Below are 51,917 nucleotides of genomic sequence, written 5' to 3' on the forward strand. Positions count from 1 at the left end.
AAGGTCATTGAGATGTAGATAATTTTGGCTGTCGGAGTCACTCCCACACACTGTGATCTAAGAATATTGAGGGACTTGCGCCAGTTTTTTGACTTAAAGATCGTTGGGCTCATTCGATGTTGCCGTACACGCTTCCGACATTAGTATTAGAGCCAATTTTGATAGTCTCTATATCGCATTACTTAAAGATACGAAAGGGTAGAATTATTCTTTTCTTACCTTGTGTTGTACATTGATTTTTTCGATTCGATCAATACAGGTTAGTGTGCAAACATGAAGCATGATTGCATTAATATTTGGACCATGAAGACTTTCATAATTTGGAAAAAAGGCTTTTCTGGTTGCATCCAAACTATGCTAGCCCGGCCGCTAAATAATTGGTGGCAGTTTCTTCTCATAGACAATGCAATGATTTACATTGAAGACTGAAAGATGTGAATATATGGATTAGCCACAACTATATATTGTAGAAAAAACTGATTTTTCATCAATTACTTGTAAGTTTTTCTGTTTCGCGCGGATTAGTCGCTAACAATTAAAAAGGGATCAGATGATTGTGTAAGGGACAAACCTTTTGAGACAAAGTCACAAAAAGGGGTGTTTTTATTGGCGATGACTTTACAATTGGAAAATAAAAACAGAATGCCTTCAAGGGGCGCAAGCACACGAGTTACTAAAAAAGAAATGTTTAAATCTAAACTAAAAAATTTAAAGTTGCATATTCTCTGTTTGAGAGTGTTTGATTCTGGTTTTTCTGCTCTATGTCTTTTCTTTCTTTTATACTCCCTGGATGATCTCTTCGTAATCAACTTTATTATCAAATGTTCATTACAAAACTGCAAAATACAAGATGCTAAATGCTCTATAAACTACGATTAAGAGCAGACTAATCTCCCGATCGATCGCTGAGTAAGAGGGTGTACTGGCCTTGATCAGATGAAGCGCCTTCACATCGACTTCCTAAATGTATTGCTGCAACGACGGGCAAGGAGGCTGAGAAGCACTCTCAGCAAGCAAGGTGGCCTGCAAGCACCCCAAAAAATTGTCTTCCATCATTGAACTCTTGTAGGAACGGAGACGATGGGAAGAACTTTGCTGCTGGCCAAAGAATATTTCCTATATCTCCTATACCAAAGGTGACATCAAGAAAGATGACAGAGTGGGCAGATCAGATGATCCATTTTCATGAAAAACGAAAGTTTTGGATTGATTGTCAAAAATGTCAAGCAATGGCAGCAAATTGGTTTTTTGAAGAAGAGAATGGAAATGAAGATGGAAAAGTATGAAGTATACGTGCATTTATAGGGAGGTGAAGGTGAAAAGACAGAATATGATGCGCATTTATAGAGGGGTGAAGGTGAAAAGACAAAATATGAGCAGTCATATTCATGTCTAGTAAATGGGATTAAGTGGCCTAAAGTCGGGCAGAAATATCAAAAGAAAATGTGCAAAAATTTCAGCATAAAGCAGTTAAATGCCTGAGCGATTGACGATTAAAGACGAACGTCAATAAATACACAAGAAGCTAAAATAGTTATTCATTAACAATGATGGCTGCTGTTATATCAATACAAAGTTACAAAGAGAAAGTCAATACGAAATTACAAAAAGAAAAAGTTAAGGGATTATATGTCTTAATTACAATTCGCCCCATACCAAACGAATTCTTTCCTTAAGTCTCTCCCAATCCTCGCTCTGTCAAGAAGAAGTGATATTAATACCATGCAAATGGAGATTCCTTGATATAAAAGTAACTAGTGTTTCATCTTTCTAGAATACTCTTTGCAACAAAAAGGTGTGCACTTGAAGACATTGAAGAAATTCAATGTTAATGATGTGATCCGGGAAAGTCATCAAGCTAGTAAGTGTTCGAAGTATGTTGACGGGAAGCCAAGGGCACAATCGAGGCCAAATAGAGTTAATAAGCCGACCAATTACTTGTTCGAGCTATGGAGTACAAAATGTTGGCCAAGCCAAAGTCTAAGTTTGATGTTGAGGTTGAATGCCAAAATAATTAGGAGCAAGTTGGTTCAAGAGGCTGAAGTTGGAACCGCCAACTATACGGTCACATAGTGTCCCAAACCATGCTACCGCATGGTGGAGTGCAAAGAATTCACTGGGGGCCAATGTAACTTTTATGAGACCGTATAGAGTTACATTGTGCGATCATATAGAGTAAGTTCGAGGCAAGAGTTTCCTTTTTTCGCAAGTTACCTATTTACTTTAGGATTCCAATTTTATGCAATCTTTGTAATCTTTATTTTCCGTTTTAAATTTATTCTAGGGTATAGTATAAATAGGATATTTTATTTTTCATTGTCATGGACTTTGATATTTTGAGAGAATTTTAAACAAGGGACTGTTTGATTTCACTTTTCTTGTTCTTAATTGAACAATTCGAACTTATCAAAATTAACAATCTTGTGGCATTTACAAATTCAGGTGAGGTTCAATCATTGTGTGATTAAGAGGCTGATAAATACTATTTTTATTGGTTGCTTGGTTCATAGTTTTTGGATTAAATCCAAAACCATGAATCTTTGGCGGTTTGGGAATCGATTTCAATCTAGTTGTGGGTTTCATAGCCACTGTTGCTACACGGGTTCACGTTAGTTGATATTAGAGCTTGGGCTCCAAAATCAAGGTCATGTCCCTTTTTAGTTCTGTTAAGTCTTTGTTTTTTTTTTTATTGTTCTTTGTGTTCTTCGTGTTTCTCATTGTCTTTTGAGTCTTTGATTCGTAAAAATACCAAAAAAAAAAAAAAAATCAAATGTTGTTTTTGGGCTAATTTAGCAACCAAATCAACTTCAATTTGTATTACTGGTGCCATAGTCAATTTTTTTTTATCAAAAGAGTAAAGAAAAGGACAAAAAAATGAAATTTAAAAAAAAAAATTATTATTGGTTGAATTACTTTGGAGATTGTCAGCATTCTACAATTTTTTGCTGAATCAAATTTGCTTCCGTCTTGTCCTATTCAAAATTTGCGATCAAATTCTTTGTGTTTATCAGTTCATAAAGTCTTACTCACATCCAATTGGACTCCACAAGAATTATTCGGGATTGAGTTAGAATTTGTTCTTGAAGCATTTGATTGGAAGCATTGACTGGGAAAATGCTGAGTGGTGAGATCAGTAGAGGGTAAAAGCCAAACAAATTGAGTGACACACGAATGAAATACAGGTGAGGCAGAAATATTTCAGATTTAAAATGTCTAACAGGGAAGGATCAAACTCAAGTAAGAACGACAATCAAATCAACATGTCTGACGATGTCATGTAGCAGTTTGAGAAACTGTTAGTGGTTATGGGAGATAGGATGGATAGATAAGAGGCTTGGATGGAAAGGCTAGACACGACGGTTACTAATCTTTATAGGGGGCAGCGTATAGAAGTACCTAATGTAAGGAAACAGGGTAGACAAGAACCTAGAATGGAAATGCATAATGAGTATAGATGCGGTAGTGATCTGGATGAGGATGCATTAATGAAGGTTGAAATGAGAAGAATGAGGGATAGAGGCGATAGGGTTGAAAGACAGGGTAGAAATAATGTTGGAGATGAAGTGAATGGAGGCATGAACAACATAAAAATGTGCATTCCACCATTTAAGGGAATGAGTGATCTGGAGGCTTACCTAGAGTGGGAGAAAAGGGTAGAATTGATTTTTGAATACCAAAATTACTCAGAAGAGAAGAAAGTAATGATCGCAGTCCTTGAGCTCACCGAATATGTGATTACTTGGTGGGATAAAGTAGTAACATCACGATGGAGGCATTGGCGGAGTGTCTTTGTGATCCTTCTGTGACTAATCATGGCAAGGTAAATGTTGTTGAAGAAGATGATAGATTTATAAATCGACATTTCTATATCTGCATAGCATTTGATTTCATTACTTGATCCTGTGTGGTTGTTGGTACTCTATTCCTCAAACGTTGATGGAGGCATTCCTATTATAAATTTTGGAATAATATTAGAGATTGGACGTACGTGGCAACAACAATTTACGTGACAAGATTCAAGAGGAAATTTATGTCCTAAAGGTAAGTATGTAAATATACTTCGTCAATTTAGTTGTTTGTGCTTAATGTCTTGATCTTGACTTTGCTTATGATTGAAATCAGTTTTCCCTTTTTGGAAAAGTGAATGGCTGGAGTGGTGCACTGGTTGTGACTAATGCCGTTTTTTAATCTAATTGAAAACACTGTCATATTTTCTTAATATTTGCAGAAATAAAATCAGTTTGTGAGTTACCAGCCACTTTGTTGTAAAATATTTATTTAAATTGTAGAAGTAAAATTAAGTTCTAATTGTGATCAAGTAATTCAATTGATTAATTTGCAACTTTAACAAATGTTATTTACATTACTCACTTTTTTAATTTGTAAACGATTTATTACTCATATATAACCTCTTTTAGAAGTGGTTTCCTTTTTTTAACTTGGTACAAATATTTAAATTGGATATTAGATACTTTGCTAGATATATTACCTATAATGATAAGAGTTAAGAACGGTTGCACTTTGACCATAAATTTCTCAATTCTAGCAGCATTTGTTAGCTAACAAGATTGTGGCGTGAGATATAGGAATATTAAAGGGTAGCTCTATTTATATCCACTTTTAAAAATAAAATTTTACTATATTTTAAGTCATATATAAATTTACTTAAATAGACATAAGTAATAATGAAATCCACACCCATTTGTTGAATCAATTACTTCAATTCTACCCAAATCATCAAAATTATATTATGTCGGACGACAAATTATAATTGGCAGCCGGCTACTGTTCAATTCTGAGTTTTACTAACAAACCCCAGCAGTTCTTTTGTTGTTCTTCTTCATTTTCTCATTTTTCTTTTCCATTTTTTTCAAAATCAAATGATGGCTGGTGGCTGATGATTTTAAGTTGTGTTTGGATGTGGCTGTAGGGTGGTGGGTTTTGGTTTTTTGTGGGTGTGGGGTGGGTGTTTGAGGAGGAAGAACATGTGTTGATTTTGTCCAGTGACACGACGGGTAGCACCTTGTTGCTGGAGAAGAACGGAGAAGGGGGACCAAATGGGGGGAACATTGGGATTTGGGAAACTGGAATTTGTCTTTTGACTTTTGTTTTTTGTTTTATGGCATTTTTTATTTTTAAGTTTTAATACTATTCTAAGCTTACTCATATAGAAATTTGACATCCACCTATGGATGATCCAGCAAAGTTATCATTTGTATGATTGCTTTAATGATAAAATTGGCTTCTTTGGGCCCCAAAAAAAAAAAAAGTACTCTCGGATATAATGATGAGTTTGCCAATCATAAATGCCAGAAACGATTATTGTTTGTAATTCAATTATAATTATTTTTTTTATGGGCTGATTGATACGGTTGATACTTTCTTAGCAACCGTAGGGACTAACTTAGCGTGGGATGTACTTATAAAAAGCATGGATCGAAATAGCAATACCCATATTAAATAAATCTTATTATTTAAGATTTGGATTACATGATATAACTAAGATCAGACTGGATTCATCTACGAGGGAGTTGGAATAGGATTTAATATTTTATTTGGATAGCTTAAAAAAATTACTAAAAAGTCGAGGTCAAAGTAAACAATTAATTTTAACTATACATTTCATGAGATCTACACATTTCATCAACTTCTATCAAAATCGTTTCGTCAAACAAAACCTTAGTAAGTCTCTCTGCCAACTTATAAATAAGACTCCAATACTCAGCACAAGATGATTTCGTAGGATCTATTTATCACTCATCTATATTCCCAGATTATTGTTATTGAGTTGTAGATACATTTGGTTGTTCGAGACATAGCTACACATTTTAAGTCATGCATATTGTAAGACTACCGTGAGATTTTGGATTTATAGATCATTAATCTAATTTGACACCGTTGAACATGTTTAAGATATTAGTATTAGAGCCAAGTTTGATAGACTCTATTTTTCCATTATTTAAAAAGACTGGACTTGGAGAAAACATACATTTCATGAAAGTTCCATATTAGTTAAATAATGTTATGTTGTGAGGTTCAAGAAGTGTGTGATAAAAGAATAAATAAAAATCGTAGATCTTAAAGTGTATGGTTACATATAATGTTTAACCAATTTAGCACCATCAAATGAATTAAGCTAATATACACTCATTTTCAAAGTCATGTTCGGAGATAGAAGTGAATATCTACTTTCCAACGACTCATCATTAGAGCTAGACAATGGCAAATTTACGTGACCTCCACAGAAATTTATGAACTTTCATGCATTATTACGTTTTCAATTAATTCTCTATTTAGATGTTAATTCATTAAATTGCATTTCTATTGAAGACATTCGTGTCATGTCAAGTTTAGACATTCATTTCACTTTTAAGGTAAGCAATAAGTCCTAACACATGGGTTTTGGATTTTATGAAATTGGAATTTTGTTAGTTTTTGTTTTTAGGAAATTGGTTGTTTACTAATGTGATTTAATGGAATGTGCTGGGACCTTAGCATTTGTCTGCTGAAATTAATTATATTTTCATGGTGGGAGTTATTATTTGATATATATTAGCATTCATTAATTTGTTGAATTTCCATGTCAAACAATTATGGAAGGTTATCAACAAAAAACTTCATTTCCGAGTGAAGAGCAAGATTTTGGTTAAACGAGCGTTCAAGAGAAAAAAGATATTTTGGAAAAAAAATTGTAACCTACTTTTTGAGCCCATTCTAAAAATAACTAGCTCCATCACTAGAGCTAGATCATACACAGTGGATTGCATCGTGTGTTATTGGGCAACGAAGATCCTCAAATTCCTAGCGAGGAAGTTACTACTTGCAGAAAAAAATTCATTCTGGATAATTATACTCTTACTTGGTGTTGTTCAAACATCTGTGCTTCAATTTTATGAAATTGAGTAATTATACGTTAGTTTTATTTCAATCTCACGAATAAACTCCGATTTGGTTTCAATCATGTAACAATTTTGATTTGATTTTAATCAAGGTAATTTTGTCCAGTCCCACCTAGAGAAATTGATAACATGACAGTCAATAAATGATGGTCATCGCACATAAATATTATTTCTTAATGTGGAATAAGAACACCTTTAGGAAAATAAATGAATATCATCATTTTTTTACTGTTGCTTATCATTTTCAATCAGTCTTAGAGACATGAATTTAATTTATTCGATTGGAATCAAATTAAAGCCTAGTTACTCAATAGAACAAAATTGATGTACATTTATCTAATTGAAAGTAAAAGGAGAAAAGAAAAGGTATAATTACCATGAAAGAAAATTATGTGAAAAAGAAGTTGACAATAATTCACTGCACGAAAAAAAGGTTTTTGAAATAGCCAAAAAACGTTGCAAAAGACCTTTGGCAACAACGTTTTAGCGTATGTTGCGAAGGTTGATGCTGCCGTTGAGGGAATAGTTTTTGAAAACGTTGCAGTAACCTCTCTTTTGCAACGTTTAACAAAAGTTGCCGTCGGTTTTTTTTTTTTTTTTTGTAGAGTGATTCACATATATCGATCACGAAACATAATAGAAAATAATTACATCAAATAACTCCAATAATCATTATTAATTGAACTCTAAAATGTAACAATATTCGTACAAAATTCAGATCCAAAATTCTAAAACACCTAAAAATCCAATACATTTTCCCAAAAAAAAAAAAATAAGTAAAATAAGTAAGAACCATTGGCAATACATGAACCTGAAAAAGAAAACTCATAAACCACATCGCTTCTAGAAACGCCTAATTAGATGTTACAACGGTCCCAGAACCTTTCTTCTAAGCATAGTTAATTTACCAATGAGACTAATGAATGCTAATTCTCAAAATTTTACTATCCAACTAACCAACTGAAGCCAAATGCATGCCAAAACTCCATATGGACATGAATTTAACTAAGCAGGCTAGAACAAATACAGGTTATGGGTAAAAGAGATGTCTTACTGGGAAAAATGACTGAAGATCAACTAAATAATTCAATGAACAAACTTAAATCAATAGTCAATACATTTATCATCTCAGAATCGACGGAGAAAACATGGTGATGGTTTTAAAATTCAAGTGAATATGATATGATAGTTTATCCCAAAAATACAAATTAAATAAAAAGAAAATTGGGTTATGCTCACCTTAAAGCTAATGTCCACAAGATGATCATCAAGGTGTTTAAATTTGCACCAACAGGAGGCATACAGGATGGAGATATCCAAAAGCCAGCCTATAAAATATCTAGAAGTCAGACTATTTCTCAAAATTGTATAAGTAATATGTCTGGTTCATTTAAATGTAATTAACTCTTTTTCTGGGTTTAATAGTGTTTTTATGTCCATTTTCTTTCTACAATTTTATTGCTCTTGAAGGTAGAATCAGAGTTTCTAACTCTCAACATTTTGCTGCCAAGTTAAAAAGATCACAAAAATTATTACCCAGCATAAAGAAGTGGCAATACTTGCCTGCGCGTAAATATTTCTTGGGTCAGCACCTGAATTCTCAAAAACACATTTTTTTCAACTTCGCCAGCACTAGATAGTAGATAGTCCTAGTAGCATAGTGCTTTGATCCAATATAATTGCGAGCTGAATTGACAGACAATTTCGGCCAAGACTGAGATAATACAGAAAAACTGCAAACTTAAGGCTATATGCTAAACATTCAGTTTTCAATTACAAAAGAACTAAAACATGCACCAGTAAGACAATGGTTAAATCTAACCTTATGAAACTGTAAAATATATTACGATATTATGTCAGCTTAAAAGTTGGTAGAAAATTCAATGTTGAATATGCAAGCATTTGCTAATGTCGATATTAAAGTTGTGGGACATAATGAGCTTTTGGTGTCTCAAAAAACTTACAATCAGCATGGAGAGACAAAACTGATTCATTTTTTTATGTTACTACTGCATATTTAGCAAAGTAAATTTTGATTGTGTATTTATTACTATCATCAAGTGAATATGATATACACGAGGTAAACACTAACTAACTGCCGTTTTCTCTCCAAGGTTTTCACGACTTCAGCATTCGTATAAATATTCAAAAGTACAACATAATTAGATAGCTTTTCTGGTCCCATCCCATAAAGTTTCTCAGCAGCAAATTTCCCAAGCAAAAAATTCTTGTGAATCCTACAAGCTGTAAGTAAAGCAGCCCACATGTTTATAGTAGGCCTGAATGGAGCATCTGTTATCAATGCAAAAGCTTCATCCAGAAGCCCTTCTCGGCCTAATAATTCAATCGTACAAGTATAGTGCATTGCTCTAGGTTTCACCTTGTAATCCCTACTAAATGCCTCTGCATAATCTCCAACATCCACAAGCCCCCCAAATTATGATATTCCAAGAAACCAAGTTTCTTTCAGGCATAGTGTCAAACAACCTATGTGCATCGATCATCATCCCGCATTTCACGTGCATCAACAGCACCCTGTTTCTTATATACAAATCTGGCTCAAACCCAGAATTTAGCATACAATTAAACACCCTTTTGACACCTCTAATTGATTTCAAACCAATGCAAGCACTAACCAAAGAATCATAAGTACTCCAGTTAACATCATTATCATCCTCGCATGCCAAAATCTCAAACAATTGAAGAGCCTTACGGTACCTTTTGTACAAAACCAACAATTAATTAGAAATACCGGTGGTGGCGACCTTTGGGCTTTCACCATGCACTACTGGAGAGGCGGCGCCGGCAAGTGCGTGACAGATTGAGAGTGAGAGAGATGCACTAAATATTTCTAATTATTTGTTGAGAGCAAGGCTGTGAGAGAAGACTGAGAGATTGAGAGCACCGTGGACCATCGGAGAGGTGGCGTCGGCTATGGCGACGGTGAGTGACAAGTGAGACTGAGAGATTGAGAGCGAGGCTGTAAGCGAAGATTAGGAATTTAGGTTAACTTGTCTGGGGTTGAGTTTAGAGGCTGTTTGGGAGTTATTTTAAGAATTGATTTTTTAATCGTTAGGAGAAAAGTGGGATCCACCTGTGAGAGAAGAAGTCAAATATAACAGTCAAAAGTCAATTTTTTAGAGGAAAAAATCACTCCCAAATAAGGTATTATTCGAATCTACTAAAAAAACTGATTTTTAGTTGCACCAAACATGAGCTAAATAAAATATTTGGTTACTTCTGATCATTTCTGTCCAAATATTATGTTGCCGTGATTTGAAATGGGTGTTTTTTGTTAATATAAAATATGAAGTGCAAGTAAGTCATTTTTTATACCATTTCACCATCATTATCAGATATATTATTTCTAAATTAATAAAAGAATGGGATTAAGAATGCAATGTTTATCTTTACAAAATTAAAATCCAGTAATACTGAGATTTGGATGCACAAAATTTGCCTTAGCACGTGACCGGTTATCGTGTCTACTGAAACAGGTACCTTTAGCAGCTAATGACGAGCAAATAATGTACAATTGGGTTCTTTCTAAACCGTTTTGAAATTGCAGATGCAACAATAAAAGTGATTTCATCATCGGACATAGGCTTCCTTGCGTTGAAAAATGGCAAGAAAGCATCGGTAAAGTGTAAGCAGCAGTATCAATTCTAACTAGCATTTAACAGAAACAAAATAATCATAACCAAAGCATTCAATGACTTATGGAAACGAGTTTTCTGCAAATACACGAACTTCTTAAGCTAAGAGGACGAAAAGAAGTAAAGACCATTGAGCAAATCTCACCAAAGCTTTTCATTAGATGGTTTCAAACGAAAATAGCAAAATTAGCACAATCTCAGCAAATTTGTTTTTGACATGCACGATTCTCTATTTTCTTCCCCTGTTAAGCCTCTGAAGGTGATAGTTAATGCTTCCCCAAGCCGTTTTGTTTTTGCCAGTCTACAGAAAGAGCAGAGAGGAAAGCATGTAAATAGCAAAGAAGATCAAATTGGAAATAATACATACGAATTTGTTGTTTGAATAAAAATATACTACAATAACATAAATGACAAAAATCGAACAATGCAATTTCCACTTGCCTGAGCATCCATGCAGGCATTTAATTGTAGCATTATTCTAATGTATTAATACCATGCAAATAGAGATTCCTTGATATAAAAGTAACTAGTGTTTCATCTTTCTAGAATACTCTTTGCAACAAAATGGTGTGCACTTGAAGACATTGAAGAAATTCAATGTTAATGATGTGATCCGGGAAAGTCATCAAGCTAGTAAGTGTTCGAAGTATGTTGACGGGAAGCCAAGGGCACAATCGAGGCCAAATAGAGTTAATAAGCCGACCAATTACTTGTTCGAGCTATGGAGTACAAACTGTTGGCCAAGCCAAAGTCTAAGTTTGATGTTGAGGTTGAATGCCAAAATAATTAGGAGCAAGTTGGTTCAAGAGGCTGAAATTGGAACCGCCAACTATGCGGTCACATAGTGTCCCAAACCATGCTACCGCATGGTGGAGTGCAAAGAATTCACTGGGGGCCAATGTAACTTTTATGCGACCGTATAGAGTTACATTGTGCGATCATATAGAGTAAGTTCGAGGCAAGAGTTTCCTTTTTTCGCAAGTTACCTATTTACGTTAGGATTCCAATTTTGAGCAATCTTTGTAATCTTTATTTTCCGTTTTAAATTTATGCTAGGGTATAGTATAAATAGGATATTTTATTTTTCATTCTAATGGACTTTGATATTTTGAGAGAATTTTAAACAAGGGACTGTTTGCTTTCACTTTTCTTGTTCTTAATTGAACAATTCGAACTTATCAAAATTAACAATCTTGTGGCATTTACAAATCCAGGTGAGGTTCAATCATTGTGTGATTAAGAGGCTGATAAATACTATTTTTATTGGTTGCTTGGTTCATAGTTTTTGGATTAAATCCAAAACCATGAATCTTTGGCAGTTTGGGAATCGATTTCAATCTAGTTGTGGATTTCATAGCCACCGTTGCTACGCGGATTCACGTCAGTTGATATTAGAGCTTGGGCTCCAAAATCAAGGTCATGTCCCTTTTTAGTTCTGTTAAGTCTTTGTTTTTTTTTTTATTGTTCTTCGTGTTTCTCATTGTCTTTTGAGTCTTTGATTCGTAAAAATACCAAAAAAAAATCAAAATGTTGTTTTTGGGCTAATTTAGCAACCAAATCAACTTCAATTTGTTTTACTGGTGTCATAGTCAAATTTTTTTTATCAAAAGAGTAAAGAAAAGGTCAAAAAAATGAAATTTAAAAAAAAGTTATTATTGGTTGAATTACTTTAGAGATTGTCAGCATTCTACAATTTTTTGCTGAATCAAATTTGCTTCCGTCTTGTCCTATTCAAAATTTGCGATCAAATTCTTTGTGTTTATCAATTCATAAAGTCTCACTCACATCCAGTTGGATTCCCCAAGAATTATTCGGGATTGAGTTAGAATTTGTTCTTGAAGCATTTGATTGGAAGCATTGACTGGGAAAATGCTGAGTGGTGAGATCGGTAGAGGGTAAAAGCAAAACAAATTGAGTGACACACGAATGAAATATAGGTGAGGCTGAAATATTTCAGATTTAAGATGTCTAACAGGGAAGGATCAAACTCAAGTAAGAAAGACAATCAAATCAACATGTCTGACGATGTCATGTAGTGGTTTGAGAAACTGTTAGTGGTTATGGGAGATAGGATGGATATATAAGAGGCTTGGATGGAAAGGCTAGACACAACGGTTACTAATCTTTATAGGGGGCAGCATATAGAAGTACCTAATGTAAGGAAACAGGGTAGACAAGAACCTAGAATGGAAATGCATAATGAGTATAGATGCGGTAGTGATCTGGATGAGGATGCATTAATGAAGGTTGAAATGAGAAGAATGAGGGATAGAGGCGATAGGTTTGAGAGACAGGGTAGAAATAATGTTGGAGATGAAATGGATGGAGGCATGAACAACATAAAAATGTACATTCCACCATTTAAGGGAATGAGTGATCTGGAGGCTTACCTAGAGTGGGAGAAAAGGGTAGAATTGATTTTTGAATACCAAAATTACTCGGAGGAGAAGAAAGTGATGATCGCAGTCCTTGAGCTCACCGACTATGTGATTACTTGGTGGGATAAAGTAGTAACATCACGATGGAGGCATTGGCGGAGTGTCTTTGTGATCCTTCTGTGGCTAATCATGGCAAGGTAAATGTTGTTGAAGAAGATGATAGATTTATAAATCGACATTTCTATATCTGCATAGCATTTGATTTCATTACTTGATTCTAGGTAGTTGTTGGTACTCTATTCCTCAAACATTGATGGAGGCATTCCTATTATAAATTTTGGAATAATATTAGAGATTGGACGTACGTGGCAACAACAATTTACGTGACAAGATTCAAGAGGAAATTTATGTCCTAAAGGTAAGTATGTAAATATACTTCATCAATTTAGTTGTTTGTGCTTAATGTCTTGATCTTGACTTTGCTTATGATTGAAATCAGTTTTCCCTTTTTGGAAAAGTGAATGGCTGGAGTGGTGCACGGGTTGTGACTAATGCCGTTCTTTAATCTAATTGAAAACACTGTCATATTTTCTTAATATTTGCAGAAATAAAATCAGTTTGTGAGTTACCAGCCACTTTGTTGTCAAATATTTATTTAAATTGTAGAAGTAAAATTAAGTTCTAATTGTGATCAAGTAATTCAATTGATTAATTTGCAACTTTAACAAATGTTATTTACATTACTCACTTTTTTAATTTGTAAACGATTTATTACTCATAAATAACCTCTTTTAGAGGTGGTTTCCTTTTTTTAACTTGGTCCAAATATTTAAATTGGATATTAGATACTTTGTTAGATATATTACCTATAATGATAAGAGTTAAGAACGGTTGCACTTTGACCATAAATTTCTCAATTCTAGCAGCATTTGTTAGCTAACAAGATTGTGGCATGAGATATAGGAATATTAACGGGTAGCTCTATTTACATCCACGCTTTTTATAAGTATATCCACTTTAAAAAATAAAATTTTACTATATTTTAAGTCATATATAAATTTACTTAAATAGACATAAGTAATAATGAAATCCACACCCATTTATTGAATCAATTACTTCAATTCTACCTAAATCATCAAAATTATATTCTGTCGGACGACAAATTATAATTGCAGCCGGCTACTGTTCAGTTCTGAGTTTTACCAACAAACCCCAACAGTTCTTTTGTTGTTCTTCTTCATTTTCTCATTTTTCTTTTCCATTTTTTTCAAAATCAAATAATGGCTGGTGGCTGATGATTTTAGGTTGTGTTTGGATGTGGCTGTAGGGTGGTGGGTTTTGGTTTTTTGTGGGTGTGGGGTGGGTGTTTGAGGAGGAAGAACATGTGTTGATTTTGTCCAGTGACACGACGGGTAGCACCTTGTTGTCGGAGAAGAACGGAGAAGGGGGACCAAATGGGGGGAACATTGGGATTTGGGAAATTGGAATTTGTCTTTTGACTTTTGTTTTTTGTTTTATGGCATTTTTTTTTTAAGTTTTAATACTATTCTAAGCTTACTCATATAGAAATTTGACATCCACCTATGGATGATCCAGCAAAGTTATCATTTGTATGATTGCTTTAATGAAAAAATTGCCTTCTTTGGCTTTAATGATAAAATTGCCTTCTTAGGGCCCAAAAAAAAAAAAAGTACTATCGGATATAATTATGAGTTTGCCAATCATAAATGCCAGAAACGATTATTGTTTGTAATTCAATTATAATTATTTTATCTCATTTTAAATATCCCTTGTTTTGTTCTTATTTCATTCATTTGTTTTGAAAGAGTTTACGGTTTTAGAAATTGTATGAATCTATAGTGTTAGGAATGTATTTAAAATAGAATGAATATATAGAATTCACGTGGATATATAATATTTAAATGAATGGATTTAATAAGGGCAAAATTAGAAATGACGTGGATGTCAATAGTATTTTTTTAAAATTTTATTAGGGATTAACTTAGCGTGGGATGTACTTATAAAAAGCGTGGATCGAAATAGCAGTACCCATATTAAATAAATCTTATTATTTAAGATTTGGATTACAGGATCTAACTAAGATCAGACTGGATTCATCTACGAGGGAGTTGGAATAGGATTTAATATTTTATTTGGATAGTTTAAAAAAATTACAAAAAAGTCGAGGTCAAAGTAAACAATTAATTTTAACTATACATTTCATGAGATCTACACATTTCATCAACTTCTATCAAAATCGTTTCGTCAAACAAACCCTTAGTAAGTCTCTCTCCCAACTTATAAATAAGACTCCAATACTCAGCACAAGATGATTTCGTAGGATCTATTTATCACTCATCTATATTCCCAGATTATTGTTATTGAGTTGTAGATACCTTTGGTTGTTCGAGACATACCTACACATTTTAAGTCATGCATATTGTAGGACTACCGTGAGATTTTGGACTTAAAGATCATTGATCTAATTCGACACCGTTGAACATGTTTGTGATATTGGTATTAGAGCCAAGTTTGATAGACTCTATTTTTCCATTATTTAAAAAGACTGGACTTGGAGAAAACATACATTTCATGAATGTTCCATATAAGTTAAATAATGTTATGTTGTGAGGTTCAAGAAGTATGTGATAAAAGAATAAATAAAAATTGTAGATCTTAAAATGTATGGTTACATATAATGGTTTAACCAATTTAGCACTATCAAATAAATTCAGCTAAAATACACTCATTTTCAAAGTCATGTTCGGAGATAGAAGTGAATATCTACTTTCCAACTACTCATCATTAGAGCTAGACAATGGCAAATTTATGTGACCTCGCTTGGTGTTAGATGACCTCCACAGAAATTTATGAACTTTCATGCATTATTAGGTTTTCAATTAATTCTCTATTTAGATGTTAATTCATTAAATTGTATTTCTATTGAAGACATTCGTGTCATGTCAAGTTTAGACACCGATTTCACTTTTAAGGTAAGCAATAAGTCCTAACTCATGGGTTTTGGATTTTATGAAATTGGAATTTGTTGTTAATTTTTATTTTTAGGAAATTGGTTGTTTACTAATGTGATTTAATGGAATGTGCTGGGACCTTAGCATTTGTCTGCTGCTGAAATTAATTTTATTTTCATGGTGGGAGTTATTATTTGATATATATTAGCATTCATTAATTTGTTGAATTTCCATGTCAAACAATTATGGAAGGTTATCAACAAAAAACTTCATTTCCGAGTGAAGAGCAAGATTTTGGTTAAACGAGCGTTCAAGAGAAAAAAGATATTTTGGAAAAAAAATTGTAACCTACTTTTTGAGCCCATTCTAAAAATATCTAGCTCCATCACTAGAGCTAGATCATACACAGTGGATTGCATCGTGTGTTATTGGGCAAGGAAGATCCTCAAATTCCTAGTGAGGAAGTTACTACTTGCAGAAAAAAAAATTCATTCTGGATAATTATAGTCTTACTTGGTGTTGTTCAAACATCTGTGCTTCAATTTTATGAAATTGAGTAATTATACGTTAGTTTTATTTCAATCTCACAAATAAACTCCGATTTGGTTTCAATCATGTAATAATATTTTGATTTTATTTTAATCAAGGTAATTTTGTCCAGCTCCACCTAGAGAAATTGATACATGATAGTCAATAAATAATGGTCATCGCACATAAATATTATTTCCTAATGTGGAATAAGTACACCTTTAGGAAAATAAATGAATATCATCATTTTTTTACTGTTGCTTATCATTTTCAATCAGTCTTAGAGACAGGAATTTAATTTATTCGATTGGAATCAAATTAAAGCCTAGTTACTCAATAGAACAAAATTTATGTACATTTATCTAATTGAAAGTAAAAGGAGAAAAGAAAAGGTATAATTACCGTGAAAGAAAATTATGTGAAAAAGAAGTTGACAATAATTCACTGCACGAAAAAAAGGTTTTTGAAATAGCCAAAAAACGTTGCAAAAGACCTTTGGCAACAGCGTTTTAGCGTATGTTGCGAAGGTTGATGCTGCCGTTGAGGGAATAGTTTTTGAAAACGTTGCAATAACCTCTCTTTTGCAACGTTTAACAAAAGTTGCCGTCGGTTTTTTTTTTTTGTTTTTGTAGAGTGATTCACATATATCGATCACGAAACATAATAGAAAATAATTACATCAAATAACTCCAATAATCATTATTAATTGAACTCTAAAATGTAACAATATTCGTACAAAATTCAGATCCAAAATTCTAAAACACCTAAAAATCCAATACATTTTCCCAAAAAAAAAAAAAAAGTAAAATAAGTAAGAACCATTGGCAATACATGAACCTGAAAAAGAAAACTCATAAACCACATCGCTTCTAGAAACGCCTAATTAGATGTTACAACGGTCCCAGAACCTTTCTTCTAAGCATAGTTAATTTACCAATGAGACTAATGAATGCTAATTCTCAAAATTTTACTATCCAACTAACCAACTGAAGCCAAATGCATGCCAAAACTCCATATGGACCTGAATTTAACTAAGCAGGCCAGAACAAATACAGGTTATGGGTAAAAGAGATGTCTTACTGTGAAAAATGACTGAAGATCAACTAAATAATTCAATGAACAAACTTAAATCAATAGTCAATACATTTACCATCTCAGAATCGACGGAGAAAACATGGTGATGGTTTTAAAATTCAAGTGAATATGATATGATAGTTTATCCCAAAAATACAAATTAAATAAAAAGAAAATTGGGTTATGCTCACCTTAAAGCTAATGTCCACAAGATGATCATCAAGGTGTTTAAATTTGCACCAACAGGAGGCATACAGGATGGAGATATCCAAAAGCCAGCCTATAAAATATCTAGAAGTCAGACTATTTCTCAAAATTGTATAAGTAATATGTCTGGTTCATTTAAATGTAATTAACTCTTTTTCTGGGTTTAATAGTGTTTTTATGTCCATTTTCTTTCTACAATTTTATTGCTCTTGAAGGTAGAATCAGAGTTTCTAACTCTCAACATTTTGCTGCCAAGTTAAAAAGATCACAAAAATTATTACCCAGCATAAAGAAGTGGCAATACTTGCCTGCGTGTAAATATTTCTTGGGTCAGCACCTGAATTCTCAAAAACACATTTTTTTCAACTTCGCCAGCACTAGATAGTAGATAGTCCTAGTAGCATAGTGCTTTGATCCAATATAATTGCGAGCTGAATTGACAGACAATTTCGGCCAAGACTGAGATAATACAGAAAAACTGCAAACTTAAGGCTATATGCTAAACATTCAGTTTTCAATTACAAAAGAACTAAAACATGCACCAGTAAGACAATGGTTAAATCTAACCTTATGAAACTGTAAAATATATTACGATATTATGTCAGCTTAAAAGTTGGTAGAAAATTCAATGTTGAATATGCAAGCATTTGCTAATGTCGATATTAAAGTTGTGGGACATAATGAGCTTTTGGTGTCTCAAAAAACTTACAATCAGCATGGAGAGACAAAACTGATTCATTTTTTATGTTACTACTGCATATTTAGCAAAGTAAATTTTGATTGTGTATTTATTACTATCATCAAGTGAATATGATATACACAAGGTAAACACTAACTAATTGCCGTTTTCTCTTCAAGGTTTTCACGACTTCAGCATTCGTATAAATATTCAAAAGTACAACATAATTAGATAGCTTTTCTGGTCCCATCCCATAAAATTTCTTAACAGCAAATTTCCCAAGCACAAAATTCTTGTGAATCCTACAAGCTGTAAGTAAAGCAGCCCACATGTTTATAGTAGGCCTGAATGGAGCATCTCTTATCAATGCAAAAGCTTCATCCAGAAGCCCTTCTCGGCCTAATAATTCAATCATACAAGTATAGTGCATTGCTCTAGGTTTCACCTTGTAATCCCTACTAAATGCCTCTGCATAATCTCCAACATCCACAAGCCCCCCAAATTATGATATTCCAAGAAACCAAGTTTCTTTCAGGCATAGTGTCAAACAACCTATGTGCATCGATCATCATCCCGCATTTCACGTGCATCAACAGCACCCTGTTTCTTATATACAAATCTGGCTCAAACCCAGAATTTAGCATACAATTAAACACCCTTTTGACACCTCTAATTGATTTCAAACCAATGCAAGCACTAACCAAAGAATCATAAGTACTCCAGTTAACATCATTATCATCCTCGCATGCCAAAATCTCAAACAATTGAAGAGCCTTACGGTACCTTTTGTACAAAACCAACAATTAATTAGAAATACCGGTGGTGGCGACCTTTGGGCTTTCACCATGCACTACTGGAGAGGCGGCGCCGGCAAGTGCGTGACAGATTGAGAGTGAGAGAGATGCACTAAATATTTCTAATTATTTGTTGAGAGCAAGGCTGTGAGAGAAGACTGAGAGATTGAGAGCACCGTGGACCATCGGAGAGGTGGCGTCGGCTATGGCGACGGTGAGTGACAAGTGAGACTGAGAGATTGAGAGCGAGGCTGTAAGCGAAGATTAGGAATTTAGGTTTAGGGGTTGAGTTTTGAGCCTGTTTGGGAGTTATTTTAAGAATTGATTTTTTAACCGTTAAGAGAAAAGTAGAGTCCATTTGTGAGAGAAGAAGTCAAATATAACGATTGAAATAGTGAAATAACGGTCAAAAAATCAATTTTTTGGGTGAAAAAATCGCTCCCAAACGGGCCCTTAATTAAAAATTCCCTTTTTCGCAACTTTGCGTTCAGTCAATATTGCGAAAAGTGTTCTTTTGCAATGTTTATGAAGTGTTGCAAAAAGTAAAATCCAACATTAAATAAACGTTGCAAAAAGGAAACTTTTTGCAACGACTATTTAGCGTTGCAAAAGGCGAGTTTCAACGACGTTTATTAAAGGTTGCAATAAATTTAACTTTTAGCAACGTTTAATAAACGCTGCAAAAAGTTAAACATTTCGCAACATTTGATAAACTTTGCGAAATACGAGATTAGCAACATTTATTTACAAAATGTTGCCAAAGCTGAATTTTGTTAACTAATTGCAACGTTTACTTGTTCAAATGTTGCTGTAGACCCCTTTAACAACAATTAACTATTGAATGTTGCATTTTATATGTTGCAAATGATCATTTTTTGTGTAGTGATTGTAAAAAGCCTATACCTTTGTTTGAAAAAGAAAAGTTGTAGAGCATCGCTTTAGTTCAAATCAACATTTCATCTACTTTATACCCAATATAATTACACTTTAAACTACGTGCAAAATGTATGAAACTAATTCAATATCAATCTTCTTGAGGAATGCTCTGCTATGATTCTCACTCAAACAAAACAAGCAACTAAAATAAGCATCAATTATATCCTCATCTTTTAGACGTTAAAGAGTCTCAAGTTGCTTTTTGTTTATAAATCACCACGAACTCCCAACTTCAAAAGCGTAAAAAAATCAATGTTATTATGTACGTGCACACGCATACGCACACCCACACAATTTTATTATTATTATTTTCTTTATATATTTCATTATATTTATATTAAATTATATTATAGTCGATATAATTGCTTAAATCTCTTAATTGATACTTTCGTCGCTTAAAATAGAAAACATCAAAATAAAACAAAACAATCTTACATAACTATTTGTAGTTTACAGTTTTTTCAAATCATATAAGAATTGGACTGAATTGAACAAAAAATCGATCAACTTTAGTCTAGACAATTTCTCTTTGTACATAAATCCGTGTGATTTCATGTAAAGAATTTTTTCTGACCTTAAATGAATTTTATTATAATTTAAAATGAGCCATGCATATCCCTAACTAGAAGGACGCCATAGGATTAGTAAATTGTAAAAAAATTAAATAAAACAAAACTATGAAATTGAACTCCCCAGTAAAAACAAATTAAGAACTTATTTGTAAAAAAATAAAATGTTAGGGACATCGGAGGCAATTTTCCGTTCAAAACAAAGAGGGAGAATGTGTCACGTGGGTATGGCCCCTGAGCTCAAGTGGATATGACCCATATGGGAATGCAGCAGCAGTACTTGATCTGGTACGATCATTGGATGCTTCCTCCTTAAATCATTCCGATGTTAAGTCAAGTGGTCCGTATTATTTCTATGTGCTAACGAAAAGGTGTGTGCACATAAATTTGCTTTCTTAAGTCAAAATATTGGATATTCTAGATTTTTTTTTTCTTAACTCAATCACCAATCCTAGTATTTTTACCTTTCTTTTCAATCACGCAAAAAAATGAAAATAAAAATAGAAATAAAAGAAAAAATGGAGAAAAAAAAAGCTAATTTCACAAAAACAAAATTTAAGCAATGATAGATGCTCTAATTAAAATAGTTCTAAAGGTCGGTACTGGATAATTACGTTTTGCAAAGTCATCGTACATGACATTCATGTTCTAACCAAAAACCAACTTGCACTAATCGCTAGGATTTGGAAATGGTCTATAGGATTTAAACCTAGGTCTCGAAGGAGAGCAATTCACAATAAACATTTTGAAATTGTGATCAGTATAAAAATATTTGACAAGATTCTCCTTTCTCAAATAACATCATATGATTCAAAATTGATTATTCTGTTGAACAATTAAATTTAAAAGCTACGAACAATATATCAACTAGCAGACCTAAATATATTGAAATCCTAAAATATACCTTCTCATCCAAAAAATGGAGGACAATTCGAAGGAGCCACCAAATTTAATTTCACGTGAAGAGCTACAATATATTTGTCGTAGCTAGGAGAAAAATAATTGGCATAAAAGCTCTATGTTTGCTCTCAGTTATAACGATTGAGACATTAGAGATGCCTCACACCTGCACATGCGACCACTAGTTATATGTCTTCGACGAGGAATAATGTTAGCACTAATAGTGTTCAATACTAATTTAAGTGATAAAAAATGTGATATTAAATAATTTATTATAATAAATTTAAAAGATATAAACCCTAAAATAGTGGTTATACATAATTTTCAAAGTCAAAGAAGCTTGTAAGTCAAAGATTAGATTTTTACGTGAATATTGAGTTTAATTTGTTGGGAAAGAATGATTGTTGAAAAGTTTAGATATGGTATCAAAGCATCACAAGATAACCATAAAAATATAGGATTATTTTATTTTATTTATTTATTTATTTGTAAATATAAGTACAGGTTTGTTTCAATAGGACAAGACTTGATGGTGGAGTACAGGTTTGTTACTACTATCACACTCCTACGAACGTGATAGTGAAATATCAAGACATAAGGTTTGGTCAGCAAAGACGATTTATTTAGTGCCAAATATATGTATTTCGAATTCTTTCAATCAAATTGGCTACAATCGATTGGAGTGGATCAAAGGATCAGGTTCAAGCTCTGAAACACTTGCTTTCACTTTCAATGTTGGCAAAGGCAGAGAAGCAAGGGAGGGAGAGGCGACTGCCTAAGTAAAAAATCTAAAATTTTTTGGACAATTTTTCTAATATATATTAAAGGAAGAATTGTAGCGACGATGCCAAAACTTTTAATTTGTAGCACTCACGGTATGTATTGAAACTTTCAAAAACTCGCACCTAGAGTCCAAATTAATGAAAAATTCTCTATTAGTGGATTAAACATCAATGATATAACCAATTTGGATACAAATCAGGGAAGAGGTGGTTGGGATATGCCTTTGAAAAGAAATAAAAAGAAGCTCCCATTCATTCAAGAGTGAGCGATCCCAGTAGAACTCTAATAGACTGAATTAACTAAGGTTGTCTTGGTTACAAAGGATTTTGATTTCATTAATAAATATGACTTAGCCTCTGTTTAGCAAATTTGTAAATGGTTTATGAATAGTAATAGCATTAGGTCTGAAGAAATATATGGCTAATAACGAGTAATTATTATGAATGTGATTAAAAATAAATATTTGATTCTGACTTAACTTATAAACTAATTAATAAATTGTATCCAAACAGAGGCTTAGTTTATGGTTGTGGTGATTTTGGGATAAGGAGGGAGGGGTTGTTTGTGGATTTCCAACATTACCAAGTTGATGGTTTGTCCGAGCCGAGCCAAAAATACTATCTATTGATGGCTAGTTCCATGATAAGGTTTTCATGAACTATATACTGTATTCTTTACAACTTGAAAAAGTCTGAAATGGAGAAGATTAGAAACAAAGGTTTCTTTTCTTCATGTAATTTAAATTTCTGAATATGAGGCCATAGAGTTTCCATTTACACACATAATGTGCTTGTTTGGCAGTGCTTATAGGTTGTGTCCTATGTTATGTGAGGATAATAAGTGTCAAGCATGTTCAATATAAACCGTGTGTGGCAAATGTACAAATAGTTTGCATATTGATATGTGATGTGATATGTACAAATAGTTTAAATATTGATTTGTGACTTGTGATTGTATCACTAAGTCAAGCATTTTAAGTTTTCATTTGAAACCTAATGTAGTGTTTGGTAATTGTAAACTCTAACGTATTGAGAAGAAGTCTAACCAGGTTAAGTTGCTGCTGTTTTGGTAAAGAAACTCTTCTCTTCCATTCTTCAAATAAAAATAGTACCCAAAACATCTGCAAGAAATCTTAATTTTTTGTTATGCAAAATATTTGGGTAATAAAAAATTGAATCAGATTCACTCTGGGGTGGCTGCACAAAATCTTGCAAGCGGATTTCATAGAAATTGGCTTCTATGTGGTCAGTGTTGGGAAATTGAAATTTCTTTACGAACATCCAAGCACGGTCCTTCTTCAGGAAAACTTACTTGTTATAGTATTTCACATGACATTATAGTGTGAACCCTTCCAATTCACTCAATCATTCTAGAGAGAAGTTTATTTACTGATTCTTAATTTAAAAATAAATAAATAGACAGAGGAGAAACTTCTGTAGCTACTCATCTTTTTTAAGGCATACAAATTTGAATTATTTAGTATTCAAGAGAAATTTGCTCAATAATGGTTACCAAAAAAATAAAAAATAAAAAAGAGAGAGAGAGAGAGAGAGAAGAGAAAGAAACCCCAGCCTTGGACCTTTCTTTTCTCCAACTGACATGGTAGCTATCACATGATATTATCTTGGACGAATTTTCTTCTCATTCAGCTTCAATTGCCTTGCTTGACTCAGAATTTATTGTTAATGCTCGAGTATTTGTAGATGGCATAACCATACCCTTCTTTGTACTTTATAGGTTGAAGATATGAAGCTATTGGTTGCAAATATAAGGACCCTACTAGGAATACGTTCAAGGGCACGAGATGAGTAGATGAAGATTTTCGAGATTTTTTTATATATTTGTAGCTTTTCCTCCATTTCACTCGTGCTGTTTTATATCCCGGTTTTTATTTCTTTAAATCATTTTTCAAGGTCAAACTTCCAGAAATAATGAATGGCTTCAGCTTCAGAAAGCAGAGACGATATTTGCAAACTAAAATTTTAGCTAAGATATGATTTGCCTCTTTACTTAGCTTTACAGATTACTAAGTTGCCAATGATGTTCGGCATATAGATTGTGCACATTATTGTGTTGAATATAGTGCAATTAAAACGTAGTGCAAAGAATATTAATGCGTGTATCTTTATCGACGGTTTTTTTTAAACATTTAATGAAATATTATATGCTTGTACATTATCCCAAGCATCTCATTTCTGTGTATTTCTTTGTGAGTTTGTATTTAAAATCGATGGTTGAGTCTCGTGGGTTTCTGGTTGCGGACATAAATGTCATACAAATAAATTAGGGATGCGTTTGCTCATAATTAATAGGTGTAAACCTTCATCTGCAATTTTTCCAAATTTTAAATTGGACCACAAATCAAGAAAAGGGCAATTGTGTAATTGTGTACTAATTTTGAATTGGAAATGTGGGTTAAATAGTGGGCACTGGGCAGATTGTGGGGATAACTGCCATAACCGTAACTACCATGGTAAAACTTCGAATAAATAAAACTGTAAATAAAACAACAAATATTAGTATAACACTGAAATCCTGTGAACAAAATCTAATAAAAACTTCTTTGTAGATTACATGTGTTTAGGCTTGGATTTTCACTTCAAGATTGTAGTAATAAAATGGGTGGTTGGGAGTTGAGAGTAAATTATATATATTGTTAATATTGAAGTCTGATCAAATCTTGTGAATGCTCGTCTCTCCACAATATGATGGATGAGAAGAGGAGAATGTATGACAATATGAGTGAAATCAAGAAAGTGCCATGGAAGGAAGAAGAAGATAAGGTGTTGCTAAGTCATGTGAAAAAGTATGTTCCAAGGGATTGGAGCTCTATTCGATCCAAAGGCCTCTTGCACCGGATTGGAAAGTCATGTCATCTCCTTTTCTAGTATATATGCTTACCTTCAAGATTGTATGATTTTTTTTATGTGGGATCTTGGTTTTAACAATTTTGGCATTTTGATTTAAGCAATTATGCGTACATTTATGCATAAATTACATGTTTGATGAGATGTCTATGATATATCCCTCTCTGTTTTTATTTGTTATTTTCCAATTTCATGCAGCAGGATTAAGTTTTCGGCAGAAGAGGAAAGAACAGTATAAACTCATACACATGTAAACACATTTAATTTTAGAAATTCAATCATGATTGCATAAACTAAAAACGTATCTCGATCTTTTATAATGCCTATGCCACTTATTGCACGAACTAAACAAATATATCTCCTCTCGGTCTCAATAGCATCCTTAAATCAATCAATATGTGATCAAGAAGTTGAAGTACTAAACACACAATAAACAATTAACACGTAATCAAGTTGCATGAAATCTTTGGAACTAAATAAATATTAAAGCTAAGATATATCGTTCATCCTAACAACAAATTATTTAGCCCATCATAATTGAAATATTAAATAACAAAAGAATGAAAAACATCACTGGGTTTAATTACAATCGACAACATAGAATTCACTTCGAGCTATTGTTAATTGTCTCGTACAAATCTCAACAATTATTCTTCATTTCCTTCCTTGCATAGTGTAACCTTCCCAATAAATTGACAACTGAATGTAATTAATTCTCAAAATCCTTTAACAGATTATTGAAAAATTATTACACAAAAATTCCGGAATAATGTTTTGCCTTTTCCGCCGCCGTATCTCCGCTTTCTTTATGTCTTTACGTCTTTAATATAATATTTCTCTCCAGTTGGTTTAAGGTGGAAGTTCGATTATTAATTAACTCAAATCATGCCACCATTATTAATTATAATTGCATCAGTGCTTCATATCTTTCAAACTGTGCAAATCAGTCCCCTGAATATCTAAAGTATGCAATTTGATCCCAAACTACAGATTTTATTTAATTTTATCCTTCTTGATCAATTGACTAAGCAGACCAATCTCGTTATAGCGAGTGTAATCATACTCCCGACCTAGTGTATCCATATCATGGCTAGACATGGAAGCACGTGGGAAGTCTACACACTGCGTAGTGAAAGGGTGGTTGGCTAAGCAAAATATCTATGTACATAGATTGCAATGGCAAAAAGAACAATGTTACATATACAGACAAATTAGACAAATGAATTTACAGGAAGTCACATTGAAACATTTTATTGAATTTTTGAACAAAAAACAAAGTTAAAAAAGTCAATCAAATACTGTTATCTCAACACATGTAAAATTGTATTTACAATTTATCTGTAAATATATTAATTTTTATGGCAAAAAAATGCCAAAAAATCTCCCCACCCCACCCCAAGCCAACCCAACATCCCACCACCCTACTCTATTGCTTCATAACATCCTCATATGCTCCTCATATTTCGATGAGACTCACCATCATTAGTCAATTTTCTTAGGCTTGATCGAACTTATGTTTGAAGGCACTCCTTCGAGAAAAATGAAACTACAGAATATCACGACAAGTAGTATAACAACAAATCAAGTATTGTTTCCATGAGTATTTTATTACCAATTATCTGCATAATTAATCCTGAATCATTACTTGAATCGATGCTAAAAGTAAAATATAAGTGTGAATTTATTAAACTAGATTTAAACTTGGAATTAACTACTCTGGCAATCAAAGATTTGAGAAAACTTGATGACTTCTAAATCATGGTTTTGTTATTATCATTAACTTTGTGGATCGAGTTATGACAATTTATTTCATTCTTGTTGACAATTGGACTTATTTAAAATATTTGATAATCTCTCTCAGATATAATCAAACCTACTTAAATAAGTAAACAATTCACTGTATCTTTATTTAAATTTCAACTTATCCAAATGCAATCAATTACAAGAAATTCAAATAAAGATGATACAAATAATAGAATTATCTCTATCTCCTATATAATTTATGATTATTACTATAATTCTAAATAGGTATTTCAACTTTCGATTTTAACACGAATTCACTAATAATTCATAAACTGGTCATATTCATGAAAGGTAACTAAGTCAACGATACAGATTCAACATATAATCATAATTAGGATCACAATTGAAAGATTGAAACTAAACAATTAAACTAGGTTACATCATTCATCCCAACTCGAAAATGTCTACAATCATTAATTTATGTAAACATATAGAATTGTATGAAAATTTTTAGTACGTCATCCGGGAATTGAAACCGTACAAGTTATGTTTCAAATTTTTATTCGGAGATTGAAAACCATTTTTGACATAGTAAATGTTCTCATTGGAAACATGCTACTTCTATAGTAATTGTATCCCTTGTAGTTAGCTTTCCCACACACTTTTAATCCCTTCAATTGGATATCAAAAGAAAAAGTTATGATAAAAATATTGACGATTGTGCAAAGGCATTATCATGTGCGACCCAAATGCAACTTTTCTTATTTGATTAAAACCCTTTTGAAATCCAATTTGGATGAGATTCATGAACTAATTTTACCCTCTATATATACAAAACATGGGATAATTAAGAGGGATTACAAGATCATCATCAATTAGAGATCAAAACAAGATTTCTGGAGAATCAAGAAGCAAATAAAAAAGATTCAATCTAGAAACAATTGAAAAAAATCAAGATCCATCTTCTTCTTCATCTAAAATCCTGATTATGTTCTTCCAGTTAAACACATTTTCTTGTAATTTTCAATGCTAGGCTAGAATTCTTATTACTTATATAAGGCATTGATGAGCACTTATTATGATGTTTAGTATAAATTTGATTATTTGACTTCCAATAAGTGTTTGTTCTTGGATGATTATTATAGAATTTTATCCTTTTTCAATTATTTGATCACTAATTAGATTGATTGTGAGTCTTATTGATTTCAAGAGAAACAATAGGATATATAGCACTTTGTAAACAACTATTTGTAAAATCCGATAAAGGATAGAGATATACCACTATACTTTGCATGATTCCTATAGATATTCTAGCATTTTATGATTTTTTCCTTTTTTTTTTAATTTTGTTTTAAATCTAAATAGGTAGTTTTCCTTTATAACTACGGCAGTCTTCTTCACTGGTACATCGTCTCCTACATAATGATGATACTTAGGACCACATTGGTAAGGGCAACTTTTTCCTACTCAGTCAACCATGACTCTTAGTTTACATTCAATGCTCAATTTAGACCCTACAAAATTTCTATCATCTTATATTTCGATGTAAAACTACAAAATATCAAAATATCCCAAAACTCTCATTGTCATAATCCAACCACCCTCAAACTTATCCTTGAAAGTTAGATCAAGAGGCTAGAATTTTAAGGTTATTTAATTACAAAGGCAAAATGTTTCTGTAGTTCAAAGAACCTGAGAGTTCTTTAGTTCAAGTGATGAATAAGACACGATTATATTCTAAAAATATGGAATCTAACACGAGATAAGAGCATATAATTTTTTAGTACAAATTATACAAATATTCTTTAATCTCTAGAAACTGACTCGGACACAAATAATTAATTAAGGCAAAGTAAGAATCCGTTTCATTCACACCAACATAGTAAAAGAAATATATTTTTTTTTTTTTTTTGAGATTTTTCAACTTTTCTTAATTTTTTTAGATTTTCCAACTTTTAAGCCTCAATATACAAATTGACTCAAACTCCAATGGAAGGAAGACAATTATAGACTCTAGCCAAAACATGTAATAAAGATTTTCCTGGATGTTGTTTTACGAAACCTAATGAAGCTAATAGAAAGAAATCCTTCAAGGTTGGAAGGTGAAGGTTTCATGAACACATTGAGCCTGACTCATTCTTCCGACACCCTGAAGCTCTGCTAACCCTTCAACATGTCGATCTGTGCTCGTAATATGGGTTATGCCTAGTTTGTTTTGTTCGAGAGTTTCGGAGTGTTTGATAAGTATATTTATGCACTTATCCGGGTCTTATTACTAAACTTTTATATTGTTGAAGTGTTAATTTTGACTTAACTTAGGTTGATTTTCTTTTATTTTAGTGTTGGACCCGTTTCAAAACAATTGGAAAAGAAATAAGGAACAATTGACTATTAAACGGAAGTTTGTGGACTAAATCTCAATCGAATAGAAATTGGAGGATCGAAATCAAGGAGAGAATGAAGAAAATGACTAACTTGCATTACATGGAAGAATTGAGGACTTGAAAGTAAACACTAATTAATTGGGCTAGAAAAGCGAATTTTAATTGGAATAAAATCCTAATTAGATGATTAAATAGGTGGAAGGCACATAAATTTTGGAAGATGAGCGAAACTGAAAAGGAATTGGACTTGCAATTGAATTGAACTTCAATAACCATATGGACCACTCGTAATGGGACAAGAAAGTTGGCTGCTATTTGTGAATTAAAAAAGAGGGAGTTAAAATATATACACATAGACGGCCAGAATTTTGGAGAGGAGGGACTGCCGAAATTGGAAAAAAGATGACAGCTTCGCTTTGGAAAAGAATCACGTTCTGTCAATTTATTGGCGATGTCTTTTCAATTTGATTTGTTTAATTCCGACATCAAGTTGGGCTATAGTAGTTTTGTGCTAAAATTACGATGAAACTTATATCATGGAACTTTAATGTTTGAATCTTATTAATTTTGTGACATTCAAAGCACATTAATTTTGAATGATTGACCTTGATTTTTTTTTTTTTTTGTACAGTTATATGCTCAATAATAGTATGAGTTTTGTGGCTTATTTTACCTTCGAAACATTGAAATAAATTAGATATAGTGTCAATTGTCGTAGAGTCCGATAGAGAATAGAAATATACTGCTATATTTTACCTGATTTTTAAGCATTCATAAATTTAAATGCATTTTTATATGTTCGCATCCGTTTTAGAAATATAATCAGGTCACAGTAAGGATATATTTAATTATACTCGAGAGGGATTGTTAAACGAATTAGAAATATTGATCTTCATGATTGAATATTGTTTTCAAATTCATAAGGTTCGGGATTAAAGGGGATAGATATAAGGGGATTCGAGGATCGTAGAATACTTTTCAACATCATATTTTCATAAAGATTGCGTTCATTACAACTTTGCATCAATTTTAGTTATTTAGGTCTTGTATTCATAAGTAGATTATTAGATCGCAATCAAGTTAAGGTTAAGTTAATTGAATTCAAACTAGTCCAATGTTTGTGGGTACAATACTTGCACTCTAAATCTACTTTACCACTTGTTAACGAATCATGCACTTGCGATATTATTGATCGAACAATATTTTGTCATCACATGTTTCTCCATTTGACACGACCCATCCCGAATCACCCTAGTGGACCTGAAACGTGACGTGCGCTGATGATAGATGCTGACTAGATGTCAAATCTATCACCAAGGCTGATTAAAAAAAATGCAACAAAATCAAATATTTATAAAAACATAATGCGATGGGCCCAAAATTTTTACTTCGCGCTTCATCAATATGAGTTATAATATTCAAAATGTTGTTTGGCTCTTATTCCGAAATCATTAGGCTCTTCCAACTAAGAATGATCAATTTCCACCTGTAGGAAAAATTATGGAAAAATATATGAGTTGATAACTCAATGAGTGGAGTAGTTCGAAAATAATTATACTTTTTCAATTTTACATTTCTATCAAAAATGGAGTTCATATCATTTAATAATTTAGAAGATAACATCATGTAATTTTAACCAAAAAGTGAAATATTCACATAAGGTCATTAAATATCATCTCAAAATCATGATATAGACGTCAGCTGATAACCATGCTATAATCTCATCACATCAAACGTACTGAAAAATCCACCAAAAATGCACCCTCTGACTGAAATATGTAATCCGCCTCTCGGGCAAAGAACTTTCGCCATGGGCCTTTGGCCCCTCCGTGAACGAAAGTCGGTCTCAAAGACCTCTCAAAATCAATTCTAGAACACGGCCAATGCCCCTCAGTGAACTATATGTACACGGTCGAGACCCCTTTATCCCCGGTCCATGACCCCTCAGTGTAGTATAAAATACGGCCAAGGCTCCTCAGTGAACTAGAAGAAATATATAATCACGGGTACTTTTCTGGTCGATCTCAAAATCATATCTAATATTTCAATTCACAATGTAACGTATACAATCTTTGAAATCCCACATGTATCATAATAAAAGATAATTCCATAAAAATCATGTAATTCGAACACATAATTGCATATAATTGCACATACTTTAACAATAAACTTAATTTATAAATACTTTAAAAATATTTATATTTTTCCACTCACAGATTTATGGATAGAAATTTGCTTAAATTGACGAACATTTCCAAGCTTCCACGTTCCCACCTGAAATAACGGTATAATTTCTCGAATTAAAATCTAACAATTAAATTAATATAAATCCACCACTTAACTTCTCAACTTCTATACTTACTCTTACATTTCCAGTTCTCCAACTTTTCTTCTCTTTAATGATTTATCAACTAAACACCATGCATTATTAAATCCATTAAATTACTCTCACTTCCTTAAAATCAATAACTTATACATATACAGCCCCTATGCATAATTTATTCCAATACATAAACCTCAATACTTGTCATAAAACTTCATTCAAGCCTTTAAAATGTGAAAATCAAAGGTTTGACAAAGACAGCACTAAAATTCCAGAATATTGAAATGTGACACCAATTTCTTGATATTGAAATCTGACACCAAAACTATTGACAGAAGTAGCACCATTCTGTGCACACTATCAGAAACAGCACCTATACTACAGTAACCCAAAAATTACCTTTAAAAAAATGGGAAATTCCAGTCTCAAATCCCTAATTTAAATGTTCAGTATTATATAATCACAAGAAATTTTAGTGAACATATATCCAAAATTTTCTATCTTCATTATATAGTGCGTTTTTCCTTTGTAAACTAGGCCGTTTCTTCTAAACTTCCTGTCCCTCATTAATTGTCAAAGTAACCATAAGTTTATCATATGCCATCAGAAAACGATCGGCAATATATAATTTTCTAATTTAGATTAAGCTGACATTATATAAAAATAAATATCCATCTTAAAGACATTTTTCGATTTGTGGTAGTACCTTGCTGCAAAGTTTGGTAATTAAGAATAATATCTCTTCAATATGCATAACTTCCTCATCTATAAAAATGGCCCTTGACTGGAATGCCTAGAATTGAGTTGACTATGACAACGACGTTCGACTATGACAACGACGTTCATGTGTCGTCTCCACAATACCACAACGTATTAAAGACGTTCTTGTATTGATTTTAATTTTGCTCTCTTGTATTAAAGACGTCATATGGCATTCAGGCCCGATCCTGGGTCTAAATTTGGCCCCTATTTATTATTTATTTATTTATTTATTTTTTATTTAAACAAGGTGAGCAGGCCTAAAATAAGGTGAGCCGGCCCAAGACTAATTATCCAACAATAAAACAACATATTTAACACACATTTGAATTTTGTCGTTGGGGGGCCTAATTTTCATTATTCGTCTCAGGGCCCATCAAACACAGGACCGACTCTGATGGCATCACATCTCATCCATGAAATTTATAGACAATTGATTTCCTCAAACTGATCGTCAAAAAAAAAAAAAAAAAAATTCATTTTTAAAAAATATAAGGGTATATCAGTTTTGGTTCGTCAGAATCATTTTAATGGGTTTCAAATTTTCAATTTTGGTACGTCAGCAGATTGAATCTTGAACCAGTCTTGGTTTTCCAATCAGTCCTGTCTTGTTGTAAAGACTTTATAAATTATGGCGTGATTGTGGGAATAATATCTCTAAGTTATTTTTGTTTTCCAAAGGGTACCGTGTCTAATGCGCATAGAAGATTCCATTGTGGAATTAATCTCTAAGCTCAACCAATCCATGTTATTTTGTTTTTCCAAAGGGGTCCTACACTATACCGTGTCTGATGCGTTAGTGCGATTATAAAACATTGATTGTATGAACACAAATAACTCAAAAAATTAAACATTTTTAATCACTGTCAGAAAAAAAAAATAATGGAGCTCAAAATACTGCAATTGCTACTTTTTCTGTGCATGAATCTATTGGTTTCTGGAGTTGGGGCTGCTGCTCAAGTTAGGTGCATAGAGAGGGAGAGACAAGCTCTTCTCAAGTTTAAGGAAAGTCTTACAGGTGATCTTAGTGGGTTAACGTGGGGAAGTGAAGAAGATAAAGAGGAATGCTGCAATTGGTATGGCGTGGAATGTAGCGTCACTGGTCACGTAATCAGGCTCGATCTATCTGATAAGCATTTAAGAGGTACGATAAGTCCTGCACTGCAAGAGTTGCAGCACTTGAAGCATTTGTCCCTTACAAACAATAATATGACGATCGATAATCTTAATTGGCTTTCTGATGTTCCTTTGTTATCTTACCTTGACTTGAGCGGTATTAATCTTAGAAATGTAACCAACTGGATACAGCCAATAACGAAGCTCTCTTTACTCGAGAAATTGTACTTGTCAGGTTGTCAACTTCATGACAATCTGCCTGCCTTTGATTTCTTTGCAAATTCTTCTTCGTCCTGCCTTTCTGATCTTTATTTATCCCACAACAATCTCACTTCCTTTTCCACATTGGAGTCATTGTTTAACTTTGGTAGAATTCTTTCCCACTTAGACCTCTCTTATAATCAGCTAGACGGTCCTGTTCCTGGTACTTTATTGAAATTGCATTTTCTTGAGGAGCTTAATTTGAAAGGTAATCTACTCCATGGAGGGGTTGACAAACCTTTGGGGAATTTAAGTCATTTGCGATCACTAGATATATCATTCAATAAACTAAATGTACCTCTTCCTCATTTATTTGAAAACATATCAGAGATAATATCACTGCGGCGCATAGATTTATCCCAAAATCACCTTGTTGGGTCCTTGCCAGATATCACCAGATTTTCGTCCTTAAAAAAGTTGTACCTTAGTAACAATCACTTGGATGGGCTTCATCCACAGAGCCTTCATCAACCTTCAAGTCTTGAGAGTTTAGATCTCTCAGGAAACCAATTGAAAAGGCTACCCGAAGCTATTGAGCATCTTTTAAATCTCAAATATTTAAATCTCTCTTCAACTTCGCTGGAAGGTACAATCACCGAACACCACCTTTCAAACCTTACCCAATTAACAAAATTGGATTTGTCTTCTAATAATGTTTCTTTCAGCTTCAGCTTCGATTGGATTCCGCCCTTCCAGTTGCAAATACGTCTCAGTCATTGTAATATGGGGCCTTATTTTCCAAATTGGATTCGAACACAGAATTCTCTTCAGGAACTCTATCTCTCTTTTGTTGGTATATCCGACACATTACCTAATTGGTTGTGGAGTATGACTTCTATACAGTTATTAGATCTCTCACATAATAATATTATGGGCAGGATGCCTGATTTGGCCTTAAAGCTTAATCATTATGAGCAACTAGATTTAAGTCATAATAATCTTTCGGGCCCAATTCCAATATCAATTTTTCAATATTCAACAACACTCGGGATCGAGACCCTTGTTCTCTCAGATAACCAATTAGACGGAGAGCTTCCTGATTGCTGGATGAACTTACATGATCTAAGTGTTCTGAATTTGGCTAATAATAAGTTCACGGGTAAACTTCCCCCTACTTTAAGCACCCCGAAGTGGCTTACGATATTGCATTTGGGCAACAATAATTTCACAGGTGAATTGCCTCCCTCTTGGAAGAATTGCACACAGTTGAGAAAGTTAGATGTTGGAGGAAACAAGTTAACAGGTACAATTCCAGCATGGATAGGAACACACTTAACAAATTTGGCTGTTCTTAGCCTTCGATTTAATAGTTTACATGGATCCATTCCTCCAACAATTTGCTACCTTACCGATATTCATGTCTTGGACCTTTCTAGAAACAACATTTCGGGAAAAATTCCACAATGCATAAACAATTTTACTTCTTTGGTTCGGAATGATGGTTCAACTATTCTCGAATTTAATCCCTCTCTGGTTTATGCTGGGAAACCATTCGATGACAATGACAATGCTTTGGTTCAATGGAAAGGACAAGACTCAGAATATAAAAGACTAAAAAATTTGAAAGGCATTGATCTTTCTAGCAATAAGTTAGTTGGAACTATTCCGCAAGCATTTTCTAATTTGAAAGGTTTAGTTTTCATCAACTTATCAAGAAACCATTTAACGGGGAATATCATTTCAAGCATTGGTCAATTGGACACATTGGAATGGATTGACTTATCTAGAAACCAACTTTCTGGGGAGATTCCGAATAGCCTAGCAAATCTACATTTTCTTAGTGTTTTAGATTTATCATACAATAACCTGACAGGGAAGATTCCACTAAGCACTCAACTACAGAGCTTCAACTCATCTGCGTATGTTGGGAACAGTTTACTCTGTGGGGATCCATTGGCAGAGTGTCCTCATGACCCTTCTATGACTGGTCGTGGTGAGCTAAATATTGTTGAAGAAGATGATAGATTTATGAATCGAGATTTCTATATTTGCATGGCATTTGGCTTCATTACTGGGTTTTGGGTAATTGTTGGTACTCTAGTCCTCAAGCATTCATGGCGACGTTCCTATTTCAACTTCTGGAATAATATTGGAGATTGGATACACGTGACAACAGCAATCTATGTGACAAGATTCAAGAGAAAATTTATGCCCTAAAGGTAAGTATGTAAATGCACTTTGTCTATTTAGTTGTTTGCACTATTGACTATGGTATGATATTTATGGACATAAATATAGAAAACTTTTAATCTGGCTTGTTAAGGTATGATATTTATGGACATAAATATAGAAAACTTTTAATCTGGCTTGTTAATAGCCTAATCTTGACTTTGTTTATGACTCAAATCAGGTGCCCCTTTTTGGAAAAAGTTGACAGCTGGAGTGGTGCACGGGGTTTTTTTTAATATAAGGGTTTTGCTATGGTGACAAGGGCCGTGATTGGCTTGTGAAAGGGCACCGATTTGGCGCCCCCATCCAAGGGGGAGCAGGTGGGGGCGCCAAATCGGTGCCTTGTCACAGGAGGATGGAATGAAGATTATTAGTTATGCGTTGCGGCTCATAATCCATAATGGCCCCCTCTTGGGCATGAGGGCAAGGGTACCCCCAACCCCTTTTTATATATAGCATAATTAAATCTTGTCACATCATCTATTTTTATTTTTTAAATCATATGCAGATTATTAATTAATTATATGATATGCATATTATTAATTAATTATAAATAAGTCAAAAGATAAAATTTTCTGTCTCCGAAGTCAAAAGTAAAAACGAGTAAAGAAATTAGACGGATGATAATGCATTTTGGGGAATGGAGACATGACTTGGTACATTTTTTACAGGACAATAATTTGATTACAATGTGACGTTTTTTAATTTAAAGATTTGAAAACGGGGTGGTTGACCTTATCTTTCTACCCCAATTTCATTCCTTTTTCAATTGATCCAAGGCCCGCTTTAGTATCCAATTGGTTTAAGGTCAAAGTTCGATTATTAATTCAATCTTTTCCTGCCACCATGCAACATTAATTATAATTGCATCATATGTTTCAAAATGTACAAATCTGTCCCTTGAATACCTATAGTATGGAATTTGATCCCAAAACTATAGATTTTATTCAATTTCATCCTTCTTGATCAATATTTGATCCAATTCCGAGTTTTTTCCCTAACACAATAAAAAGGCAAATAAATATCATCGTAATAATACTAACAAAAATCACTTTTGATAGTTTAAATAAGTGTAAATTTTACACTTATCAAGCACCTCCAAATTTGAACATTTATTCGTTCTCAAATAACACATAATAGGTACTTAACTAAACTCTAAACAGTTATACTCAATTTGATATAAGAACTCAATCTTTCCCCAAAATGCACATCCCAATCAAAAAATTTAAATAGGTTAATGAACTACAAGAATAAAAAATTATTTTAGAACTCCACAATTCTATTGATGCTACTCAAAATCAAGTCATGTAATTCAACTTCCGAAGTTTCTTTTCTCAAACAAAACCAAATTCCAGCAATGTCAATATGCTCGCTCATCACCCATGTTGCTCTCTTTGTTTTTCAATTGTCCCAAAGGCAAACAACTAATAATGAGATATGACATATTTTCATCAATCACTCATTCGTCTTCCAATTCCTAATTGACGACCAAGACTTAGCTGGACCGAAATAGCACTTATAGTTGTTTTGCTACTACTTTGGTATGTTTTACTTTACTTTTCTTTTTATTTGTCCCCATTTTTTTATTTTATTTTATATATATATATATATATATATATATATATATATTTTTTTTTTTTTTTTTTTTTGAATTTTTCTGGTTTTCAAAAGTAGCTTTCAAACGTTGATCATGAATAGGTCAAATTACTCAAAACTAGCTTCACACAAATTAGGTAACTTTTTCTCCGTGTCACAGCTAGTGCAATGTCTTTCACTTTTTTAGACCAATGATAGGAACTAAAAACAATTAAGTGGTGACGTTCTTAATTTTGGATGGATCTACTCACCCCAAGCTTATTATAAGGTTGTTGACTTACACAACTCAACTCATAGTCAACCATAGGTACAATAAAAAAAAGAGCATGTGCTCAAATTGTTCAAAAATTAAGTTCAAAATAATGGGATTCAAAAATAATTAAAAATTTGAGTGTTCCCATGAATCGATCTCAATTTTGCTCATAGACGTGCACAATATCAACATTGGATATGAATTATTTTGTTCGAGTTAAGCCACACACAAGCATGCAATAATAAAACTATAAATATTTTTTTTCCTATTTTTTTCATAAATTTTTTCTACCTAAAATTAAACCAAGATTAAACACGCAAAAATCATTCATGCTGGTTAAATTACAAGAAAATCTAGATTTTTCGCCCATAATTTATTCTTCCCTTGCCTCCAATGTGTGTGTGTGTGTGTGTGTGTAGGAATTAAATAAAAGAGAGGAATTTTAGATTCGCCGGATAAAGTTGGATGATGGAGTTGTCCTTAAAACTCGGAGAATTTTTCCTTTTCTTTTTCCTCCTTCACAAGGGATCTTTGTTATTTATGTCAATTTTTATTACAAATAAGATCATAAGTTACATTAGCAATAAATAGTAAGCAATTATTATCATGATCTAAACACACACACACATATATATAACGCATTTATCACAATTTATTATTATTATTTTTAAATTAGAAAAGTTCGAAGACAAAAAAAAATCATGATTATAAGTAATAATACAGTTGGGTGAAACTTGAACTTTTCATGATTTCAAAACATTGAATATATTGATGATCCAAAAAGTTGGTGATTATGTGAATTCAGGTGTCAAATATGTATAGGAGATGGAGAATTTTGAAATCTTGAAGTTAAAACTTGTTAAAGTTAAATACGAAAATAAATAACAAAAAATAGTTATATTTTTTAATTTTTTTTTCCTGAAATTTCAAAAAATAAAATAAAAATTATAGGACGTTTGACTGCGGCACACAGGAAAGTACTGACCTCGAGTCACAGTGGTTGACTGTGGACAACCATAATTTTTTCTTTTTCTTTCGATGGAGTTATATAGCGACACTAAAAATAAAAAAAAATAAAAAAAAAATTTAACTAAACAATAATTAAACGTGCTTAAATACTAATGCAAACGTATTATTTATGTGCCATGCAACAACTAGAATAAAAGATTTAAAGGTTCGAAAAACAGGTTACTTCTCATTAAGTTCTTGATTTATAGTCTTGAGCTCGGCTTTTATGAAAGTGTTTCATGGAACTTTACATATTGTTTTGGTAGTCATGCTTAGCTTGCTTATGTTGAATTTGTACCATTTTGCATCTGTCCTCTAAAATTTTTCTTTACCCTTGTCCAAGCAGTATGACTTTGACTTTCCTTCATAACCTAATTCGAACTACCAATGTACACCTTAATCTCATCATAAGGTTTAACCACAAACTCAATTTTTGAGCAAACAATAAAGTCGAGGAATTTCATGTTAATTTTCTCTTCTTTGAATGCTACTAATTTTTTTTTAGCCAGTCACAATTAATTCCTTGATCTCTACGTGCTCTTCTTCTTTTCTTGTCGATTCATTGAGTCGTACGGTCGGCCTACTATTCAAAATATTGGGTACCTGTACAAGGAATTTTTCATTAGTGGCTCACTTTCTTGTTGGTGATTAGTGAGATTATCAATATTTTGACCTTCTGGCCAGCAGAGATTTGAATGTTGCTCCCAACTATGATTGTGAGTTTTCTCATATGAAATGTGATGTACTCTATATATTGGTAATGTCTATAGTAATCCCAATGGCAAATCATCCTCATCAACTTCATTTACACCTGTACTTGAAAACCTAGTAGTCCCCATAGTACTCCCAAATGCTAGTCATCCTCATCAATTTCGACAAGTGCATCATATCCCTTCAAATTAAAGTGTGCTAGGGCACAAGAATTCCCTATAGGTTTGTCGTCTTCATCAATTTCGGGATCTTCCATCTCATGTTATTGTTGAGCTATTACTTCCTTTACTTCCCTATAACAAAACCAAGAAAAACAAGTAGATCAACTTAAAAAGAAAAATCAAAACTAGAATTAACAACAAAAATTAAAATAAATAAATTAGTCCCCGACAATGACGTAAAGAATTTGTTCATGTAATTGCAATTGTATATATCGTGACAGGTAATAAAGTGAATGTTTGAACACATATATCGTTTTCGCAGAGACTAATATTTACTATCAATTTATATTCTAATCTAGCCTCAATCTAAATTAATGTAGTCGACAACAAATCAAGATTTTGATTTCTAACTTAAATATAGTAATCTAAACTAAAATTAATCTAATTTGTGAAGAATTATTAGGATTAAGTGGTTAGGAACTCCGATGTCACTTAGGCTATCTAACATTTAATCAATCCGAATTCATGCAGGTACTTTTTCATATGTATCAATAATCAAATATCAACCAATTTTAGGTGGCGGTCTCTCTTGAGCAAAAGTAACTCTATCCACATACTCGAATTTTCTATATCTCTGTATAAACTCATAAACATGTAAACACATTTAATTTTAGAAATTCAATCATGATTGCATAAACATATCTCTCGATCTATTATAACACCTATGCCACTTATTGCACGAACTAGACAAATATATTTCCTCTCGGTCTCATAATCATCGTTAAATCAATAAATATGTGATCAAGCAGTATAAGTATTAAACACATAATAAGCAATTAACACATAATCAAGTTGCACGAAAATCTTTATAAATAAATAAATATTAAATCTAAGATATATCGTTCATCTTAACAATGAATTATTAAGCCATATATTAAATAACAAAAGAATGAAAAAATCATTGCGTTTAATCACAATCAATAAGATAGAATTCACTTCGAGCTATTGTTGATTTTCTCATACAAATCCCAACAATTATTCTTCACTTCCTTCCTTGCGGAGTGTAACCTTCCCAATAAATTGACGATTGAACGTAATAAAATCTCAAAATCCTTGCACAAATTATTGATTGATCATTACACATAAAATCTGGAACAATTTTTTACCGATTCTGCCGTCCACTTTCTTTACACCTTTCGCCGTATATTTATTCTTCTCTCTGATGTCAGCTTCCTAAATTCCATTTCTATCATGAATTCATGAATAATGCTAGATGTACATTCTCTTTCACACCTTTCTTGACATCCCCTCTATATGAAAGAAATGTAGGCAATAATGTGATGTTGTGGTAAAAATCAATAGTGTAGATGTAACCTCGTGAAAGAAAAAGTATAAATCTGGATGCCAACCACATTGTACGTGTAGTATGCTTGGAATTTAATTCCTTTTTCAATTTAATATAATATTTCTCTCCAGTTGGTTTAAGGCAAAAGTTCGAATATTAATTAACTCATCTCCAGCCACCATCATTAATTATAATTGCATTAATGCTTCGTATCTTTCAAACTGTGTAAATCAGTCCCTTGAATATCTAAAGTATGGAATTTGATCCCAAAACTACAGATTTTATTTAATTTTATCCTTCTTGATCAATTGACTAAGCAGACCAATCTCATTATAGCGAGTATAATCACACTTCCAACCCAATGTATCCATGTCATGGCTACGTCATCAAGATGACATGGAAGCACGTGGGGAGTTTATACACTGCGTAGGGAAAGTGTGGCGGCTAAGCAAAATATCTGTGTACATAGACTACAATGGCAAAAAGAACAATGTTATATGTACAGAGAAATTTTACAAACGGATTTACATAAAGTCACATGGCAACATTTTATTGACTTTTGAATAAAAAATAAAGTTAAAACAGTCAATCAAATACTACCATCTCATCAACACCTATAAAATTGTATTTACAATTTATTTGTAAATGTATTATTTTTTATGGCAAAAAAATGCAAAAAATCTCCCCACCCCAAGCCAAGCCAACCCAACCCAACATCCCACTACCCTACTCTATTGCTTCATAACATCCTTATATGCTCCTCATATTTGATGAGACTTACTATCATTAGGCTTGATTAAACTTATGTTTGAAGGCACTCCTTCGAGAAAAATGAAAGTGCAGAATATCACGACAAGTAGTATGACAGCAAATCAAGTATTGTGTTACCAATTATCCGCATAATCAATCCTGAATCATTACTTGAATCGATGCTAAAAGTATAATGAAAGTGTGATTTTATTAAACTAGATTTAAACTTGAAATTAACTACACTAGCAATCAAAGATTTGAGAAAACTTGATGACTTCTAAATCATGGTTTTGTTATCCTCATTGACTTTACGGATCGAGTAATGACAATTTATTTCATTCTTGTTGACAATTGGACTTATTTCAAATATTTGATAATCTCTCTCAAATATAATCAAGCCTACTTAAATAAGTTAAAAATTCACTGTATCTTTATTTGAATTTCAACTTATCCAAATGCAATCAATCACAAGAAATTCAAATAAAGACTACACAAATTATAAAATTATCTCTATCTCCCATATAATTTATGATTATTACTATTAGTTCTAAATAGGTATTTCAACTCTCAATTTTAACATGAATTCACTGATAATTCATAAACTGGTCATATTCATGAAAGGCAACTAAATCAACAATAAAGATTCAACATATAATCATAGTTAGGATCGCAATTGAAAGATTGAAATTAAACAATTAAACTAGGTTACATCATTCATCCCAACTCGAAAAATCTCTGCCATCATCAATTTACGTAGAATTGTAAAATTTTAGTACATAATCAGAGAATTGATTTAGAAAAGTAAAATGATGAAAATCCCCCGTTGAATCATCAAGAATAAACCTCAATCTTCACCTTGAAATCTCCATCTCTAAGTCCAATCTCTAGTCCCTAGCTTTTGACTCCATTTCACCGTTCTCTAACAGAAGTACAGATAGAGTCCACAAATCCTTCAAATTTCGTCTCCACATAATATTAGGGATACCCTTAAAATTACCTTGATTTGAGTTCAAGTCGAACTAGATGACTAGTGTGCATATTTCACCATACTTAGTGTTGATGACTAAAAATGATGTGACAAATTTCTGCAAATATAATTAAAATATTTTTACAAATCAATTTTCAACCATACAAGTTATGTTTCAAGTGTTTATTCGGAGATTGAGACCCATTTTTGACATAGTAAATGTTCTCATTGGAAACATGCTACTTCTATATAAATTGTATCCCTTGTAGTTAGCTTTCCCACGCACTTTTAATCCCTTCAATTGGATATCGAAAGAAAAAATTATGATAAAAATACTGACAACTATGCAGAGGCATTACCATGCGCGTCCTGAATGCAACTTTCCTTATTTGATTGAAACTTTTGAAATCCAATTTGGATGAGATTCATGACCTAATTTTACCCTCTATATATACAAAACGTGGGATACTTAAGAGGGATTACATGATCATCATCAATTAGAGATCAAATCAAGATTTGTGAAGAATCAAGAAGCAGATAAAAGGGATTCAATAACGAAACAATTGAAAAAAATTCAAGAATATCAAGATTCATCATCTTCTACTTCATTCATCTAAAATTCGGATTATGCTCTTCTGGTTAAACACATTTTCTTGTAATTTTCAATGCTAGGCTAGAATTCTTATTACTTATGAGGCATTGATGAACACTTATTATGATGTTTTAGTATAAATTTGATAATTTGACTTCCAATAAGTGTTTATTCTTCGATGATTATTATAGGATTTAATGCTTTTTCAATTATTTGATCACTAATTAGATTGGTTGTGAGTCTTACTAATTTTAAGAGAAACAATAGGATATATAACACTTTATAACAACTATTGTAAAGTTCGATAGTGGATAAAGATTTACTGATATACTTTGCTTGATTTTTATATATGTTCTAGCATGCTTTCACGTTCGCATATTTCATAGGGATATAGAAATGTCACGTGAGAGGATAAATTTAATTGAAATCAAGATATGCTTTTAATTAACTTATAAATATTGATCAGCAAGAGTGTGCACATATGATCATGTTATTTAATTGCATTGAAATGGATAAATAAAGGAGATTCGAAGTCTTAGTAACATCCAATCTAAATTTAACAAAAGCTTCATAATTTCCTCACTAAAATAATTAGTTTAAATAGTTAATTTAGTATAAATTCTTCAAACCAGTTTTGCTATTCAATTAAAGTCAACATTAATGAAAATAGATCGAACACGTGGTCACGTGGGGATGATGCTCTATTCATCATTATATTACATGTTCACGATATCGTACACTTGTAGGAAATCAAACGATCAACTCTAAATAAATATCCCCAAAAAATAAAAATCTATAGAATGCTAGTGCATAATAGGAATAAAGCATGCGTATGAAAAAGAAGATGCCTGACTAAACATTGGACACTATATGGCGATTTAGATAACTGGTGAATTTGGCGTTCTTAGTGCAAACTTGAAGGTTGGGAAACTGATAAATAGGTAGAATCTTCATGGGTCTAGCTAATTGCTTTTATTGATTTGCTATAATCGAACTTGACCATGAAATTAAAGAGTGATTTGAGAGCAACCTTAAGAAATAACACCTAGAGAGATTTTTCGGTTTCAAAAGTGAAATTAAAATTAAAATAGAAAAATGAAAAGAATAATTATTTGCCTCTTTCCTTAAAATTTTCTCAAATTTTGCAATGAAAGTTCAAGTCTAAGATCAAAGTGAAATGAAATAGTAATAAGACAACCTTTCGGCTTCCTTAGCGGAGCATAACAAGTTCTGCTACTCTGATGAAAAGGTTCCATTGTATATCTGATGTGAAAATTAGATATTGAATTTAAGTGAATGATGAATGAGTTAAAAAAGGTCCAAAGAGAGCCATAAAAGTATTGCGAAAGGAAAAAATCCCTCATCTTGGTACGCCTTTGGAATATTTGTAGGTGGTTAATGTCATGTAACTGCTAAGTGGTTTTTGCACACGTGTCCAATGGTTAACGTCCACTCACTAGACGATTTTTACTCATGTACTTAGTGGTCAACTTCTACCTACTAAGTTGTTAAAAGGATCGGTTATAATCTTCAGGCGATTTTCAATCAATGAAAATGATGTTTGGCAAGTTGGGAGTCATGGCGGTTGATCGATCATTGATAGTCGATGATCACTGATAATCTTTAGTCATTTTCAATCGATTGATCATCTTGGCAATCGATCGATCATAGTGTTAGTCGTGCAAATGCCTTCACTTGGTTGGCCATCATTATATCACATAGCATCACTAGACCCTCTAGCTCTTGTTGATATTTATCGTTAAGAGGGTTATATGCACTCCTCCGTCATAAAAGCAATTACCCCTTTTCTCACCGCATTACATATTGACATTTGGTAGGATGTAAATGAGTCGACTATTTAAAATGGCAAAGAGTTATATGCACTCTAGCTTGGGCACTTGACGACCCATGAGTACGCCAACTTTTTTCTCCAAAAATTCGTCTATATAAAGGGGGACCTCTTCTCCCTTTTGCAAACCCTAAACATCTTCTCCATTCCATTCATCTCCAAGGTAATCCCTTCCTCCACTCTCATTTTTCTTGAAATTTCTTTAGTTTGTAGCTCCGTTCCATCTAGATGTACAAAGTGTGTCATCTTTCCTAGCCAAGATATCTTGAAATCATCTTCTTGCACATCAAACGAAGACGAAAGTGAGAGTGAAAATGAGAGACGAGGGGAATCGACCTACCCATCTTTGGATGGGCTGGTCGATGGCCCACGGGCTGGTCGATCGACTAGGACCAACAAGCGTGTTGGTTTATGTGGAGCGAAATGACTTCTGCTACTCCAGTGAAAGGTGAAATACCTACAAGAAGAGGTTGGGGCTATCTCCCCTTTGTACCTCCAACGTGAGAATTAGTTATCAAATTTATTTGAATGACGAAAGACTTAAAAAAGGGCCCAAAGAGAAAGCCAGAAAAGTATCGTGAAAGGCATCATACCTTGCATGCATTTGGAGTATTTTTAGGCGCTTAGTGCCATAGAACCGCTCAATGGTTTTCACCCACATATCCAGTGGTTATCGTCCACTTACTAGGCGGTTTTCACCCATGTACTTAGTTATTGACTTCTAATAATGAAAAGGATGTTTGGATGGATGATAGTTGTGGTGGACTATCAAGCTTCCTAGTGGTCAGTCAATCAATCATCGTGCCAGTCGGGCAATTGCCTTCGCTTGGTTGGCTATTGTAGTGTACTACTTATATCACATAACATCATGAAAGTTGCAGAATAGGTTCGAGTTATTTACCAAAGAAAAAAAAATTTACTTCCTAAAAAATCAAAATTCTTGATCAATGGAATTAAGAGTCTATTGGGATTTTTTTATATAAAATTGGTTCATTATTTGGTAAATGAGAAATTAATCAGCTTAAATAAACAATTATTGAAAAATTGAGTAGAATATTATGAAATATTATAGAATCATTTGGGAAGACAAACAATTTCAACTACTCTATATAGACGCATATGTATTGAAAGTTGTTCATTCATTCATCTTCATGATTGAATAATCACATAATGCACATTCACTTAAAATAATTTCTACTTTAACTTTGAGTCGGGTTTCATATAAACAGAGTTCAAAATACTGGTAAGGTTCATTCGTTTAAGTAATTTAGAGTGCTCCTATTGCAGGACGTTGTCGTTTTATCTTGAAAGATGAATGCTGAAAAATCATTAGCACCCGTGCGGGGTAAAATCATCTTAAAGGCAAAGAGTTCAACCTTTTCATGACCAAATTCATATTCATGCGTTTCTCTTTTCTTCTTCTCGTATTTAGTTTCGGTAAGATCATGTTGTGTTAAATCTTCACGTGTGAAAGGCTAATGGTTGGACTATATTTATGCACGTTATATTTTACCAACAATCTTAAGACGATTATTATGTGCATGTTAAATTATATTTGCAATAAGGATCATGATATGCATTAACAACTTTACAAGTATAAAAGATTCATTGACTGCGATATTTTTGTTAGTCATATCTGAAAACTATCTATATAGTTGTATACCTGATTAATAATAACAATTGCGAGTATTATGATGAATTTCACATTCTGTAGTACCTAATGCACGTGCACGGATTTTATGTTTTAATGTAGGCTAAATTGATTTGTATGCAACAAGAAAGACAGAGAGATGTGTAACTTCCAAAGTTTGGGGTTGTGTCTATTCGCTTAGTTTGAAGGCAACTAACTTCATGCCGGTTGGAAGTTTAAAAATAGAAAGTACACAAGTTTTACAGCCTGTGTACTTCATTTCTATTCATGGCTTTTTATCACTTTTAGTTTGAACCAACTAATTTATCTGAGGCATTTTTATTGGTTCGATTTGGGAATTTTCATGATATTCGTTTAAAAAGAAGCAACAGTTTGTAAAATCAAACGACAAGAGTTTTGAATACTTTCTATTAATGTCTCCAAACCATATATATTCAGTACGTGAATACTAGAATGTTTTTCCATTTATACACTGAATGATTTTGCATGAAAAAGTTTTGAGAATTAGTTAGAATGAAAGATTGTGTATTCATTTTGAAATTTCTGTGACTGAATAGTCGAAATTTTTGTTTGTGAAGTGTATAAATGTTTTTGTACAAATTTCAGGAGTTGGTTGAATTCATAAATCACTTTCTATGATAGAAAATAAATAAAGCCCGTTTTTACCTGTAGTGCATGTGGAAGCATTGGTTTTATTCCCAAATGTGAAAGGGTGCTTATATGTTGTCCATGGAAGCCGAGTGTGAAATCAAGAAAAGAACCATATAAGAAGGATATTAAATGTCATTTTCTGATCACATTTGCTTTAATTTCAGTAGTCAAGAAAAGCAAAAGTAAAGCAAAAGTAATCATAGGATAAACGATTGTTGGAATTTGGTTAAGTAAAAGTGCAAAAGTTGATTGTGCATAAACTTCAGCCAAATATTCAGATAGGATTCGATAGTCAAATCAAGCAAGCGAATAGATCAACTTGTTCTATTCATCGAGTAGATGATCATAGTATATATAGAATCTCAAAAGTGATTCCAGATGAATGAGAAATTATTGTCCAAATATAGGAGGAAAATTCGAATTTGCCCATATAGAACCGACACTCGAGTGGCAGTCTAGCGCGCAATAAGTCGAGTGGTGGACTAAGTGGCCAGCAAGCGCCCTGAACAGTTGTGACTGTTCATAGAACATGTTGATTTTTGGGTTGTATCTCTCTTGCCTCAAGTGCTAATATGAATAAGGCTTATTGAGAAGCTCTTTTGCACGCATCAATCTTTTCCAATGTGGCTCAACTCGACCAAAATGTTACATCGTGGAAATTGTAGTTGGGTCTATGCATTGATTGTGGTCAAATCTAGATGACCAAATTAAAGTTAGATTGATTGCAGTACATAATGAGTCTACATTTTATTTAAAACGAATGAAAGTGACTTTTCATTTGTGAATTTTGTGAGATGGCAGCACAAAATGAAAGTACATTGACTTCCACACGATGTTGATAATCATTTTTATATGATTTAAGGTGGAATATATAAAATAGATATTTTCTATCTAATAGATGAATGAACTTTAAAAAAGAGTTGATGAACTCGAAGTTCAAGCCCCAACCAAGATTTGTTATGTTTGATTTAGTGGATTGTTTGACCTAGGGCATGAGATGTTTTTCTTTTCTTTGGGGTTTATCAAGTTGCTTCTACCTATTGTCCGCTGTATGACCTGATATCTTCTCTTAGCTCATTTTCAAACCGTCTACATTTAACGATTTCATTGCTCAATAGAATTTGGGCATACTTTGAAAGTTCAATAAATTTCATATGATATTCTGAAATAGTCATCTGCCAAAAGTTCCTCCTACTTTGCATCTTTATAGGAACGAGGTAGTAGGCATCGTAAAAGAGACGTTTGAAATCTATCCAAGTGATACTAGAAGGGTCTGAATAGGTGTTCTATACTGACTGTCACCAATCATATGCACCCTCCTCTAATAAGAAAGTGGCAAAAAACTACTTCAGATCATATGGGCAACCCATAACATCAGATACACTCTTTATCTTGGTCATCCATGCCTGAGCAATTGCAAGATCAGCTGTGCCCATGAAACTTTTAGCCCCTAATTTTGTAGACCTCTCAATACTGTAATCTCTGTCAATATTACGTAAGGCAGAGATAACAGCAATAACAATTCTCTCAACAGCCACAGGATCATTTCCAATCATATTTCCCTATCCCCGTTGTTCAGGAGGTTGGTGGACTAATTCATCTACTCTCACGGATTCTCTAAGTTCATCTCTATCAGAAGCAATGTGAGATTGTAGCAACATATCTTGGAGACTTTGAGTTTTACCACCACGAGGCATAATTCACCGATAGTTATGCACGATATGCTAAATATCAGAATGTATGAATGTACAATTAATGCCGAATGTAATAGAACAATTGTAGGAGAAGGGAAAAGGGAAGAGAATAAGAAGAGAAAGGAGGGATAAAGAGAGAAGAAGAGGAGAAGATAGAAATTAGGGAGAGAAATTAATTTATTTCATAATCAAAAGTTGTTTTATTACAATGCAAAATAGCCCTTTATATAGGGTTTGAAATATTCTATCTTAAGAAGGAAACTATCTAATAAAGCAACTAAATTAAACTTAATTACATTTCCTAAAATACGACTTAAAATTAGAAGCTAAATATAATAATATTCCTTCTAATATTATATCATTTTTCCCCGACTGAGAGAACTCGACTCCGACGAGATAGATTGATACTTCATACTCCAAGGAAGTCGATCTTTTGTCTTCACCAAATGCTCATACTAGACATTGGACAACAACAACTTGTTGAACTCATACCAAGGAGGGCGATCTTTCTTAAAAACAAGTATCTGAATTGATCATGTGACATCAACCGAATTTGCAAAGCATCCCCAAGAACATGAACTAACCGAGGGGGACGATCTCTTTGTTTGACCAAATATCGATGCGGAAATCTAAAAAGCAACAACTTATGCAACTCATCCATAAAGTCTTCAATTGATTGTTCATAAGGAGTAATACAAGGATCTAGCCAAGTAAACCTAGACGTTGTGATGTGGGAGCTTCATAAATATAACAATTGTACAGCATTTTTATGAAGTGGGCTAGGTATTCCCTAATAATGAATTATCCTTGTCTACAATGCAAAAAAGAATCGATCGAGCAATTGCGTTCTATAATACACAGGAGCATCGGCTTCATCTCATCCCATGAAGTCACAGGACATTGACCTAGGTTATCAATGTTATGCAAAAAGGACTTCCAATAACACCTAGCAGGTCCGATAAGTGCCATATCATCATGGCAAAGATGATGAGAGTCATGTAAGTTGTGAAATTCGAAGAATTTTTCAAGACTATCAAGCCAATCAAGAAATGAGTTTGGTCCAGTGAGACCATCAAAATCCCATAATTGGAGTGTAACTTTCCTAGGAGAATAATATGCATTCTTGACACAATGTCTAGATAGATAAGATGGAGGTACATGATTATAGTAGTGACCAAAGGACGTGTTATAGGTGTACGGGTTATATGAATTTTAATTGGTATGATATGACATTTTTTATGGTTTTTATTTTTATTTTTTATTTTTTTTAAGATTTTGACGGCCACAAACATCAAAATAGAAATTAAAGTTTTAAAATAACAAAAGTTGTATACCTCATGAGATGTAAATTGAGCCACTAGTGGTGCAAGCTATATTCCAATCCCAAATGCCCCCGGGGGCATAGCTCAATTGGTGGATCAATCAACATTGGCTTGCTTCCAGCGGCAGGATGGAGAGTTCGATTCCTGGTGGGAACCTGCGGCCAAAAATTTGGTATGGAGCAATCACTGTAGAGGAGGGTATCTTGTACGCAAAAGTGTACAGTCAATGGAGGAAACCTGTGATCCAGTTGAGGCATAACCCACGATTTACCCCCTCTAAGATTCTAGGGGCATGGGTCTTGGAGGTCCAGATTTATATTCCAATCCCAAATTCTATTAATACCGCTAGATTATCTCCTGAAAAAATTGCTTCCTAATTGCTTTTCTTTTCTTCTGTTTCACATTCCACCGACTCCTATTAGTGCCGCTGGGCTGCAATGTGAAAATCGGAGCTCGTGACTTGACTACGAGCTACCAATTTTCTGAAGGTACCTTCGGGTAAGCATCTAAATCCCAAATGGCTGTTATAGTTTCAAACTAGAAGAAAAATCCCGCAAGTTTAAAGGAAATGGTTGTGGTGGGTGTTGAATGTTGGATCGTGATATTGGGCGATAATTGTCTCCAAAATTCCTCGAATGTGAATGAGAAACCAAATTCAGAACCCAAAAGAGAACCTGGATGAAGAATATCTAGGATTTGGGGTGTAATTAGGATTGAGAGTGGTGGTTGATGCGTTTGTAAGAGTGGAAGGAGTTGGATTTTGTGGGTTGTTGCTTGCTGGTATTGGAAGCAACGACGGATAGGTGGGATATTGGTGACTTGGTGGTGATGGCGGCTTCTGATAGAAATGATGAGAGAATTGTGGCACGGTTAAGGAAATAGGTTGGTGACAGAGGAGGGAGCCGGCGATTGAAGAAGTGACGGCGATGCATGTTTGTGGTGGAAGCGGGCAGGTAGTACGGAATCAGGCGGTGGTGGCTGCAAACGTTGTGATATTTGGCTTGTAGGGGAGACGATTTGTGGTTTGATTAATTGTGGGAAATGAATCGGGTTATGGGCTATGGGAATTGGGGCGAGTTTAGTTGGCTGGATTTGGGTGGGTGGATTCCAACGGGCAGTGGGTTTTGGTATAAGTGGGCTAATGAGTTCTTAAGGTGGGTAAATTGGGTATTTTGTGAAAATAGTCTTGTGGGCTGTAATAAGAGAAGGTGGACTAACGGATTATGATAGATGGGGTTGGACTGGGGGTTGGTGTATATGGCTTGAAATTGTAGTGAATAGTGAACAGCAGCAAAGGAACTGAACTTGCAGTAGATTTGTAACGAATTTTTCTTCTTTTTTTTCAACAGCAAATAGAAAAAAAAAAAAAA

General features: G+C 33.2%; 1 protein-coding gene and 1 long non-coding RNA gene across 2 annotated transcripts; one reads left to right on the forward strand and one right to left on the reverse strand.

Moving 5' to 3' along the window:
- Nucleotides 1-7,551: 7,551 nt before the first annotated feature.
- On the reverse strand, nt 7,552-8,471 carry LOC111399458. Its single transcript, XR_002703668.1, has 2 exons — nt 8,436-8,471; nt 7,552-8,227 (listed from the first exon to the last, which is right to left on the reverse strand). It is a non-coding gene; the product is annotated as an uncharacterized LOC111399458 (long non-coding RNA).
- Nucleotides 8,472-33,297: 24,826 nt separating this feature from the next.
- Nucleotides 33,298-35,985, forward strand: LOC111399844 (probable leucine-rich repeat receptor-like protein kinase At1g35710). The gene has a single exon (XM_023027336.1). It carries the CDS (start codon nt 33,334-33,336, stop codon nt 35,983-35,985), a length of 2,652 nt encoding a protein of 883 aa, XP_022883104.1. The 5' UTR covers nt 33,298-33,333.
- Nucleotides 35,986-51,917: the final 15,932 nt, after the last annotated feature.

Source organism: Olea europaea, chromosome 9 (genome assembly GCF_002742605.1).
Source record: "Olea europaea var. sylvestris chromosome 9, O_europaea_v1, whole genome shotgun sequence".
Classification (NCBI taxonomy): Eukaryota; Viridiplantae; Streptophyta; class Magnoliopsida; order Lamiales; family Oleaceae; genus Olea; species Olea europaea.

What these genes read in the sequence shown, in the direction of transcription:
- LOC111399844 (XM_023027336.1), top strand. Translation starts at nt 33,334, where the DNA reads ATGGAGCTCAAAATACTGCAATTGCTACTTTTTCTGTGCATGAATCTA.